Raw genomic sequence first — 69,940 nt, 5'->3', positions numbered from 1 at the left:
CATGTTATCTCACTCTAAGCTACCTAGAAGCTCTTGGGTAGAAGCAATGCGTCTGGACCGTGCATGTGATCAACTGTCACCGAAGAAAGCCTACGAATAGTGATTATCCAGAAAGAGTATGGTCAGGCAGAGATGTTGATTATGGATACTTGAGGGTATTTGGGTGCAGGGCATTTGTGCATATTCCGAAGGATGAGAGATCCAAGCTTGATGACAAAGCCAAGCAGTGCATTTTTTTCTGGGTTATGGAGATGAAAAGTTTGGTTACAAACTCTATGATCCGATTAACAAGAAGGTAATCCGAAGTCGAGATGTTGTGTTCTTAGAAGACCAAACCATAGCAGATTTTGAGGAGGGTGAGAAGCTACAAGCTTTCACCAATGATCTTGTTGATTCAGAACCAGAAGTTCCTACTGTGGAGCGTCGCGAGAAGGCATTGAGAATCAGAGAACCATGAGTTTGAAGCTCGTGATGAGAATCCTATTGCTCATGATGGGATAGAACCTATTGGTATAGAAGATGCGGATGAGATGCATGAACCACCACCCGAGCAAAGCGAAGTGCATCTTCCCGAGGCACCGGCCGGATGGGGCAAGGAGGTCCGACGAGAGAGACTAGCTTCAACGGTATCCACCACACATGCGTCGCGTCTACTATCGGATGGTGGAGAACCTATGTACTATCAAGAGGCACTTGAAGGTACGCAGACAAAGAAAAATGGTTGAAGGCCATGCATGGCGAGATGGATTCTTTGCATAAGAATCACACTTATGAAGTTAGTCGAGAAACCCAGGGAGAAAAGTTCTCAAGAATAAGTGGATATACAAAGTCAAGCATGGGGAGAACAATCCTCACCCAAGGCACAAAGCTTCGCCTTGTTGTGAAGGGATTCGGTCAAAGGAAAGGAATTGATTTTGATGAGATTTTCTCTCACGTAGTGAAGATGACTTCTATCCAGGGTGGTATTGGGTATGGCGCAAGTATGAACCTAGAGGTTGGCGACTAGATGTCAAGACGACTTTTCTTCATGGAGACCTTGAAGAAGATGTCTACATGGACCCGACCCGAGGAGGGTTTGAGGTCAAAGGCAAGGAGCACCTAGTATGCAAGCCGATAAAGAGCTTGTATGGGTTGAAGCAAGCAGAGACGATTGGTACATAAAGTTTGATTCCTTTATGGTGAAGCAAGGATACAAGAAGTCCGCTTAGATCATTGTCGCGTTTGTTGAGATTTCGGATGGGGATTTCATAGTGCTTTATTCTTTGTATGTGGATGATATGTTGATAGTTGGCCCAAACATCAACAAGATATCAATTTGAAGAAAGACTTGAGTAAGTCCTTTGAGATGAAGGATTTGGGTCAAGCAAAGCAGATACTTGGGATCGCGGATCACTTTCGTGAAAAAAGAGTGGGAAGTTGTGGCTTTCAAGAAAGCTACATTGAAAGGTGTTGAAGAGATTCAACATGGATCAAGCGAAACCCGATCGGTTAATCCGCTTGGTGGCGGCCCGCATGACCAAAAGAGACATGTCCTAAGGGTGAGCATGAAGCAGAGTCGGATGGAAAAGATTCCTTATTATGCATCCGCGATTGGGCGGTTTGATGTATGCCATGGTGTGTACTAGACCCGGATATTGCTTTTCGCCGTTGGGGTGGTAAGCGATTTACATCAAATCCGGGTAAAGAACATTGGGAAGGTGTTAAGTGGATATTGAGATATCTCAAAGGCACCTCCAAATCATGTTTGTGCTTTGGTGGAAGTAAGCCCTTACTTGAAGGCTACACCGATCACGCGGACATGGCGGTGATGTTGATTTCGATGAAGTCCACCTCCGGTTATCGGTAACTTTTGCGGGGAGCGGTTTCTTGGCAATCTAAGTTGCAAAAGTGTGTTTGCTCTCCACTTCTGAGCCGGTATATTGCGGCCACCGAAGTGTTGTAAAGAGTTGCTATGGATGAAGAGGTTCTTGACGAACTAGGGCTAAAGCGTAAAACGGTTTGTAGTTATGTGACGGTCGAGGCGCCATCCACTTGAGCAAGAATCCGAAGTTTTCATTCTAGATCCAAGCACATACACGCGTCGTTATCATTGGATTAGAAGTACTCGAAGACAAGCATTTGTGTATCGAGAAGATCCATACCGACAAGAACGGGTCGGATATGATGACCAAAGTCTTACCGAAAGGTAAGTTTGATGTTGTTGTCAGGCTTATTCGGAATGGCGACACTCCTCTGATTGATTTGGCAATTGCATGGGTAGCCCCCACCGCTCCGGGGGGAGATTGTCGAGTTATCCCTCACATGAGGAGAGAAACCGAACCGGTAAGTCGGCATCGCTTGGCATCGAGAAGCCAGCGCTTTCGAGATAGAAGCGCGACTTCGCTCGAGTTCGATAACATAGGCGACCCGCTAAACCCGCTCAAAGTGGCCGGCCTTCGGCTTCAGTCTTGGCGACTTCAGCTCAGTGGTGTAGCAGGCGCAGCTCGAGTGAAGCAGCCATTTCTAGTCTATTTTTCGTGGGCTTTGCTTCAAGATCCCGCGAATTTGGTTTTGGAGATAAAACCAAAATCAAGGTTTTGGAAAACCTAATCAACATAACCAAACAAGTCGGAAGGATTGGAATCCGGACTAAAACAAAAGAGATAACCTTTCTGAGATACAACCACAGTAAAAAGAGATAAAGTGATCTAGTAAGGTGAGAGCGTAAAGGAGAGATTGTAATCTTCCTTCCCACTTTATTAAGAACCGGCTCTTGTGGAAGTAGGCATCATTGGCGAACCACGGTAAATCTTTGTGTTGTGGTTTTGCTTTTCCGCTTTACATTATTATCATTTGTTAATAGTTGTTTAGCGAGTTGGGCATGTTAGTATAGGTTGTAGTTGATATTTAGATTTTGTCCGGAGTTGAATTGTGTTCATACAAGTTATCTGTGTAGTGGGGGAACCGATTGGTATTGGTGTAATCCCCAACACTAGGTTGCATGAGCGAGGGCTGCGAAAAGATAAAAAAAAAAACTCAATTACAAAATTAAGAGAGTTGGCATTGTAGTCTTGTAGATGCCAATAATTAGTTAGAAATGATAGCAGCAAAGCTCCAATCACAAAGGAATATTACATAGAACCATAACCTGAGGTTCTAAACTGTTGCATCTAAAAGTGAGTACAAGATAAGCATAGAGGTAAAACTGAGAAATACAAGCACACAACCAGATGAGTTCTACTACAGAAACCGACGCAACAAATGATCTTTAATGCAGGAGTCAGCGCTTTGTTCTTTGTCTCCACGTTGTTCTTTCTTCTAGCGCTTCCTGTGGTGCCTTTTGCTTTTACTCTTACCCCTCTTGCCATCTGAATCAGAGTCCGAATCAGAATCAGATGATTCTGATGTTGAGCTGTCCTTGCGATGCTTCCTCTTCTTCTTCTTCCTCCTCCTTCGCTCTTCTTCTGAATCCGAAGATGAACTGTAACTGGAGCTACTCCCTCCTGAAGAAGAATCTGATCCTGTTACCGAGGATGTACCACTCTCAGTCTCAAAAACAGATGCCTCGCTGTCACTCCCCGAATCAGAATCTGACTCATGCTTCCTCTTGCTTTTCTTACTAACCTTAACCTTTTGACCTCTCTCCTCCTCTATAATGTCAGGGTTATCCAACTCATATGAAACAGATACTTTCATCTTCAGTTTAGGATTTTTAAGTTGCTGAGTCCTAGACGGCCTCGAAATATAAACCCTCTCATTCTTGCATTCATAAGTCCAGTGACCACTCTGGAAACACTTCTGGCACTGAGAAGCCGAGCTACCCCTGGCCGCCATCGAGGGCTTGAGATCTTTCCTTTCACCCAATCTCACAGCCTTCTCAGTACTAAACAGATACATCTGTCGCTTAGCTTCCTTCCTTTCCTGCCATCGGCTAGGCCCTTCTTCTTTCTGCCCATACGCATTAACATTTCTAACCGCAGCTGCAGCTGCTCTTTCCGCCTGAGCTCGGCTAAGTCCTTTTGCAGCAGTCAAAGCCGCCGCCTTAATTCTATCCGCTGCGTCACCTTTCTCTTCTTTCTTACTCGACATATCTACTTCTGATATATAAATTAAAAAAACCAAAAAACACTACAGATTTTCAGCAAAGCTTACGAAACATGTAATTATTATGTGATTCAAAATTTTATCTTTAATTAACAGAAAAAACAAGACGTAAAAGAAAATATAGTACCTCGAGGGGGATGTGATGAAAGAATTGAGATTTAGGAACCCTAGCTTTTGTTTGTGGCTTCGACTTAAATTTGCGTTGACGTCGGGCTATTTAAGTAGGGGCTGTCTTATGGCCCTTAAATAATAATTACGGGCCGGGCCGGGCCTAAGAGCTAGATAGAATCCAACTTCTTCAAATGTTCTAATAAAATAGTAAATAGATTAGCATTGCTGCTGCCGAGTAAGAAAGGGTGATTTTGGACACACCATAAAAACACTCTCATACTCTAACTTTAAAATAAATAAATAAAATTATTTTAAACATATTTAACGTTCCTAAATTTTTGTTTTTTTACTAACGTACCCCAAGACAAAACAAACATGACATTTCTAAAATTATTCTCTTTGAATATGTTAACCAAGTAAGATTAGCAAAAACATGTCATACCGAAAATTTGCTTTATACTAAGGCCTTTCCGAGGATCCCAAATGGGTTATTGATTCAGCTTCCTAGAAGAAAAATGTGGCGTCATTCTTGTAAACTCAAGATTTTGAAACTTTGCAAGGAATGTAAACATTTTTACGGTGAGAGTGATAGCAACACTCTATTCATGCATGTCTATGAAAAGATCGAATTTGCGGCATTGTTTTCTCCTGTATTTCTATCTGGTTTTCTGCTTAACTTCCCATCTCTTACTTGGGTACCCTATAGACGTGTTTCTCTTTACGTAATCATCTGAAAACTTTTTCCATTGTTTTTTAACAGGCTGCTGAGGTGGCAACACATCAAGACCCATCAATCTGGCAATAACACTTGGTGGACACCGTCTAGATTCCATTTCTTGAGCTAATATCTTCTTAATTAGGGAGCTACTTATTTGCTTCGTCTGAACTTATATCCAATCTAATAAACAACAGTAAGACTTACATTTAGGACATATTCACTACATCATAATAGGATATTTGCAACACGCACCTTTTTTGTTTTGCAACGATTATTCCAACGCTATATAACCATTAGCAATGTTGTAAAGTGTTACTTTATATTGGTGAATTTCAGAAATTAATTGCTAACGCTTAAAAACCGTTTGAGAAGTGTTACAAATTAAAATATAAAACATAACTTTACTTTCTCTCCTCTCTCTCACCGCCGCTACACTCTCCAGTCTCATCCCTCTCTCTCACCATCGCTACACTCTTCTGTTGCTCTCCCTCTCTCTATTCAATTCAAAGAGCGCAAGGCTCAATACCTTCTCGCACGCATTTCAAAATCCCTAAAATTGAAATTCTTTTTCATCAAAATTATCATCTCGATCCAGATCCAGTTTTATATCATCAAAAGATCCAGAATATCTGACATTTTTCCTCAATACCTTCTCATACTCATTTTTCCTCAAAAGATTTGATATTTTTATATGATTTTTTGTATGTTGTTAGTGTTTTGACAATTTTGGTAATAAATGAGGAAACTTCCTTACTATTATTGATCTGAATTTCGTTATGAAGAAGGAGATGACTTGGTACATCCAAAGGTAACATCTTTAACTATTTGCTGATGTCAACTTGATGAAACTTGAACCTCTTTGAGTACTATTTCTCTAGCCACAACTTCTTTCTTGTTTGTTTTTGGATTCAGAGCATTCTATTTTCTGTCATTTGATCTGTTCATTTGTAAACTGTAATTTCCAGCAATTACGAGTTAGGACTGTAAATTTGCAATCACAAGAATTTAAGAACAAAGACAACCTCGTCCCTGGATAAGCAAAGGGATGATATGGACATGAAAACGTTTGTTTCTGAACCACACTAGAGTCATCACTATTGCTCTTGATCTTGCTCAAAATTTTGCTTTCAAAATGTTCCGACCAACTCGGTTTCTATCTGTTATTAGACGACTACATCAAACTTCGAGTTAAAGTACACAAGTAATACATTTCTCTTCGGAGAAACCAATGGAGGGTCTATTCCAATGCCTTGCAAACTATGTTCCATTATCACCCATAAGCTTTTTACAAAGAGCTGGTATTGTATACAGAGATAGAGTGTATGTTATTTATGGTTTTGTCAACTACACTTGGAAGGAAACGCTTGAAAGATGTCTAAGACTTGTTTCTACTCTTACCTAACTTGGTATTTCTCGTGGGGATGTTGTAAGTTATATAATATCTGTTCATTAATTTACTTAGTTTCTCTTGAATTGTTTGTTTAGTTATCTTGCATTTTTTTTTTGATCTGCACGTGTGATCTTTTTTTTTTTTTTTGATGATTTGTTGAATCAAGATCGGGATCTCGAGGGGATAATGAAGATAGAGATTTGGTGCGAGACCTTCTTTGCTTTGGTTCTTTGGTTACATGGGGCGGACCAGGTTGGAAATCCATAAAGCATGCTAAAATCCTATAGAGAGCTTAGCAACATTTTAAGAGCAATTCTAAATAATATGGTGCTGCCTCTTAGATATTTGATAATTGGTTTGGGTCGTCATCGTGCATTGTTATTCAAGGTACTCAGACCTCTTTGGCATAGTTTTACAATCCATTTGATCTCCGATAGAAAAAAATTATTTTTATTTGCTGGTGTTAAGATCTTCTTCTGCTATTTAGAGTATCTATGGTTTCTCTTAGGATTCTATAATCTGAGGGGAATGGTGTATTGTACTTACTGTTCTAATTGGTTGTTTCGTTCTATCTTTCGTTTTTCTTCCAACTTGGTTTTGGTTGTAAGTGGATAGCTCATCCTACCTAGTATGCATTGATTTTTTGTGCTTACATATCTATTTGACTGTTTACCTCTTCAAAGATAAATATAAAATTGTATGATTTGATCAATGGTTTGATGATCTTTGGATGTTAAATGGTGTGGTGGTTTTGTGTGCGACTGCATTTGTATATATGTGTGGAGCAATATTTATTTCTTTTATGGTCAATGAGCTTAAATAGAAGCTTGATATGACAGGAGATAGAAGTCCTAACTGAATCTCAAAATGATGTCATGACTACTGCCTCTTTATCATCTAAAGACAAAGTAGACCTATTAAAGAACTTAATGATTCAACTAAAGGACCATGCACCTTTTATATAACTAATGTGTGCATTTGCTTATCTCTTCATTGTAATATTGCAATCTTGCTATTGTACATCTAGCTGCACAAAGCAAACAATAGAAACTCTTAAGATGTGATCCTTACATCATATAGTACAACTAGCGAAGGTCCAAATAGGGAGATGTCAACCTGTAAAGTTCACCTCACGTGATGCAGTCTATGGTTTTGAATCCATAATTTGGGCCCCAAATTAACTGCCATTTTATCATTATTTTGATTCTTGTAGGATCGATCACGTTTCTTTTGAAGTGTAGAAATTTATGTGATTGCAAATGCAACCTGTTGGTAGTTTACAAGCCTAAATGTTTGACATGGGTTGAAAAAGGAGGAAGCAAATAGGCAACAACAGAGGTGTGTTTTTTTTATATTTCTTTTGTACTTTATATGAGTTTATTTTATAGTTTGCTAAAAATATTCATAATGGGGATAAAAAATGTGTGTAGGTCTTTGGAGTTGGTGGAAATGGCCGTTACAAAGCTTCCATAGTTGTGTCTCCAAGACCACTATTATGGCTGCAACTCCTTATAAGAGAAGAAGGCACACATGCATGGATGTGGTCACAGGTGAATGCAATTCCTTATTGCTAGTTCGATTGGAATTGGTATCTATTGTGAATGGTTAAAATTAGTAATTTCCAATTCAATTCAGTTGTTAAGCTTTATGTTAAGTTCTGTGTTCGAATACACACGCACACACATGCACTATGTACTTAAACTATTTTTTCCTCTTAGGGGTCAAATTATGTTATCTGCTATTTTTTCTTGTGGTTTGTTTGAGTGTTTTGTGACATGAATAGAATAATCTGTAAGCTAAGTATTGTTTTCATTTACCATAGGGTTTTGTAATTAGCAAATTATTTTAACTCGATTTGATCATTAACAAATGAGGAACTTGACCAAGGAAGAGTTTGTCCACATTCTTCGCCGCCATAGCACTGGATTCGCAAGGGGGAGCTCCAAATACAGAGGTGTCACACATCACAAATGCGGTCGTTGGGAAGCTCGTATGGGACAGTTCCTAGGCAAGAAGTAAGAAATCTTCGACTCGACTTAGCCATACATTTACATAATTAATGTCTGAATGTAGCTGTTAGGCCTAATTTTGAGACTGCTTGCTCTTAAAATTGAGTTGCTATATTCTAGTTGTGGGGTTGTTTGGTTCTTGGACACAGTATGTATGCATGGAAACCGTGTTATCATCGTTGAGAATATGACACTTGCTTGCAGGTATATATATCTTAGGCTATTCGATAGTGAAGTAGAAGCTGCAAGGTCCTCTAGAGTACGTAGATCCAGTCTTATGTGTTCCACTCTTTTAAATATTTACCAATTTATTTTTTCAAAAGTTTTTTTTAATATTAGTTAAATCAATATCGAGAAGTCCTTAGTACTTATAAGAATTAGAGAGCATAAAGCCAATTTTATGAAGAAAAAATAGTTTATGTACTGCAAGTCCTAGCACTTTTCATTATGTAGGTCTTCTTCAAATTTGTTGAAGGTGGCCAACTAACCAAGTTGGAAGGATTCCGGCAATCTCTGTTTAAGGTTTTTTTTTTATGCATATATTTGTTTTTTTGCAATTACAAGGATTCCTTTCGTATATAGTTCGAACTTAGAAAATTGTCAAAGAGTAATAGCTGTGGTCTTTTTTGGATTGAGTTATAGTAGATATAGAAAAGTTTAAAGATTGATTAGTTAGCCCTTAAACATACATTTTTTTTGTACGCCCATAGTTAAGGTTCCAAGTTCTTATCACTTTACGTTATAAGTTTACAACCCATGCTCTCGTAGACATTAGAATTAAAGTGTGACGTCTCGAGATAGGTCCTAGGTGTTGTCCTTCAAGTTTTCTCGTCTTTGAATCTATTTGTTCTGAAGGTGAGGTGAGAGTAACCGTTTCTCTTAGATAATTAGCCTAAACCAGTTAACATAGTGCTAGATTTTGTTGGATTGTTATGTATTTTGAAAGACTAACAGTTGGTATTAGAAGAAATGATGCCTTGAGAAAATTCAATCAAGAAGAAGGAATAATAGCAATTATTGAATTCACATGCTGGTTGGTGAATAACTCTAATAACCATTCTAGATTGCGAGAAGAAGCACAAATTCTACACCTTGCATCAAAAACTTAGCATCGAAAAAGAAACCTTAGCTTTTAAATTCTTATAGAATTGTCATGAGGTCATCTTAGTGTGTTGTGTAGGGTATCAATTTGATGGAGGGAAAAGCAAAAAGCATACCAAAATAATTGCTCCCCAATCAAATGATCATGCTCACCTCAAGCTTTTCGTCAAGGTAAAAGCTTAAAATTCCACCCTCCATTTTCTCATTTGTTCAACTTCTTACTTCCTTTAGGTGAATTTTCAAATATTTAATTAATTGCATGAGTTTAATTAGTACTATTGTATTTCTAAGTTTATTATTTGTTTTGTAAATATTTAGGAATTAGGTGGACTTTGTGGAGCCGCACTAGGATTTATAGTGAGTGAAGCCATCACTAATACTTGGTATTGCAATGATTCAAGATTGCTTGGAAAATCGTATTGAATATGTTACCCTTATTTGTAAATATGAATTTGTAACTCTTAGAAAATATTTTGAAGTTATATTGCATAAATGGTTTAGCGAATATCTTATTTTTTTCAGTCTTTTGCTTGTATTTGCTATTATTTACTTGTCAAATGGTATGAAAATGCAATGGGGACTTTATCATGGAATTGAAATGTTTGTTTCAATATGGAAATGAGATATAGTCATAATAAAATTGGGCAGGTTTAGCTGGTTACTACAAAATATGAGATTTTTTTTTTTATTTGCAACCCATCAGCAACGGTTCATAACCGTTATAAATTTAAAAACGTTGCTAAAATTTTGTACGAAACAAGCATAAACAAGCGTTACAAATAATATTTGCAACGCTTAAAAACCGTTAGAAAGTTTTTTTTGCAATGGTTAATAAGCGTTGGAAATTTTAGTTTGCAACGGTTAATAATCGTTGGAAATTTCTGTTTGCAACGCTTATTAACCGTTGCAAAATTTTCCAACACTTTACCCACGCCATATTTGCAACGCTTAAAAAGCGTTGTAAAAATTATTAGCAACGGTTTTTTGCCGTTGCAAATAGTCTATTATGGTGTAGTGATTATAATGTAGAAACATAAAATATGAATAAACAACGCAAATTAACTTACTGAATCTTCCTCTGATTGGCTACTGCAATAACTAGTATACAATCTCAAAAGGCTCTACCTACTTCCGGGGGAAACTTGCACGTTTCCTGGAAATATTTCGACAAAAATACGCTCAAGACTTTTTTAGATGTCAAAATTCCTAAAATTCAAACTAACGAAGAAATCAAGTAAAATCCAAAAACATATCTACCAATTCAGTGTAATTCAAAATTTGCCGCGTGTTGTTTCTCTTTTCTTTTATTTATTTATTTTCTCTTTTTCTTTTGTCCCTATTGGAAATACCCCAAATTTATTTGAGAAATATTATTAGATTGAGACAGTTATTGGGGTATGACAAACACTTTAGTTAGTTATTGGGTATGAAAGTGTTTTTATGGATGTGTCCAAGATCACTCCTAAAAAATCTAGAAAAACCTAGTTTTAGCCATTTAGGCTAGGAAGTAATTCAAGTTGGCTTAGTACCGTAGCTCATAAATTATGAAGAGAAAGCAACATATGATTTGGGAAAAGATTAGCATTGCAACATAAAATATTCCTAGGACAATCTAATTAGAAAGAACATAAAAAATTTATGTCAATGTTTAGCATGATGAGAAATGCATTAAGTACTTGTAATGGATCGTGAGATTGTTCAATTTTTCATATATTTTGTTACCAGTGCAGCTAACAAGTATCTTCAGAGACTGTACTGTAAAAAGACAGAAGGTTTCTTCGTTGGACTATTCTGGAATACTTTAACATTTTATGCAAATAGCCGGTCTTGATGGGCAAAATGTGTGTTGGTGTAGGTATGTAATCGATTCAAGAAAACCCAAAAAATGTGTTACTGCCGACTACACTAAAAGAAGTATAATTAACAGGATTTACAATTCAAACCCTCATTTCCCTCTCTATGTCACTGTCCTCTTCCAGGACTTGAGATGACATTTTGTGTCTTCACAAAGAATCCAGATTACTTGGAAAAAGGTTTTTACATTTAGTTAAGCTTCTCTATTTTCTTTCTTTTCTTGTTTTGTTGAGGTTTCTCCTTGTTTTGATTAAAGTTGAAACTGCATGTTCTAGCTTCTTAGAGATAATGACCAAAAAATACATTGAATTTTGCATTTGGTTTCAGACAACGTACTTTTTTTTTATTCGAATAAGCATTGTACTTTCACAAAATTTCAATTTAGGCATTTCGTCCAATTAGTTGGATGTCCAGCTGTTAAAAATTTCTCTAATTCTAATTTGCCAATGTGGCAGTTGTTTAGACCATGAGGTGGCATTCATTCAACATTTCGACACACCAACTCATCAAATTACAAATGATCGATATTTCAACACGCCAACATTTTGACATCTTGATATTTCGACACGCCAACTCATCAAATTACAACTGATATATCGGTCCAAATGTTGATATTTTGAATTGGTGTGTCAAAATATCAAAATGTTGGCGTGTCAAAATGTCAGCATGTCGAAATGTCAAAATGTTGATCAGTTGTAATTTGATGAGTTGGTGTGTCGAAATGTTGAATGAATACCACCTCATGGTCTAAACAACTGCCACATAGGCAAATTAGAATTGGGGAAATTTATAACGGTTGGAAATCCAATTAATTGTATGGAATGCCTAAATTGAAACTTTGTAAAATTACAATGTTTATTTGAATAAAAAAAACAGTACACTGTCTGTTTTGAAACCAAGTGAAAGTTCAATATATTTTTTGGTCATTACCTCTTATAGTTATAAAACAATTTTAGTTGGTGGATCTCGATCTTCTCCACCAACTAGTTACCCTACACTTTGTTCTATATATTTTTCATGGCCGTCCGAATTCAAGAGAAGTTCAGGCTAAAGGTAAATTCATTCTCATACTCTTTTGAGATGATAATATTTGTTGAATTTCCTTTCAAGGATTTGTGCACGCATTGTTGTCAAAACTTGTATAAGAATGTTATTATGTTAAGAATGATCATTGTTCTTTATATGTATTTTTTTTCTTCTTCTAAAGTTTCTGTTTTCTTATCAGCATCTTGATTCTGTGGTTTAGGCCAGGTTGAATTGGTATTATAACTGGATTATGATTTTGCCCAAACTTTTTCCATCTCTAGTGAATTTGCAATAGACTGTCTCTTGAAGGTATTATTAATTAGTAGAAGAATATGTCTGTAGCTAGCTCCCTCTCCTCTTGTCTGTCTTTTAACTGTTTTCATTCTCTTTCCTTTCTTCCGATCCTTTTGTTTTCTTGTTTGTGTTTTTATCAATTGAGCCATTGGCTCCATCCATGGTTGTATGCCTCCCTCCAAAAATGTGGGAACGAACTTGAGGCCTGGGGCAATTTACAATCAGAAGTTTTCAATTATGTAGTTATTTAAAAATCCTACAAGGCTGCGATTATAGCCTTGATAATGGTTTCTCTGTAGCCGATAATGGTGATCGAGTGTGACTGCTTAGGAGGTCAAAAGCAAAGTCAAGTCATAATAGAGGTGGCTCTCGATATATAAGACATGGACTACTTAAGTGTTGGGGTTTATACCAACCAATCGATTCCCCCACTACACGGATAATTTGTATTTGAACACAATTCAATTCCAGACAAATTATAAATATCAACTACAATCTATATTAACATGCCCAATTCACTAAACAACTATTAACAACAGATAATAATATAAAGCAGAATTAAACACATACCACAACACAAAGATATACCGTGGTTCGGCCAATGGTGCCTACTTCCACAAGAGCTAGTCTTTTATAAAGTGAGAAAGAAGATTACAATCTCTCATTTCAGTCTCTCACCTTATCTCTTTACAGGGTTGTCTCTCTGTAAAAGTTATCTCTCAATCTTTATAGCTTTCAAGATTGGGTTTTCTCTGACTTTTGTGTTGCCTCTCGTGTATTTGGTTTTGCCAAAAAACCTAAACATATAGTGCCAAACTTGCGGTTCCAGAAAAATAGAATCCTGCCAAAATAGCGTGCTCGTGGTATGGCTAAGTCGAGCGCGGGGTGCGCTCACTCGTCAGGCAATTCATCAAGGCATGGGCGTGAGTCGCGCTTGGGTCAAGACCAATCTGAGCGCGGGTCGCGCTCAGACTTCTCCAAGCAGATATTAACTCCTTTTCTCTCCTTATGTGAGGGATAACGCCAACAATCTCCCCCTCCCGAACAGTGAGGTGGGCTACCTCCATACAATTTCCAAATCAACAGGAGGAGTATGCTGCCATTCCGGCAATAGCACAACAAACATCAAACTTACCTTTTGGTAAGACTTTGGTCATCATATCCGACCCGTTCTTGTCGGTATGGATCTTCTCGATACACAAATGTTTGTCTTCGAGTACTTCTCTAATCCAATGATAACGCACGTGTATGTGCTTGGATCTAGAATGAAAACTCGGATTCTTACTCAAATGGATGGTGCTCTGACTGTCACATAGAACTACAAACTGTTTCTACTTTAGCCCTAGTTCGTCGAAGAACCTCTTCAGCCATAGCATCTCTTTGCAACACTCAGTGGCTGCAATATACTCGACTTCTGTAGTAGAAAGGGCAACACACTTTTGCAACTTTGATTGTCAAGAAATTGCTCCCCCTGCAAAAGTAACCAGATAACCGGAGGTGGACTTCATCGAGTCAACATCACCTGCCATGTCTGCGTCAGTGTAGCCTTCAAGTAAGGGCTTACTTCCACTAAAGCAAAAACACGATTTAGAAGTGCCTTTGAGATATCTCAATATCCACTTAACACCTTTCCAATGATCCTTCTCCAGATTTGACAGAAAACGACTTACAACGCCCACGACGAAAGCTATATCCGGTCTTGTACACACCATTCGTGACATCGTTTGCCCCATCGCGGATGCATAAGGAATTTTTTCTATCCGACTCGCTTCATGCTCACCCTTTTGACACATCTCTTTGGTCATGAATCGGCCACCAAGCGATTAACCGGATCGGCTTCGCTTTTGATCCATGTTGAATCTCTTCAACACTTTCTCAATGTAGCTTTCTTGAGAAAGTCTTGAGAAAGTCACAACTTCCCACTCTTTATGTCATGAGTGATCCGCATCCCAAGTATCTGCCTTGCTTGACCCAAATCCTTCATCTCAAAGGACTTACTCAAGTCTTTCTTCAGCTTGGATATCTTATTGATGTTTGGGCCAACTATCAACATATCATCCACATATAGCAATAGCACAATGAAATCTCCGTCTGGAAATCTCTGAACAAACACACAATGATCGGAAACAGACTTCTTGTATCCTTGCTTCGCCATAAAGGAATCAAACTTTATGTACCACTGTCTCGGTGCTTGCTTTAACCCATACAAGCTCTTTATCAGCTTGTATACTAGGTGCTCCTTGCCTTTGACCTCAAATCCCTCTGGCTGGTCCATGTAGACATCTTCTTCAAGGTCTCCATGAAGAAAAGTTGTCTTAACATCTAGCTGTTCAACCTCTAGGTTCATACTTGCGGTCATACCTAATACCACCTGGATAGAAGTCATCTTCACTACAGAAGAGAAAATCTCATCAAAGTCAATCCCTTTCCTTTGACCGAATCCCTTCACAACAAGGCGAACTTTGTGCCTTGGGTGAGGATTGTTCTCCTCATGCTTGACTTTGTATGTCCACTTATTCTTGAGAATTTTTCGTCCTTGCGGTTTCTCAACTAACTTATTAGTGTGATTCTTATGCAAAGAATCTATCTCGTCATGCATAACCTTCAACCACTTTTATTTGTCTGTACCTTCAAGTGCTTCTTGATAGTACATAGGTTCTCCACCATCCGATAGTAGTACGTACGTATGTGGTGGATACCTGGTTGAAGCTAGTCTCTCTCTGTTTGACCTCCTTGCCCCATTTGCTGGTGCCTTAGGAGGATGCACTTTTGCTTGCTCTGGTGGTGGTTCATGCATCTTATCTGCATCTTCTATACCAATATGTTTTATCCCATCATGAGCAATAGGATTCTCATCATGAGCTTCAAACTCATGGTTATCTGCATTCTCAATGCCTTTTGCATGTTCTACAGTAGGAACTTCTGGTTCTGAATCAACAAGATCATTGGTGAAAGCCTGTAGCTTCTCACCCTCCTCAAAGTCTACTATGGTTTGGTCTTCCAGGAACACAACATCTCGACTTCGGATTACCTTCTTGTTAATCGGATCATAGAGTTTGTAACCAAACTTTTCATCTCCATAACCTAGAAAAATACACTACTTGGCTTTTTCATCAAGCTTGGATCTCTCATCCTTCGGAATATGCACAAGTGCCCTGCACCCAAATACTCTAAAGTATCCATAATCAACATCTCTGCCTGACCATACTCTCTCTGGATAATCACTATTCAGAGGCTTTGACGGCGATAGGTTGATCACATACACGGCTGTACGCATTGCTTCTATCCAGTAGGTTCTAGGTAGCTTAAAGTGAGGCAACATGCATCTCATCCTCTCTACAATGGTACGGTTCATTCTCTCTGCTATTCCATTCTGTTGCGGTGTCTTGGGAACGGTCTGCTCATGACGAATCCCATGACTATGGCAATACTCTTGAAATGGCCTAATGTACTCAGCCTCATTATCTGAGCGAATACACTTCAACAACTTCCCAGTCTCTCTTTCCACCATGTTGTGGAATTTCTCAAACACGCCAAGTACTTCATCCTTGGTCTTCAGACTATAGGCCCATATATTTCTTGACGCATCATCAATGAAGGTCACGAAGTAAGAAGCTCCCCCATGGGACTTCACTTTTATAGGACCACATAAGTCTGTGTGCACTAGTTCAAGGACATTGTCCTTTCTGTGAGAGGGGAATCTTTGGAAAGACACCCTGTGTTGCTTTCCTACCAAACAGTGAGTACATGTATTTAAATGTGTACCTTTGATGTCTGGCAAGGCCTTTTGCTTAGCAAGAACTTCCATTCCTTTTATGCCCATATATGACACGGTCTCTTTGTGCCCACAGATTCGGAGGAAGCTTCTTCTTACGCCAAGATTCACTTACGCTTTACACAAACTTTTGTGTTTTATAAAGAGAGCAAGTTTTCTTCCTCGGTCTGCCGCTGAATGGAACCCTGCTTTCGGTTTCCATACCCTGTTACCAAACGAGTTTACAAAGCCATCGTCATCTAACTTTCCAGCCGAAATTAGGCTTAGCCAAATGTCAGGGACATGTTTTACATCCTTGAGTGTCAAGGTGTAGCCGACATTGGTTTCTACATGAACATCTCCAATGCCTATAATCTTCGAGACACCACTGTTATCCATCTTCACTTCACCATATTCACCACAGCTGTAGGTAGTGAAGAATTCCCTGTGCAGTGTGATGTGATATGATGCTCCTGTATCTATCACCCACTCTGTATCCTGACATGAGGTACTAAGACAGCACACACCACAATCTGACACAATTCCCACTAGGTCGTCGACTAGTGTGGTAGTATCTCTGCCTGTGTTTCCGTTCCTTTGCACCATGTCTTAATGTACACATTTATTCTTCTCATCCCTCTTTATTGTTATACACTCATATCTGAAGTGACCCTTGGTGGCACAATAGTAACATTGTCTCTCTGCTTTAGGAGTTCTAGTTTTACCCCTAGATTTACTTCTGTCATCACCTCTAGAAAGAGATGGTTTTCTGTATCTATCTCCCCCGTTTCTCTGTGACAAGGATCTCTGAGCGGGAGGAGCTGCCTTTTGAACTCCTTCTAGTCTCCTCATTCAACAAAGACGCGGTAGCCATCTCCATGGTAACAATTCCATCCTTGGCTACTCCGTGTAGAGAGACTGCTAATGTCTCCCAACTTTCGTGTAGAGAGCCTAATAGAAACAAAACCTCAACTTCATCTCCCAAATCAATCTTCATCAAATGCATCTGATTGATGGTATTCTATAATTTATTAAGATGCTCAGACATTGAAGAACCTTCTTGGTACTTCGTGTCGGCAAACTTCTTAACGACCAACACTTTGTTTCCGCCCGATTTCCTCTCATAAAGGTCTTCAAGTTTCTTCCACAAACCAAAAAATGTAGTCTCTGGGGATACATGGTGAAAGACACTGTCGTCAATCCACTTTCGAATGTACCCAATTACTTTTCTGTCAAGTTTGCTATACTCAGCCGCATCCACCGTTTCCGGTCTTTCTCCTCCATTCTCAATGGGTTGTGCCAAGTCCTTGCAATAAAGCAAGTCTTCCATCTTGACTGTCCAAATGGTGTAGTTCTTCCTATTTAGATTCGTCATGCGAGTGTTCATGGAATAGTCCATTTCTACAAGTTATTTAAACTCAAATCTTCTCTCAGAAATTTTGTCAAACACCTTCCAACCAAGATTTGGATAACACCTTAGGCTAATCTAACTTGGCTTTGATACCACTTGTTGGGGTTTATACCAATACCAATCGATTCCCCCATTACACAAATAATTTGTATTTGAACACAATTCAACTCCAGACAAATTATAAATATCAACTACAACCTATACTAACATGCCCAACTCACTAAACAACTATTAACAACAGATAATAATGTAAAATAGAATTAAACGCATACCACAACACAAAGATATACCGTGGTTCAGCCAATGGTGCCTACTTCCACAAGAGCTAGTCCTTTATAAAGTGGGAAGAAAGATTACAATCTCTCATTTTAGTCTCTCACCTTACTAGATCACTCTTATCTCTTTACAGGGTTGTCTCTCTGTAAATGTTATCTCTCAATCTTGATAGCTTTCAAGATTGGGTTTTTTCTGACTTTTGTGTTGCCTCTCGTGTGTTTGGTTTTGCCAAAAAACCCAAATATATAGTGCCAAACTCGCGGTTCCGGAAAAATAGAATCTTGCCAAAATAGGCATGGGCTCGGGTCGCGCTCGCGGTATGGCTAAGTCGAGCGTGGGGTGCGCTCACTCGTCAGGCGATTCATCAAGGCATGAGCGCGGGTCGCGCTAGGGTCAAAACCAATCTGAGCGCGGGTCGCGCTCAGACTTCTCTAAGCAGAAATCAACTCCTTTTCTCTCCTCATGTGAGGGATAACGCCAACATTAGGTAGTGACGACAGGTCATCTTTCATTGTTTAACACCTAGTTGCTAGGGTTCTAAGCAACAATCTCTGTATGAAAAATAAGTCTAAACCAAGGAGTTCTCTCCTTGTTTCATTCAACTGAACTTGCGGCCAGTTCTAACAAAACTATGTAATAGTAAGAGTAACTCAACAAACTATAATACTAACTCCGAAGCAGAGAAATGGAACTAAATCTCTTCAATTCACTGAAACTTTAGATTGCTACAATAAATAGACATTGGATCTCGACATTTCAAGTTAGTAAATTAGTTTCATGATTTAACTAATTTAGTAACAAACTTGGTTAAAATGCTGCTAGTAAGACAACGAGGTGGCAGAGCTTTGTTCCTTCATAACTTTCACTTTGATCAGTCCTTTTGTGTTTGCAGATATGGAAACATAGCCACAGAGTTCTAGGCACTCTATCACTCGTTTTCCACTTAGTAGAATTCTACTATGGATTATTCCATCATGTGAGTGGAAGTAAAAAGAATTCAGCTGTCCTCATCTACTACATGATTGAAGTTACACGGGGACATTGGATTATGTTTCTATTAATGCTTGAGAAGCCAAACTGGAAATCCGAATGTGGTAAACTAGAAATTTTTGCTTGCGCCGACCAATATCTATTAACATTTGTAAGCTTGTGGATATCACCTGTTGGCAAGACCGTCTCTCCTTATATAGAAATTATGTCTGAAGTTTTTCTGTTTGTAGCGATTTTTGTAGTTGCTTTCATTGTTGTCATGGAAAAGATGCCTAAATCACAAAACCCTAATGTACTTGATCATGGCAGTTCAGGTGGTACTGAAATGACCAACCAAAAAGCAATATCCAAACAAACTTTGATAAACGAAATCAATAGTCAACAAACTGTGCACAAAGAAAAGTTACAACACAGCAATGAAGTGAGTGATCCAGATATTGAAATGGGCCAAGCACCGGCGAACACAGCAATGAAGTTGTTCGTCAAAAAAGTTAAGTGGGCAATACTTCAGCAGACAGCAGCAAACTATGCCTTTACCATGCCTTGTAATAGCCTTTTTTATTTGTTTGAAGGGAGACCCAACTGGATTGCCAGATGGGAAACACCTCTCATGCCATAGTGCCATACTATAGGTTTGTAAACTAATATGGGGGGTGTTGTGCACATGATTATTACAAGTATATAGGGCCTACCTAGTAGGAAAGATATACTTTCTATAATGATGCAGTCCTCCCCCAATACACTTCTGTTGTATTAAACTTCATTGTAATTTTCCCAACATATCAATACAATTTGCTAAATTACCCAAAAAAAAAAAGTTAAGTGGGCAATACACAACAAAGCAATCGTGTAGTAAGAGCAGTGTTTTTACCAGTACTGTTGCAATGTGGTTTCTTGCTTCACTCCGGAACAGAGGATTCTATTGAGGAGCCATGCTTGGGAAGAGCCACTTTTATTACAGTTATTGATGGCCGGTGAGCTTTTCATGGAGAGCTTGTTGAAACACAGGTAAATATTTACATAGTGGAAAATTTTGTACTGTAAGAAAAAGATGATTGTATACAAGGCTGGCCATACGTCTTCTTGTCTAGAGAGGTTGCTCAATCACTTTAGTTACGTTGTTATTAGCAGCTAAGGGTGTGTCGCGTTCAGTATAATAAAAAGGCTGAAGAAGGGTATGCCTTATTTTATGTTGATTTCATACTTGTATAGCTTGTACTCACAACTGTATTCATATTAATCACAATATTACTTATTATTGAGGAGTCAATGTACTTTTGAACTGTCTTGACACCAAGTGCTATATGACAGGCACCTAATTCTCTACTTGATAATACTGAAACTAATTAACAATCTCCCTCAAAAATACATACCAACAAGAAAAATAAACCGACAAGTCATTTTAATTGCATTCGACGTCTGTTCTGCGCCGTGATTCTCTGTGCCACTGATCCAATGCAGGTCCCTGCGTCATTATGTGCAAGTACTGCAATAGCTCCGAACCTCCAAGTTTGTGATCCCTGTAGAATCTAGCATCTAAATCAACATGCATATGAAGAAGCCTGTGTGGATCTTTTGTTCATGACAGTGGGGTCAGCGGCTACTGCTTGGAAATTTCTCAACATAGTGCTGCCACATACAAATGACAAGATACTAAGAAGAGGGATTCAACTGGCATCTAGGTGTGTAGTATGTACAGTTAAAAACATGTGAAGAGCTCAACCATCTGCTATTGGAATATTGCCCTTGCCCAAGGCAACTGCGGGAATGGGCAGTAAGAAAGTCCACATTCAGATGAGAATCTTGCAACTACCAAAATGCTCCGAAAGAGCCAAAGGGGTGCAGCAGTGGTCTGGTAAGAGATGCATTTCGGATGCAACAATCGTTGGTGGAATAGTGTGTTTGTGGCTGCACAGAAACAGCATGTACATTGAGGAGGAGCAGCTGAGTCTGAATTTTCTTATGAAATTTACAAGAGATCAAGTTGTGTGTGGACATTTAAAGAAGGGTGTTCATGATCAAATTGTCCTGAATTTCCTGGAGTGTTGCAGGCTAGATGGGAACTGCTTCCAAAAACCCTAGTGTAAATTGAGGTTCCCACAAGGTTCAATTCACAAGTGAAAATTAATAATGATGGTGCGTCTAGCGATCAACTTATAATTCTGGTCGAGCAGGGTCAGGAGCAATCTTCAGGGAGTCAAGTGTGGTGTTCTTCTTAGCTATGTGCAAAGGATTAGGACTCAACACTAACCCCATTGCAGTCTGTCGTGCTAAACCTCAGAGTGTGGAGAGACCAATCACCAAACTAGCTAGCTGCCACATGCACACAACACCAAATCAGACAGACCTAAATCATTCCATTCCACCCGTCTCCACGTTACAACCGCCACTCCCCACCATCCTACTGCTGTCTCCGCTTTTAAAAGCACCACTACCATATTTACCAGCTCCGGCCAGCCTATCTTATTCCTTTCGGTCTTTGTTTATAATATGTGTCATCAATGATGGTAATGGACATTGTACACGTCTATACGATGGAGGCATGTATCTTTATCAGTTACTACCATTATTATGGATTGTTTTTGTTTCTATAGAGGTGTATCTAGAAGCGGAGTACTAGAGATGCTAATGGTGTTACATCAGTGACCTTCAGGTGTGAAGTTAAAAAATTGTTGAAAAACCAGGATTTGTTATAGTGTTCACCTCAAGGTTCTAATTCCAGGGATTGTAATCAAAATGTTCACTTCAATGCTGTTTTAGAAGGCGCAGCAGAATAACCTCATAAAAAAAAAGATGGTATAAATAACAAAGCCTATAATTCAACACACCAATTATCGTCGTTTCTCATCCACGCCCTCTTCATCATGTGCCAAAGTAAGTTTAAATAACAGCATAGATGGATATACAGGTGTGTGGGGCGGTCGCAGCCCCTGAGATTAGAAAAACTCCACTACCACATAACTAATTGCCTAGAAAAATCTTCAAACTATAATGACTTGCACCTCCAATTACTTTAGCAAACTTCCACTACCGCACCCCCAAAATTTTAAAAAACTTCCAAAATTTTCACAGTGATAATATAATCTAGAAATTGGGCTCTAGACACTTTCTTTAGTGTGTTTTTTGTCTAGAGAAAGACCAATATTATCTTTTGATTCTACTCCAATTTTAACAACACGTCACTTTTTGGGTGTATTAACTGTTTTTAAAACTTCTTATTTCTCCTTTTTACTCTTTTATTTGTAACTGCCAATTTCTTCTACAAATAAATAATACGAAAATCTAATGTGCGCAGGCTGTAGGTGTGTGTGTCAATCGAGACCACTCATCAGGCAAGGGTGCGTGTGTATTGCTCTAAGATGTACTGCAATCAAATAATACAATTGTCTTATAAAAAAAAAACCATTTGTCCTTTCACAATTTCACAATTTGAATTACATCAAACAAAACTTAAACGTGTTATTCAAAATTATCAGAGATGCATTTTAAATTGTTAAAGCTGTATTGAAATTAGTTGTAATCAACATACATTTTTTTCCATTTTTGAAGTTGATGTTTTCCATATTGTTTTGGTCTCTCCAGAAATTCATCTCACTTTTAATTGGAATTTTGTAGATTTCGGATGAATTTTAGTTATTTTGATTAACCCACTACTCTTTTGGTAACTGATTTAGTTCGTATATTTTTTTTTTGTTGGTAGTTGGCTTATTTAGTTGGGACCAATAAAAGAGGTCAAAATTGTAAAAGTCAATATGAAATTTGAGACAGATGTCAAATTTCAGTTTTTATGGAGGAAAAACAAAAAAAAAGTTTGCTATTTCCTCTAAACTTAAGAAATTTGCGTCTGTGTACATATACCCAATTTTCTGATAATATAATAATAAAAAAAATAGTATGAAAAAAAAAAACTAATAAAAAACATTTCAATAAACCACGTTTTTTTACTTCTCTTTTTGCCCTTACAAAGTTATCATTTATCATTTATCATTTATTTTGAGTCCAAAACCATTAAAGAGTAACAAATGTGTCTTTGAATGTTTGATGGGTTAATGAGACTAAAACAAATAGCCAAAGGCCCAAAGCCCAACCGGTCAATTTGTATAATTCTAATCACCTATAACAAACCCGTAAGCTCTCCCTCATTTCTTTCTTAAACAAGCGTCAGACCTCAACCCAAAACAAAAAACAAATTCAGAAAGGACTTGCGGTGCAGCTTGTTGCACATTTGTCATAATTATTTGTAAAACTCATTATCATTATCAATAAAATTTTTACTTAAAAAAAAAAAAAAAAAAAAAACAAAAAACAAAGGTAATTTTTTTACTTACAATATTAATCTTTTATAGTTTTCTCCATATGATGGTAGGGTTATATAGACTTATAGCATTATCTAGGAAGTTAACAATTTGTTGAATTATTGTAGACTTGTAGATTAGATTATGTAGTCACAACCCTCCTCTACAGTCCTGCAATAGTAAAAAATTAATTTTCTATGTATCTCTAAATCTCTTAGTCGTCATTTTTTGTTTGACATGGTTTGGTTTTTGTTTTGACTATTTAACCCATGTTATTTTAGTAGATTGACGATATTACCCTTCTGTGTTTTAAGCAAAATGCACGTTGTGCGTGCATCAATCTAGTAAATTATAAACACCTTTCGTTCACACTCATTTTTTTTTTTTTGGTAAGTAAGATTAATTTGTTGCCCTACCCTATAACTCTTGTACTTTTTATTTCCTTTTCAAACCAAAATCTCGCACATGACAATCATGCAGTGCTTACAAAATATGCACAAGACTTAACATAATCTATAGAAAATTTGATACGGGACCTCCCATTGGTGTAGCCATGATGGCTTTCCATCCAGGACAATAGCTTCGTTTTCCTTCCTTCTTCATTCAACACTCATACTCATTTTCCTTCAGTGTGATGAGTGAGTGAGAAAACATGTGTGTATCTGTGTTATGACTGCATGTTTTGATGGGCTTTAATTTGGGCCTGGCTACATGTAAAGCTTGGGTTTATATTTGATGGGCTCTATTCTGTGTCTTGGCCACAGGTGTTTATGTGATGTTTTAAATCAGGTAGTAAGGTGGCTGATCTCCTACCTTTAGATAGATTGTTTAGATGAAAGACCTATTATATATAAATTATAAACACCTTTCGTTCACACTCATTTTTTTTTTTTTTTTTGGCTAGGTAAGATTAATTTGTTGCCTTACCCTATAACTCTTGTACTTTTTTTTTCAGACCGAAATCTCGCACATGACAATCATGCAGTGCTTACAAAATATGCACAAGACTTAACAAAATGGCTAAAGGCCCAAAACAAATATGTTTGATAGGTTAATGAAACTAAAACAAATAGCCAAAGTCCCAAAACCCAACTGGTCAGTTTGTATAATTCTAATCACCCATAACAAACCCGTAAGCTCTCACTCATTTCTTTTACTCTCAATTCTTAAACAAGCATCAGACCTCAACCCAAAAAAACAAAAAACAAATTCAGAAAGGACTTGCGGCGCAGCTTGTTGCACGTTTGTCATAATTATTTGTAAAACTCGTTATCATTATCAATAAAATTTATACTTGAAAAAAAAAAAAAAAAAAAAAAAAAAAAAAAAACCAAGGTAATTTTTTATTTTCAATGTTAATCTTTTATAATTTTCTCCACATGATAGTAGGGTTATATAGACTTATATAACATTATAGGAAGTTAACAATTTGTTGAATTGTTGTAGACTTGTGGACTAGATTATGTAGATATATATAGACATAGTAGTATCAATTAATGGCTTAAGTTCTTAAGTAGTTAACTTTATCAGTCCATATTAAATTTTTAGTAGTCAACGCACTCTAGTTTTGTGAATTGAAATAAATGCATAGTTTTGTTGATCTTTATTGTTTAGACCGGCCTTTCTTTTATATATATATATATATATATATATATATATATATATATATATATATATATATATATATATATATATATATATATATATATTTTATTTTTTTTTTTTTTTTTTTTTTTGGGTGGGGTGGGGTGTGCACATAATCTCGCACCCTTAGCTTAGAATCATGGCTTCATCCCTGAATACTAGATAATAGAATTCAAAACTTCAATTTCCCTCTACGTACTACCAAAAAAACTTTTTTTGCCTCGGCCATGTCTAGAGTGGCTAAATGCTAGTTGTTGCCGCCGGAGGTAAAACCGATGACAAAACCATTCCGTGGCAACAAGTGCTTGTCTTGCAACGGCTGCTGAGGTCTAGCCGTGGCTTTTAGTGAAGCCTTTTGCAGCAACAAATAAGCTATGGCCGCTGCTTTAAGTAACCCTTTCGTGGTGGCTAAAAGGTTCTAGAAAGTGGAAACCCAAAATTCCAAATCTAGAAACCAAACAGCCAACCAAGAGCTAGGTTTTGTCTCCACTGCTTCTTTTTCTTCTTGACTATCTCATTGGTAACCAGGTTTGTCATTGTTGTTGTATTTTGTTCTTGTTGTTTCATATTTGTAGTTCGTTGCACAACATCCTCGCATTTCATTCATATTATACTACTAATATATTCCTGTTGTTGAGATATCGTTGTGTTTGGAATATAATACGCCAGTTTTGTTTCCTAGAATAAGATTGACATTGTATCCAAGATGTACACACACACACACACACACACACACACACACACACACACACACACACACACACACACACACACATATATATATAGCACAAGACTAAAGGTTAAAGATTTGCATTTTCACTCAATTGGTGGTTCTAGCAGCTAGGCTATGCTTTATTTAAACTTTGCAACTCACTGTGCCTTTTGTTGCTTGTCTTTGAAAAGTATGTCTTTGATTAGGATAAGTTGTTTTCTTCAATCTGTCGGGAGACCCTAACTTCCCATCTGGGGGGAATCCTAATTGGTCATTGATAAGTGCTCAAAAAGTGCAATTTAACCCTCAATTATACCTCTTGTTTAGCCATCTTAGTAGACTAATAGTATTTGTAAGTTATATTTTATGATTCTATAGGTGAAAAAGAGAGTTTTGTAGAATATTAGAGAAAAATGGGTAAAACGGAGTAATTCAGATGGGAAGCCCGTGGACAATCATGGAGAAGGCCAAGGAATTGAAGCTATTAAAGATGTGACTTGGACCTATTTTAAAGCCTATTAGGAAGCCCAAGGCAAAAAGATTCGTTGCTTGGACCAAAGCCCACAAAAGAGGAAAGAAAGATGGAGCAAAAGAGGAAAAATATAGTCTCGCGTCTGAGATGGGACTATCGTGCGTCCAGACGCGACTTTCGCGTTTGAGACGCATAGATCGTGCATCCAGACACATGAAACGACACTGTAGCCACTTCCTTCTTAGTTTTGGAGACGAAGTTGGACTCTGAAAGAAGTTGATTTGTATTAGGAAACAAATGGCGGTTTGGAATGCTTCTAGAATTCATTGTAACCCCTATAAATAGAGGACCTAAGTGCCTCATGTAATTTGCCAATTCACTTATATTCTTGTCTCCAGAACTTAAGGCAGAGAGAGATTAATAATAAAAGATTCGGTTTTAACTAGCCGAGTCTTAATAAGTTAGTTTTTCTAGTCTTATGTTCTTCGACTCTTCTTCTTCTCGTTCTTCATGTTCTTCCTTCTATATGGAAGGCTAATCTTCTCCTTCAAGGGAGGAGATGAAGCCAATGCTTATAGTTTAATGATTCTTCTGGTTCATGGTGTTCTTCAATTAGGTTAGTTCTTTATGTTTTTAGTTATTAGTTCCATTGCGCACATCAGGGGATGGAAGTATAGAATAGGGTTTATGTTTTGTAATATTAATATCATGCTAGTGTTCTTTAATTACTTTTCTTTTAGTAGTATAGTTCTTTAAAGTTAGGGAAGTATTCTTTGTGTTGCCTTAGAAGGGGTAGCTCAGGGAGTGGCTGCCTAGGGGAAGTATTCTTTGTGTTTGCCTTAAGTGGTGATTTATTAAATGGCCGCCCTATTAAAAAGTATCCTTGATGTTGCTCTCGGTAATACATTGAATGGCTGCCCGAGCTTACATAAAAGGAAAGAAGATATTAATAGCATAAAGATAGGAACAACCTTAAGTAGAGTTAATTGTTAACGATGTTTCGTCCAAGAGGACATCGGCACTCGCTCGATTGCCTAATTGTAGTCTACTTGTAAGAACAACCATGAAGCACAAGGTTGAAAATCTTAAAATGAATAGTTTTACCTACGCATAAGAACTTAAACGCAAGTAAAACTAAAACTATTTTCGTTATCAAATTTATCAAAGTTTTTCTACTCTCGATTCTATCGAAATAGAGTTGGAGTAAAAGATTCGTTCCACTCCTATTTCTTTAGAATTCGCGTTTCCTAAGATTATCAATCTATCCAAAGTTAATGAGAGTTTTACGAAATTATACTACGATGCAAATTATACTAACGAGATACAATAATTCAACTACGAAATGCTAAATTGATACTATGATAAGGAATTAGGGGGGATTGATTCTGCCTTAACTCGACTTAATTTACTAACAAAGAATCGTCGTAATCCGAATTGAACTGCTTTTGCATAACAATTGGTTCTTCCTAATCCCTAGTTGTTCATGGTAATCTCTACCAACTAACATCTAGTATGTGAAACAATCAAACCCATTCTCATGGTGAACTAATCATTTTCTAGAATGGAATGGAAAATCACGACTATTCTACGCTAACACAAATCAAGTTTTATCAAGGCTTCTTCAACCCCCTCTAATGGAGGTTTAGCCTAGAATCATTATGCTATCATTTCCATTTGAATTTGAACAAGACATAATATAAAGATTCTAACTTTACTAATATAAAGTTTCTAATCAATAATTCAAAACTAAATTAACACTAAGAAATGATTAACAACTAAGATATGAATTTTACAATACTAAAACTAAATAATAATTTAATCACTAAACTAAATTGGAATTAAAAACTAATACTTTAGTATAAAACTAAATATGATTCTCAATTAATAATTTACTTGTTCTAACTAATCCTTGCAAAGTAAAAACTAGATCTAAAAACAATAATTGAAAACTAATTTATGGAATGTAAAACTAGATCTAGAATTCTATGCTAATGGCTACTTGCTACCTAAACTAAGGATTCTTAAGAGTTAAGTCTTGTGTCCTGAAATGGAGGAGACAAGATCCATATTTTTTTGCACGGGCTGAGGAGCTATGTTTTGGGTCGGAAAATTGAGCCCAAAACCCAATTTCTTCAGTCCACAGAAGCCTTTTCAGCTGGGGATTTTGCTTTAATATACTTTTCATCCACTTTTTCTCCTCTGATTGGGTCAAGGCTTAGACCATTAGAAATCTCTTTCCAAGCCGGTCGTTTTGACATAAGGTAGGCCCAATTCCGAGGTCTGAGCCCAAAGATACGGTCTTCGGAAGTTCAGCTGACTTTTGTGTACTGTTTCTGCCCGCGTTGACTTTGACTTTTCAGCTTTGACCGGGCTTTACAAAGACTTTTTCTCCTTGAATCTTGGCCTTTAATCACGGAACGTCTTAGCAACCAATCCTTGCTCATTTATCTCGCCAAAGTGACACATTTATGCACATAATTGACTTCAATGCCTGAAATACATAAAAGCATGTAATCAACATTAACCCTTATTTATTACTCGTATAATTGGTCTAAAAGTATTATTGTTAAGGGGTTAAAACTACAGTTTTGGGCTCTTATTAAAGGTCATAGGTCAAAAGTATTGGTGGATTATAATATCTTGAATTCTCTCTCTTATAAATTCTCAATAGTTTAGTTTAGTTTAGCATTAGAATTTAAAATATCTACAATCATAGTTTTTAATCCCTCAAACCCCCTTCCAGTCCTGTCCTTCACATAACATACACTTAAAAGTGGAACGATACCCTACTCATCCTTTACTTATTGAGGGATAATTAGGTTTTGATACACTTCTATTTTGTTCAACGACCATCATCCATCTACATCATCCATATACCATCTCATCTAAACACAAAAAGGAGTGAGTGTCAAATGGCGCCGCTGCCATTTTAAGTTGTTTATGTTTAACGTTTTCTTTCAAGATTAGAAGTTTGGATCTTGAGGTAATTTTAGCCGCATCATCCATCCTTTTGAGAAAGAGAGAAGCTTGAAGGATATCTCGAAGACAAGATCTACCATCCAGGTTAATCGAATCTTCATTCTTTTTATTTCATTCTTAGTATAGTTGCATCATAGTTTAGTATTATTGCTTTCTAGTATAATTGCATTTAAGACCTTTTCAACAATTGAAGTTGTAAGCCAACACAACGAAACATCAAACTCTAGTGTTTCTTGTCTGAATCTTGATAAACGGACTATCGTCTGTGGGCTGTGGTACTTAAGCAATCCAAGTGATTCACCATAACCCTAGAAGAGACATCTTTAGACAACGGGTGAGATACTAGCTGTAAAGCCCAACCCAGTTGAAGGAAAGTAGTTTTGTTTTTTAGTACAATTTAGAATAGTTACATATTAGTTTAATTGCATTCAAGCATAATATGATAGTTTTTCGTCATTTTCGCATAAATATTTTCTAGTGTATTCCCCGTCGTCCATATCATCATCCGGTAAGAACACAACAGTGGACAAGGTTCAACAACTGACTCACAAGAATACTAGACGAGATTGATACAATGGCCGCACGCAATGATGGAGGTGTTTTGGACACCAATAATCCCGAAGCTATCCCACCCATGCAAACACAACAGAGAAAGAAGCTGAGTGATTTCTATTCGCCAATCATTGGAGACCCACCCAGCAGTATTGTTTTTCCAGAGACAGAAGCTAACCAGTTTGAACTTAGAGCATTAGTAATCTCTATGCTTTCAAAGTTCAATGGTTCAGACAATGTTCAGCCTTATGTTCACATGAACAAATTTCTATCAGTCCTCAGAACTTTCAAGAACTAGAATATCAGGGATGAGAGTATCAAGTTAATTCTTTTTCCATTCTCACTCGAAGGTAAAGCATCCGAATGGTTAACTGCACAGCCGATCAATTTAATCAACAATTGGGAGAAGTTGAGAACAAAGTTTATGAACAAGTTCTACCCACCCTGTAAGGCATGATGCCATGCAGCAAGCCATCAGCAATTTCAAAGGGAAGGTGACTGAAGAATATCATCAAAGCTGGGAGAAATTCAATAATCTGCTAGTCTCATGTCCACATCATGGTTATTATAACACCCCGTGTTTTAGTTCTCTTATTTTCATAATAATAATAATAATGAATAATATATAAAATAATATATGATAACTATCAGTTAAGGATAAGAGTCCTGTAACTAATAGATAAGGGTTGTCCTTGTTTTTCGGAGAGTTTTCTCACGTAGAGTTTTGGGGGAAAAAAAAAAACACAGGGAGGGTTTTAGAAAAAAAATGGGAGTTTTACTGAAGGAAGGAAAGGAAGTTTTTCCTGGTAGCTGGTTGATAGTCGGAGCGTGCTAAAGGTGAGTAGCTATTTTGCTATTTCACCGGATGTATAGTTTTCATATATCGGTGTATACTATCTAATATTTCTGTTTTGTATACTGTTCATTAGATTGTTTTTATTCGACGTCGTGTTGTCGAGTTGTTAAAACTCTAGTGAAACTTGGATTTGATATAGAACTGTCGAAACTTTGTTAAAAAAATTGGTTAAACTGTCGAACTGGGATACTGTGTCTATATACTGTTGGTGTCAATACTCTTTGTTGAACTGCGGCTTGCTTTGGTCGAAGCTCGTTTCAAGCTTTGAACAGCGCTTAATGGCGTCGCCAGAGAAAGAAAAAAAGGGGAACGAAATCCTTTAATTTGTTTAAACTATGGTTTTATCTTGTGATGTTAAACTGTTGTATTGTGGTTTGATGTTGGGGACGTTGAGATGGAAATTTGGAGTGTCTTTGTTGGAGCTTGAGAAGCGTTAATGGGCGAACGCCATTCAGTGAGCGATGAGTTGTGTTTTGGATTTTTTGTTGGTTTGAGGTTGGGTAGTGATGTCGGATTAAATGTTAGGATTGGGGTGGGGGTGTAAGAGCTTGGAAAAGCCATTAATGGCGGTCCGAAATTGTAGATCTAGTTTGAGGAAGAGGTTGATTTCATCGATATTAGAATTTGTGGGTTTTGTTAAAGTTGTATGGGTTTGTAAGGGGTTCAAAACCGTGGGCTTGAAAGGGGTGGTCGTGTGGAGGAGTGTGGTGGTCGGTTTTGGGTGGCTGGAGGAAGAGAATTGGTGGAGAAGAAGAACTGTAGTCGGTTTGGGCTTGGGCCGGTTTAGATTGTTGGGCTTTGGGTTGGTTAGTTGGGTCGAAATGTTTTAGTTTTGGTTGGGGCCTAACTTGTTTAGTTGGTTTGGTCCATTTTCTTTTAAGTCTTTGGGCCAGAACTTAGATTGTTTTGTTGGGCCGGTTTCAGTTAAATTTTCGGGCCGAACTCAGTTGTGTTTTGGGCCAGTTTCTAATATTGCTTAGGGCCAGTCCATAGGACTTAATATAGATCCAATTGGGTCAGGTGGAATAAATAAGTTGGTTTTAGACTTTTGGGTTCTAAGGTTTGGGCTTGGCCAATTGGGTCCGCACCATTACCTTCGTCATGAGCCCATGAGCCATGCATTTTGACCTTAGCCATGAACCATGGCTATGACCCCGAACCTGTTGAACATGGAAACGACAGTTTGACTTCGACCATGATGGTTGACTTTGACTTTGATCAGGATTGACTTTGACCAGAGTTGACTGTTGACCAGGGTTGACTTTGACCAGTTGACCCAATTTGACCTTTTAACTCGGATTATGATTTGGGTTATTAAGATAGGTCTAGGGCTATTAGCATACTTGACTTTAGGCTAAGACCTCTATATATACGTGTGTATGTGTATTAACTACTATGTGATTTTGCAGTATTTTATGATATGCAACGTTATGACACTAAGACATCCCTGAAATTAATAACGCGTAAATCGAAAATACAGGAATCAAGATACTCATTCGTTCTCTGAAATGATATATAAAATAAAGTTCAATAATGCGTAAATAAATTTACCGCACTCTTTTAGAACTCTCCATGCCTAAAGTTTTGGAATCGAGTTTTATGACTGTTGATGTCATATGTTAGGTGGACATTTATTGAATGTGCCATAAATGGCCCGTTAGCGTTATATAGGGGTATTCATTGAATGTGCCATGAATGACCCGGGTATTCATTGAATGTGTCATGAATGACAGATTGTTTGACTGCCCTAGAGAGGAACTAAGGTATTTGCCTTGCGGGTTAGTGGTATTAATTTGATTATGTGAGTGTTTGGGTTTTCTTTTGAATGCCTAATATAATATTTACAAAGGTTATATAGAAGTTCTAACTTTCTTTTGCAGGAGGGTAGGACTTAATAACATTTTGTGCAGGGACGCAGTCCTACCCTTATATAGCAGTGGATATCGGTAAGTTTTAATTAAATGATTTAGATATTAAAATGAGTTATTTGAATGAGTTAATATAATGGAAGTCTTGCTTGGGAAGAAATTATGCCGGTTAAAATGACGGAACTACCTGTCTTCCAAGCTGTGAATGATTAAGTTATGGGATAATATAAAGTGATTGTTTGAATAATTAAAGTATGATAATGTTTATATGTGGTTAGTCTACTCATACCAGCAAATTCAATTTTGCTGACCCATGTTTGCTTTGTTTTGGCAACGTGGGTGTGTTCCCAGGTGGAAGGCAGTGGAACCGCGGCGTGTGATTTGGATTCTCGCCTGGAGCAGTATGGGAGTTTAGTTTATTAGGTCTGATCTTTTGGAATGATGTAATAACGTAGGTTACATTTTTATATGACATGAGAATACGATGTTGGAAATTGTTATTCTTAAAGTTTGTTTATGTTTGTATTGGGATGGAAGAAAGTTTTTAATAAAGTGATAGTTGAGGAATTTGGAGATTTTTGTTGTTAAGTTGATCCGGTTGTGATGTGGGTTTTAGGTTTTGACATGTGTTGTATCCACCCCGTCATAGCCTGGGTTTTTAGACAATTGAACATAGTGATGTTTGAGATATTTATATTTCAAATATTCATTATTTTTAATTGTTTAGAAAATAAGGCTGTGACAGTTATGATAAGAGCACACTGGCTCATTTTTTCTTTCGAGGACTTTCTACTATGAACAAGCAGATGATACAGTCAATGCATCAAGGTAAGTTTACATCATTGGATGGAGAGGAAGCTTACAACTTTCTTGAGAATTTGGCTGAAGACACTCAACAATGGAGTACTAGCAATGAGGACGTAGCTGGAGTGGAGGGGGTGCCGAAGCAATTTAGCAACCAAATTCAAGAAGACCCAAATCAAGCAATGCTATCAATTATGGCAAGCATATCAACAGGACTTGAAACTCTAAACAAGAAGTTTGATCAGTTCTCCATGAATCCTCCAAAACCAAACAATTCCCAAGCTAAACCTCAGCCATCCAAGCATTGTTATGCCATTTGTGAGCTATGTTCTGATGAAGGCCACACACATTTGAAGAGTGTTCAGATTATATCACGGATACTAATGCAGAGGCATGTAGTATCAACTCTTTAGGAAGAAATAACCAGTTCAATCAGGGACAAAATTATTGGAAGCCACAAAATACAAATTAGAGAAATTTTCCTCCAGGATTCCAAAATTAGTCAAATTAGTACCAGAATAACCAGTATCAGTTCCAAAACTGCCAGCAACCATACAAAAATCAACAGTCATACCAGAACCAGCAATACCAAGACAACACAAACATAGAGTTAGTACCAGATCTTATGAGTGGATATATTACCCCTACGCCTCAGTCGAGTAAAGCAGTTATCCCACATCTGGAAAAAGCTATCACCACCATTGTCAATGAGCTGAAACAGACAAATCAAAGAACCCAAAAGTTGGAGAATAACTTTAGTGTCATTCAAGGCTAGATAGGGCAAATCACTGCCGCCTTGATGGAAAGATCGAAAGGAGCATTACCAAGCCAGCCATAGCCAAATCCGAAAGGAAGAGGTGTCCTGCAGGTGGATAACCTGGAGATTACTTAGTCGAATCACTAAGTTAATGCTATCACCACTCTAGGGTCAGGCAAGAAAGTTGATAACAAGATTGTCTATGAACCAGGAAAAGATTCTGCGGAGCCTGAGGTAACTTATGTTCCCACCATCCCACCCAGTTCTAACATTCCAGATATATCTAGTGTTGTGCCACCCGTTGAAGTAACTGTTGAGAGAGAAGCTGAAGGAACTACTGTGGAAGTAAGTAAGAAGAAGTCATCACGAGTAACTCCACCTGTCACTCCACTATCTATTACCAAGCTAACCGAAGCCGAAAGAAGAGAACCGATATTGAAGAATCCACCAGCACCATTTTCTTCGAAACTAGTGAATACCAAAAAAGATGACTAGTATAAGGAGATTTACGATATATTTCAGAATTTGTATATTAATATCCTATTTCTGACCACCATCAAGCAAGTTCCCTCGTATGCCAAATTCCTAAAAGATCTAGTGAAGAAGAAGACCAACATTCCGAAAGAAGCTTTTATCGCTCAAAGATGTTCATCGTACCTACAGAATCTAGTAGTTGTGAAACTGAAAGATCCTGGAAGTCCCACTGTTACATGCAGAATTGGAGATTCTTTGGAGGAGCAAGCTTTATTAGATTTGGGTGCCAGTGTGAATCTTCTACCATATTTCGTCTACGAGAAGTTGGGCTTGAAGGATCTAAAACCGACTGATGTTACTTTACAGTTGGCAGATAGATCAGTGAAGATACCTAGAGGAATCATTGGAGACGTCATAGTCAAGATCGAAGATTTCTATTGTCCGGTTGATTTCATAGTACTCGACACAGAACCTACATCTAGTTGACTTGTATTTCTATTATCCAGTCTATTATCCAATCATTCTAGGCAGACCATTCTTGGCTACTGCAAATGCACTCATCAACTGTCAAAACGGTAATATGACGTTATCCTTTGGTAATATGAGAGTCGAGACCAATGTTTTCCATATGTTACAACAACTACAGGAGGTGTTTGCTGTGAACGAGGTATGCATGATTGAAGCATTAGCACAGGATTATCTGACTCATTCATATCCTGCTGACGAGTTGTTGAAAGCTCTGATAGACTCATATTGTGAGGAACTTAGTGTCAAGGCAATCAATGTGATTTTGGATTCATCACCTGTCATGGATGATAGCAAGTCCAAAGAAAAGTTTGAATTGCCTATGCCTGATGGACCATCTAAAGAGCTTAAGAAGGAGCCGCCTAAGCTAGAATTGAAACCTTTGCCGTCTACACTCAAGTATGTTTTCTTGGGAGATTTGGGAACCTACCCAGTAGTCATTGCATCAGATTTGAGTGAGGAGTAGGAATCCAGGTTAGTAGCGCTTTTAAAGGAATACAAGTCAGTTATAGGTTGGACAATTGATGATATCAAGAGGATCAGCCCTATGATAGTTCAACATAGGATTCATTTGGAAGAGGATTCCAAGACTTCTAAGCAACCATATAGGAGGCTTAATCTGAAGATGAAGGAGGTAGTTAGAGAAGAGGTGGTCAAACTCCTTGACACCGGCATTATCTACCCTATTTCTGATAGTCAATGGGTTAGTCCAGTTCAAGTTGTGCTGAAGAAGTCCGGAACCACAATGATCGAGAACGAGAACAATGAGTTGATTCCAACCAGGATTCAGACTGGATGGAGAGTTTGTATTGATTACAGGAAGCTGAATAGCGCATCGAGGAAAGATCATCTTTCATTGCCATTCATCGATCAGAGGTTAGAAAGATTAGCTGGACAAGCTTACTACTTCTCTCTTGATGGTTACTCAGGATATTTCAGATCCATATTCACCTAGAGGACCAAGGGAAGACCACATTCACATGTCTATTTGAGGATTGCCTGCACCATCTCTCCTTAGTCCTTAAACGTTGTTGCGATACCAACTTAGTTCTGAACTGAGAAAAGTGTCACTTCATGGTAAAGGAAGGGATAGTGCTGGGTCACCAAGTTTCAAAGGAAGGAATTCTAGTAGATCGAGTGAAAATGTCTACAGGAAGTAAGCATGTTGTCGAGAGATCAGTTTTGAGATGGAAACCTAAGTGTTCCCCACCTGTTAGTTTATGGGATTTACTCCCTGTTGACCTTCAAAGGAAGATCATTTCTATGGCTTGTGTAGGGTTCGGTAAAAGTCCATTTGTGCATAAGAGGAGAGTGCGTAAGCTAGGTTGCTGTAAGAATTGCCATTCTGAAACTTGTCCTGGGTTATAACCATTAAGAGAAAATTGTTGGTACAAGGTATACTTTTGTCAATCACCTGCTGAGAGAGATCATAAGAATTCCTACAAAGTGAAACCTAGTGGGTGGGAATACTAGTCTTGAGGATCTTATTATAAATGACTTAAAAGTCTTGAGAATCTGACTTTAAAAGACTCACATTACGTCTTGGGGATCTGACGTAAAAAGACCTAAAAATTTGTTTCTTGAACTAATTCTGATATTCGGCATCAATGGTAATATCCTACCTTTTTCTCATCCATTTCATTTACTTTTTTATACATTGAGGTCAATACATGCATAAGTAGGGGGAGGGTGTACTTGAGAAATGAATTTCGAAAATTAGTTTTCAAAAACAAAAATATTTTTGTTTTTATATCAGTAGCATGAGAAAAACAAATTTTAATGATGAGTCTGGGATATATATTCTATACTGCTTAGTGTTGAGTTTGATAGATAGTTGATATTATTGAATTCATTACCGCTTAGACTATTTATTATGCTCGGACATAGTTCTTGTTGATAGAATTCTTTATCAAGGCACCACCATAGTACTTGGTTAGTTTTGTGTACTTTTGCTAGAAGAGAGATTTAAACCCCTAGTAAACTGGAAGTATAATTTTTAGACTTAGCCCGTGAGACTTGAGCTTTATACGCATTCTTTGGAGAGTTCTTACAAAAAATCCAAGTCTTAGTGACTCAACATCTTTCAGTTCTTTATGTCATTGTAATATGGTCTCATTATTTGTTGATTTGGTTAATCACGAAATGACATCAACTGGGGAGATAGCTATTAGGTCTTGTAGTCTATTCAAAACAGAGTATCATACTTATAAGTCAAGTAGTGAACCCATTCAGCCTTTATCCCACCTAGTAGGACCATCATGTTAAACCCTTTTGAGCCTTACAATAAGCCATTTTCTTTCATAAAACCCTTTACCCTTTACCCAACTCCAGACAAGGAGTATAGCCAAAAACCTTTATCAGCCATACCCATATGTTTATGAGAATACAAGGGGCACAAGGAGGAAGAAAGAGCACAAAAAGAAGATTACAAGGAAATATCAGAGAGATACAATAAAGACCATCATTCTGTTCTAAGTGAAAGAAGCTAGTGGAAAATAAGCATATCCAGTACTAATCAAGGATATACCACTGAGCTTAAAAAAAAAGGAAAAAAAAAAGTTGAACAGAATTGATGGAAAAGCTAAGACAAAGGAAGAATTTTCTCTGCAATACAGAATTTGAAGAAATCTTCTAAAGAATGAAGCAAAACCCTTAGTGTTTTTCAGAAACAACCTTTGAATCCTTTTTACCTTTCCTTCATAAACCAAATACCCAAGCCAAGTTACAACCCATGACTTATCACTACAATATGGTACGACGTCTAGAATTGGTGAGAGGATGCTAAAGTGAAGGACCCGACACTTCATATGTGATTGACATTCTTTCCATGAGGCTACTTTTATTCAGAAGTCTATTTTTCATGGTAGTATGTGGGATGTTCGTATGTATTATTTTTTTCCCCACATACATGAGGTAAAATAGTAGACCATCTTCTGAGAGATTCTTTGCTGAGAGTATGACCGGTAAGTATTGAAAGTCGAGATTATCTGCCTATGGTAAACTAGGGATTCTGTTTCTTGGATAGGAGAGTATAGGAGATTGACTAAGTACACACATAAGCCTTGATTGAGAATTTTGTCAATTTTTACTATCTCCCATCATAATCTATAAGGCTTTGCAGCAATGTAGTTAGCAATGGAGACCGTCTGTTGGAGTAAGCACTAAGTGGGTAAGAAATTTCTCTTTTTGAAAAATACTATCATTCTTGAACATGCTATCGATTGATTTTGTGGGTATATCACCTGAAAACCTTCACGAGACTATAACTCGTCCTTTTTGGGGAACTTAAAGGTTTAAAGCCTTGTGTATATGGTAAATGCAATCGCGATGCCTGCGAAAGTGAGTTAGGATTTTATTTTTGTTATTAGGATGTGATTTTGATCACTTATCTATTTTTTTTTATCTTATTTGCTAAGAGACTAGCAAAAGCCTAGTTGAGAGTTGTGATAAGTGCTCAAAAAGTGTTTGTAAGGCTATAGAATATTAGAGAGTTTGTAAGGCTATAGAATCTTATTTGCCTCTTATTTAGCAATCTTAGTGGACTAATAGTGTTTGTAAGTTATGTTTTATGATTCTATAGGTGAAAAAGAGAGTTTTATAGAATATTAGAGAAAAAGGGGTAAAACGGAGCAATTCGGGGCATTAAGGATCACATGGGAAGCCCGTGGACAATCATGGAAAAGGCCAAGGAATTGAAGCTATTAAAGATGCGACTTGGACCTATTTTAAAGCCCAAGGAAAAAAGATTCGTTACTTAGACCAAAGCCCGCAAAAGAGGAAAGAAAGATGGAGCAAAAGAGGAAAAATAGAGTCTCGCATCTGAGAGGCGACTATCGTGCGTCCAGACACGACTCTTGCATCTGAGACATATGAATCGTGCGTCCAGACGCATGAAACGACACTATAGCCACTTCTTTCTTAGTTTTGGAGACGAAGTTGGACTCTGAAAGAAGTTGATTTGTATTAGGAAACAAGTGACTGTTTGGAATGCTTCTAGAACTCATTGTAACCCCTATAAATAGAGGACCTAAGTGCCTCATGTAATTTGCCAATTCACTTATATTCTTGTCTCCAGAACTTGAGGCAGAGAGAGATTAATAATAAAAGATTTGGTTTTAACTAGCCGAGTCTTAATAAGTTAGTCTTTCTAGTCTTATGTTCTTTAACCCACACTAGGGGATGGAAGTATAGAATATGGTTTATGTTTTGCAATATTAATATCATGCTAGTGTTCTTTACTTTTCTTCTAGTAGTATAGTTCTTTAGAGTTAGGAAAGTATTCTTTGTGTTGCCTTAGAAGGGGTAGCTCAGGGAGTGGTTGCCTAGGAGAAGTATTCTTTGTGTTTGACATAAGTGGTGATTCATTGAATGGCTGTCCTATTAGGAAGTACTCCTTGATGTTGCTCTCGGTAATACATTGAATGGCTGCCTGAGCTTATATAAAATGAAAGAATATATTAATAGCATAAACATAGGAACAACCTTAAGTAGAGTTAATTGTTAACGATGTTTCGTCCAAGAGGGCATCGACACTCGCTTGATTGCCTAATTATAGTCTACTTGTAAGAACAACCATGAAGCAGAAGGTCACAGGTCAAAAGTATTGGTGGATTTTAATCTCTTGAATTCCCTCTCTTATAAATTCTTAATAGTTTAGTTTAGTTTAGTTTAGCATTAGAATCTAAAATCTCTACAATCATAGTTTTTAATCCCTCAAACCCCTTTTTCAGTCCTGTCCTTCACATAACATACACTTAAAAGTGGAGCAATACCCTACTCATCCTTTACTTATTGAGAGATAATTAGGTTTTGATATGCTTCTATTTTGTTCAACGACCATCATCCATCTACATCATCTATCTACATCATCCATATACCATCTCATCTAAACACAAAAAGGAGTGAGTGTCAGTCATCTAGTGGGTAATACTAGTTAACCAAATTTAAAGTAGTGATCAAAATAGTTGCAGAAACAAATATAAAATATTGATGATGCTAATATTTTAGTGTAGTGATGACATTGATCAAATTTCTGCCTTGGTTCTCTTGTTGTACTTATAGCATTTAATGCTTACATTTGTTGTAGGATATGGTATTTTTACTGAACAATATTATTTTGTTTATTGTTTTCTTATGAAGTAGTTTACTTACCACTTAATGGATAAAAGTTGGATGGATCCAACTGTGGGAAAATGCAATCGTGAGTATATATATATACTAGGCTGTAAGAAATTTATCGAATTTGCTTGGAATAATCGAACCAAGGAACTTGGTGATGAGATTTACTGCCCATGGATTAGATGCATTAATATGTTGTTATGGCCTAAAAATGTAGTGGAAGATCATTTAATGAATCGTGGAATACTACGTCGATATGTCCGTTGGACGAAGCATGGGGAGAATGAGGAGGTGAATACTAGCCACGATTCCAACGAGGGTGATGATAAGCATAGAATGTTGCAAGATGCATTAGGATTCCAGAACATGGTTGGTATAGATAGTGATCCAAATGAACCTAGTTCCAACGACATTCGTACCGATGAGCCAAAAATGAAGAAGCACAGAATTTTAGCCACCACATCTGACTGCGGCAAAACATCACATTTTTAGTCGTTCATATTCGTAAAACCAGCACCTATTATTGGATGTTTGCTCTGTTATATAGAGCCTAGTTCACTTGTTTAACAAACAACTTCATTGGTGTGTTCGTCGGTGCAATATTGCAATGCATATTTCAATATCTCGTTCATTCACTGCATTTCCATGTTGTAGCTTTCGTTGGTGTGCAGTTGTTTGACTGGCGATTTCAATATCTATGTTGAAGTATGTAAAGTATCCCAAGTTTCTATAAGTGTGGATACGTATTTAATAGTTGCTGTTTTGAGTAGCTTGACACCCAAGTAAGTCAAGTATAAATATAAGAACTAAGGGATATAGAAATAACACTCTCGAACCCTATTCTCCCAGCCTCCATTCTTCTCCTTATTGGTTTTCCTATTACAACAATGTCACAACTCTCCTAGCATCATCACTAACATGGTATTAGAGCATTATGTTCAAATCTAAGTTTAGTGGTATGCTAAGAGAGGTATCCCCCAAAATAAGTACATAAAAAAAAAAATCAATTCTTTTTCAGCTTTCAGTATTCAAGTTTCAATCTTTCTCATAAGAAGAGACTAACAAAGTTTGTAGTTATTCTGTCTCGATTTATAGGCGCACACCTATATTTTTGCCCTCAATCATAGGCGCACGCCCATCTATATGAAATAACATGTTTCCGATGGTGTTTGTTGATCTAGTCTTCTCTTTCTCTAGATGAACTCTATTTAGAAGCTCTTTGAATTGGTTGACAAGGCTCAAGCTTATCTATCTTTTTTATTCTTTTTGGTGATAAATGTAAAATGAATAGTTTACCTACGAAATGAACGATGAATTCAAAACGTAAGTAAACTAAAACTAATCTTTTAATCTTAATTATCAAAGTTTCTACTCTCAATGCGAATTGCACTAAGTGGAGTAGGAAGTTCGTTCCACTCCTAGTTCCCTAGCATGGATTGTTTTCTAAGCTAATTAGTCAGTCTTAAGTCAATGAGAGCTTTACGAAATGTTATGCTACGATGCAATATGAAATTGATTATTTGAATTTAAACTACGAATGCTATGGAAATATGATTGTTTTTGAATCTAGATAAAGGATTAGAGGGGAATTGAATCCACCTCGAATCCAACTTAACAACCTAGCGTAGAATGTTGTATCTCAATTCTCACGTTCTTACGGCGAGAATTTCGATTTCTAATCCCTAGTATTCATGGCATTCCTACCGGTTACTAACTAGCATGTGAGGTCGTCCACCCATTTTCATGGTGAAACACGACCTCCTAGAGTGGAATAGATTCTACAACCAATTCTATACTAAACAACTAAGTTTTCATCAAGGCTTCATCAACCCCTCTAATGGAGGTTTTAGCCTTGAGTCATCAAAACATCATTTCCCATATTATTATAACTAAACATAATATCAAGATTCGAAATTTACTTAATTTAAACAATAATGAAATCTAATTTAATGACTAAAATGAAATAAGGACAGGAATTGAAATTAGATCTAGAATTGGAAATGACAAAATCGAAATTAACAAATAGCTATTTATTTATTAATACTAATGAAGAACTATGATTCTAATAGTTTTAATCTAAGACAAGAATTTGAATTGAAACTAAACTTAATTAAAACAATCAAATCTAGATCTAGAAGCTATTCTAATGGCTACTTTCTATTCTAAGCTATGTACCCTAATTTTCTACTAATTAATCTCCCATTAACAATGAGCTAAGCTTTTGTTTTTATACATCCAGATCCAAAAATCGTGCATGGGCTTGGAGCCATGTTTTGGGCGAGAATCGGGGCCCAAAACCCAATTCTTCGATCCAAAAGGCCTCTTCACTAGATTCGGCTTCAACAGACTTTTCGTCCACTTATGCTCCTCTGATTGGGTCAAGGCTTGGACCATTGCAAAGCTCTTTCGAGCCGGTCGTTTTGACATAAGGTAGGCCCAATTCGGAGGTCGAGTCCAAAGATATGGCATTCGAAGTTCTCACGACTTTTGCTCCTTTATCTCGCTAAAGTGGCACATTTCTCGCACATAATGGACTTTGAAGCCCGAAATGCATAAAAACACGTAATCAGTATTAACTCTTACTTATTATTCACATAATTGGTCTAACAGTATGATTATTAAGGGGTTAAAACTACAGTTTTGGGCTCTTATCAAACCACCCCAAACAAACATTTTGCTTGTCCTCAAGCAAAGATGAGAAATTAGAATAAGTGACCAAAAATGGAGTTCTAACTACTCGTTTATTTGAGTGCGATTGCATTGACCATATGCAACAAGGCCTTAAACCACTAGGAATTCCCTAGTGGACGAAGTTATAGCCTCGTGAGAGTTTTCGATTGAAGGTACTCACAAACTTCATCTATACTACAACGACTAAGAAAATAAAACTATTGTTTCCTTATTCATGCTCAACTATCTATACATCTCTCTAGCAATTGAATAAGAATAACCAAGTCAGAAACCTAAGTTAATATATGCATAATAATCAATCATCTAAAATAAACATATACACAATGAGTAGTACTATACAATGTTTAGCAGGTTTGTTTCTGAGAACTCGGAATAGCGTCCTTAAGTAGGTTCTCACAATAATAGTCAAGAAACAACACTCTGATTTTTCCACTCAAGTTTCGCTACTCCAGTGTACAGTGGGCACACTTTACCTTACACTCTCAATGACACACAGGAAGCCGGAGTCGATCAAACACATCTGCCACTTACTATCACACTAACCTATTCCTAATTGAGCTAGAGGTCTTTGTTAGGTGTTACGGGGATTAGGAGATGGTTTAAGAAGGAAGGAAATGGATATTCAAAAGGACAAGTCTGAGATAATAGAGTCTTCATATTACGTAACTAGAGAAACCTTGTTATTTACTTTTGCTTCTACACTTTGTTTCCATCCTTAGCCATATTTTTCTTTTTCTTTTCTTTGGATGGAAACTTCTTTTCTTTATTTTCTGAAGCAACTAACTAATTTTTGTTTACACAGGTTTTTCTCTTCTTCTTTCTTCATCATTCTATTCTCAGACTTATTCTAAATTGGGTAGGTTGATTTTTTTTTTATTTTGTTTTGTTTTTGTAACAGGGTAAAGAATTTGTGGTTTATGAAAGGGCTAATGAAAGGTTGATTAGGTGACTAGCGAAAAATATACTTAGGTCAGAATTTCTAGCTATATCGATCCAAAAGGGCCTAAATTCTCGCTTAGGATATGGTTTAGTGATCAAGCAAGTGGGTGGGCGTGTGATTTCTCTATCCGATTTTACTTCTCCCTTGTGTCATTTCTCAAATGTTTATTTCATATAAGGCTTTAGGCTATATTCTCACAGATTTGTAGAATAAGTACTCTAGCCTAGATTTCAGAAACTTACTTGCTAACAATCATAGATACTCATGTAATATATTTATAGATAGATGTAAAGATTATTACCTATATATTAACCTAAGTTTCTAACAATTATTTCGATGCAAATGACTCCTCATTGAGACTTCTAGATTGTTAAGAGCATGGAGAAAGAAACAATACCAATATTCCTAAGTGTATAGCATAACTTATTTATTTATATTTTTGAATTTTTGAAATTTTAACTAGAAAACAAATGCATATTATACATATTTATATCCTAGCAGATGTCTTAATTACACGTGTTTCTATGCCCCCAAACAAGAAGAATGCTTTGTCCTCAAAGCATTTAAATAAAGAGGATAGAAAAATACCATGGAAATGCGTGAAATTCTGGAACATCTGCAAAACAAGGTTAGAATATACTAATATAGGAAATAAAAAACCGACGCGAACTCTATAAGAGTTCCACCCATTATGGGGTTAATGTAATTAAATTGCTTGGGACATAAGCGGACACTCAATGTAAACTAAAACTTACCTCCTCCCATTTTGTTATTCGTCATCTTTGTCATCCTCTACTTCTATAAAGAAGTGAGGCTCCTTCGGCCCTGCCATGCTATGATAATTTGCCAGGCTTCACGCCATTTATCATCTATGGTTGCTAACCTATTAAGTGCCACTTGGTCTGATGGGGTGTAGGGTGCAACCTGGTGAGGTTGTATCCGCCACCCTTGCCAAGTCATTGCACGGAAAGATCGAATAATACTATTGGTGGGTCGCACCGTGTCTATCCTAATCCAATCCGTGAAACGTGTACAAAAAACAGGAAAGAAACATAGCATAATACGTGAAATTAGAACAGGCATAAGAAGGTACTTATGCCTCATGGTATGGGCTAGTGCTAAACTAGACATCAAAGTTCTGGGAAGGTCATAGAATCGGCGTCCCGTGGCTAAAGCAAGGAAAACGCTGCAAGTAGCATCATTCACAGAAGAAAACCGCCATTCCCCTAAAATGTTTAGCATAATCCAAAACATAACAGTTCCTATGTTCATGGACAGGCTACCAAGGGCAACGTTATAGTCCCCTTGGTCCTTATCTGGAAAATGCCTGCCCCATAAGCCTCGTGCAAAAACTCATAAGTGTAGACATGCATATTATCGACCCAATAGCACCATGGGTCTTGTATCTCAGCGGGCATAGCAAGTCCAAGAACAAATGCTAGCAAGAACCTGGTAATTTCCATTGGTTCATCGTCAATGTTGATGGAGAACACTTGTTCTCCATCCGGTCTCTCAAAGAAAATGCAGTTATTATAAAAATAAGATGCAAGTCTTTGGAGAATAAAGTTCACCCGGTCTTACCATATGAGGTTCCCGACCAACGTATGTGATCACCTCATGAAAAACCAAGCACCGTAAGTAGTGCTTTGGAACAAATCTTGAAAAGACTGTTCGGTATTATTATAGGAGATGTCATCTCAAAAACTTAGATTCGAACGGTGCAAAACAACAACCGGGCACAACTCGCGAAAACTGGAATTTTTCTGGTCCACGGAAGTCGTAGCGGAAGGCCAAACTAGGGCGAAGTCGCTCTTTGTATTTTGGAATTCCAGTGTTTGAGCCGAGTCGCTTGACTTGAGCGCGGCGGCGCCTTCGAGCAAAAATTTTCTGTTAGAAGTGAAGTGTAGAGCGAAGGCCTCCAGAAGCTTGGCGTAGCTCGAAGGTTGTGATTTCGCGAAAATGGAGATCTAAACGTGGGGAATCGCGGGTGTGAAGGGTGCGTGATGGAAGTTAGATGTAGTGTGAGTTGTGAGTGTAGAATGTATGAAGTTTATATAGGTTTTAAGTTGCTAAACGGATCGGGAAGTTGCCAAAAAGTATTTCTGCAGTTTCCGAAATCCTAAAATTTCCAAACCCAAAACGGAAACAACTCATTTTCTTGATTCTAATTCAAACCCAGTATCTTTTAGGTTGATTTTATGATTGAATGTACCTATTTAATCTAGATTTCATCCTACAATGATTCTCAATCATAGATATGCCTAAACGGCCATATTTTCACCTTACTCCGCAATAAATTCTAACACTAGGGTTATATAAAAATAAAGCTTGAATTGATAAAACCACCCCCAAACAAGTTGGGAAGGTGGGATCAATATGAAACAACCACACATACTGAAAATAACCCCTTATATTAAAATTTTCATTCGGAGTACCTTTCACTACAAAATTCAAATTACGAAAATAAAAGTTACATTACAATAAAAACAACAAAAATAAATAAAACAACAACCACTATCAATCCTCACACTCTCTAAACACCTCGCCACTGGTGGCGGAGGGCACACTCTCTAGTGGTGGCTCCTGGGCTCCCGAAGGTCCAGCAGCAGTTGTCCTTCGTCGACGACGCTCATGCCTCGTAGCTGTGTCCTCAGAAGCAGAGTCTGTATGAGGTGGGAAGCGTGCAAGCATATCCACTCTAAACTAGCTGGGCTTCCATCGATACAGCCGTTCCCATCTCTCATCCTCTCTCGGGTGCGGATCTCGAAGTTGTGATGAATAGTTAAGCCGTCGAGTCCGTGAGGGTCTGCACAGATAGTGTTTAGTGAACGATGCCCCTATGAAGCACGACCATGCGTTACGTGATCGACCAACACCTCGGAAGGCATCCGTATCAAAGCAAGTCACGTCCTCCTCATCCTCCTCCGAATCATCCTCATCCTCCTCCTCTATCTCATCCCGTTTCCCTATCCGCGGGCAATATCCAGCGTTGTTGGACACACTCCCTATAGATCGCGGGTTACGGTGCGGGGTAATGTAAATCCTATCGGGCCGGAGGCTGCTTTCATCTTCAAAGATGATCTTGGTAATTAACACGGAAGAGGTGCCAAAGACTTTCCGACCCCCTAATCATGCTCAAAGCAAAACTCCAAGATACAAAAATCGTACTTACGCTCTGGAGTACCCATAAGATGTGGAGGCAGGGCGGACCGATGTCACCGACCTTGTCCTTCCCTAGGAAATTCGACCAATCCACCGAAATGTAGCCACCGGTGGTTGGTCCCGAGGATGCTGGCGAACACAATGGGAGTTTGTATTGTAGCTCCCATTGATGACGATCCACGCCCATCAAAGGCTCTACCCGTCACAAACCGGGGCTCTGTAAAGTGGCATCGGATAGATTCTAGGCGGAATGCCTAGAATCTCGACCAACGATCGATGAGTCAACTCTTTCCTCTTCTTCCTTACCAACACAAAAATCCTACTCTCCTCCAACTCTCGGTGTTGTAGAACCGTCGGACCAAGTCTTCGTGGTAGAAGGCTTCGGTCGAAAGTACCATAAACTACTCCAGTCTCTCTACTAGCCATTTCGTCACCGTAAAACGGGCGCGAAGTGAAGTGGTCGGCATGATGAAAACTTGCTCGGTAAAATTCGGGCGTTGTTGAGCCATTTGAAGTTTGAATACGGTTTGGGGTTTGTAGAAGGTGTAGGAGTAATGAGGAAAGACCTTACTAATAAAAAACGATGGTGGTGGCGATGTAGTGGCGGCGCAGCACCAAATTTTGATTTTTTCGGTGGTTTTTGGTGGTTTGAATTGGTGGTGTTTGTGGTGGGTGGAGTTTGGAGTCGATTTGGGTTGGGATTTGATTTTTGGCGTGGGTTTATTGTATTTTCTTTTTAATTTTTATTTTGTTTTAGGTTTTGGTTTAAGCTTGGCGTTAATGGAGGAATGGAGGAAGAAGAAACGCAACTATTCGTGGAGGTAAGGGCGCGAGCGCGCTGTCCGTGGGCACGGGTTGGGCCCAAGCCCAAAATCGAAATTTTTGATTTTTTTTCGATTTTTTTGCGAACTTCAAATCAAAATTGCCGCTTCGTTACCGGTCCGATTTTTGCGAATGAGATATGGAAATGATCAGGAGAGAATTTCCTATCCAATGATCCATAAAACACTCTATTCTGACTTCAGATGACATACGAGATAGTGGAAAACGCCTCGAAGTGCGTGCATGACGTAAGTTATGCGAACGAATGAACTCTAAATTAATAGATTATGTCAATCCGAATCGTGATACAATAAAACGGACTAAGCAACTCTAATGGGACATAAAACATTTTAGTATGGAAACACGAACACCCCACCCCCAAACAAATTTTTTACAACGAAGCTTAGAAAATTTGTTTTTAGCAGTGGGTCTTTTAAAGCCAGATTCCCGAGACTTCCTAGATTACTATGTGTATTTTTATTTATTATTATTATTATTATTTTTATTTTTAGAAGGAAAAACAATAAGCAATAAAGACATAATTCACACCATAGAGAAACATGACTCAAAAATCCGAGAAAAACATGCAAGAGTGGAAAACGTGAACTATGTGAACCGTGGACTTAGGATCCGGTACTTACAGCCACACACTCCATAGGGAGGGCCCGGTTACCTTAATGGTGCACTCACTAATATATTAAAGTGAAAGGAAGTGCACCAAACACAGAAATTGAGTCGTTTATAGTCAGATACTCGAGACTTTACCTAAAACATATGTATGAACATGCAGTTGATCATATATCAACAATCGAAATAGTTGTGGATCATTCCATAAATAAATATCACAGAAAACATATCCAAACACAATCAAGCACCAAGATTTCCTACGACGCAGCCTAGTGGAATGAAAACGAAGTCGGATAACCCTATTGTGCAACCTATCATGCACCTTCTTTTTAATTTTTGAATGCGTGGGTGTTTTAGTAAATAAGTGTGGAAAAGTGAATGGTTGTGGAGAATATGGTGGATATGGATAAGTTGTAGAAAGACAGCCTGTACACAATGAGGATGTGGTTTTAGCACCGAACTCATTCATTGTGTGTGTAGGGATTGTCTCAATTCTGAAAATGAAGGTGTCAAATAGTTTGTCCTTCTGAAGTATCTGTTTGCTAGGACGATTTAAAAAATTATGAAGCATAGGAGAAACAAAAGGATCGAGTGCAAACTCGAGATTCCTTTGAAAGGGTGGAAGGAGGGGAGTCGAGGTAGATGTTGTGCAAGTTAGTTCTTGATAGGGTGAATTGTCACCTACTCGAAGAAACTCATCGAATTCCTCATCTAGATTGGTCATATCCACATTACTATGGTAGTCCTCTACATCTTTGAGAAAGTCATCTATCCCGTCCTCATCAATAATATGTGTATCGACTAGTGTAGGGATGAAAATGTTGGAGTCTGACTTTCCAAAGGAAAGAATTTTGGGCATATGACTATCAAGGAACGTGTTGTTGAAATAACCTCGAGCGAAGCTCTCGATCATGCTAACCTCTCCATCCATAGACGAATCGGGTAATTGTGTCTTTGTTTTAAAAACATTGACTTCAACAGCAAGATGGCCAAAAGACATGGACATTGAACCATCACGGCAATTAATGGCGCATTGGCGGTTGCCGGGAAAAGGACGCCCTAAAATGATCGGACCCAGTCGTTAGCGACTTCAGATCGAGGACTACAAAATCAGTCGGATAGTAGAAATCCACGAACTTTTACCAAAGACATTTTTCGACTACACCCTTAGGGTACTTAATAGACCGATCGACTAATTTGCAACGTCATTTTAGTGGGTTGCATCTTGTCTAGACCTATTTGTCTATACAAATAAAATGGGAGTAAGTTAACACTAGCCCCCGTGTCTAACGCGGTCGTCGATAGGAATCTCCTAAGGTGCATTATCAAAGATGGGGCGACCAGGGGTCCTTGTACTTAACAATTCCATTATGTTCAGATAAGGTTGGGAATTGTTCGTTAAAAGCGTCTTTTGGTATATTTGTCTTACGCCTAGTAGTACACAATTCCTTAAGAAACTTAGCATGATGTGGTAGCTTTTTAATAGCTTCGAGGAAGGGAAGGTTTATAGTTAGATTCTTGAAAACGCCCCTAATCTCCTCGTAATTTGTATCCCTAGTTAACATGGCTAATTTTTGTGGAAACGGTGGTTTCGTCTATATTTAGCAATGGTATCACCGGATGTTTAACCGTGGCTTTCGTTTCTTAGGTTGTGTTTGTAACCGGTACCTCTACGGTGGTAGGCTCTTGAGGTTTCTATTTGATTATCTAGTAAAATAGCAGGTGTAGGCTCTTCGGGTAGGGTAACTATAGGTATAGTTACCTTGTTATCAACCACTCTTTAACGGATCCGAGTGGTGATGGCATTTATCTCACCTACATTTGCATATTCATTACTAGTATTATCGGTTACCTCAAAGGATGTGTTTGTTGTTTTAGGATTAGGTATTGCGTGACATGGCAACACACCTTTGGTTTGGGCTTTATCTTGAGCCAACTGTTGGGTTAAATTATTAACGGATTGTAGAAGCTGTTGGTTAGATTGAGCCATGGTTTGGAAAAGTTTTTGGCTCACTTGTATGAAGGTGTCAAGGCGATCCGGTTGTGTGGGTGTAGTAGTCACGGGTGGTGTGACTGGAACTATTTCACGTGAATTATTTATGGGTGGATTTTTATAATTATTATTTTACCTAACGATACCTCTATTAGCATTATAATTATTATAATTACCTTGACCTTGTGCTTGACCTTGTCGAGGTTGCACTTGGTTGTTATAATTATTAAAATTACCCTGACCCTGTCCTTGTCGTAGTGGAGCTTGGTTAAAGCCGCGGGTGGGCCTAACATATTGATTATTGTACCCTTGAGGTGTGACTTGTTGGTTATTTCTCCAACCGAGTTGGGATTTTGTCTCCAAGGGGCGTTAGGTTCACTATTAATGGAATAAGCCTTTGTTCATAGGCTATGGGGACGATGGGAGTCGGGATGCTCAGGACTCCAACAGAAACTACATGGGTTTGAATTTACATTCATGACGGGGATAGGCTTTTGTTGTACAGAAATGGCCTCTACCTTTTTAGTGAGTGATTCGATTAGAGTTTTAAGCTCGGAATCGTGTTTAATTTCAAACATACCGGCGGCCTTAACTGTATTAGTAGAGCTAGCGGAGCGGGAGTAATCGTCACTACCCCCCCAATTATTATTTCGCTTAGTTTGGTCCTCTAAAAATTTATAAGCCTCCGAGGCTCCTTTGCTTAAGAAACTACCCCCATTCATTATGTCAAGGACTTCTTTATGGTGGTGTAGAAGTCCTTTGAAAAAGGCACGAACTAACGTGTCTTTCGCTAAGTTATGATGTGGACACTTTATAAGGAGATCGGTGAAACGATTCCAAGCCTCTGAAAATGATTCATGAGGATTCTGTCGGAAGAAATGAATCTTGGAAAGCATCTCATCCGTCTTTAGGGGTGGGTAAAAATGTTCCATAAACAAATTTGAACAAGTTTAGCCCATGAGTCCACGAGAATTAGGCTTGGGCGTTAACCAAAGACGCCTTTATCGGCTAAGGTGAAAGGGAATACCCTTAATTTAATTTGTTCCGTACCAACCGTAGGATGGTGGAATGTTGTTAGGACTTGTTCAATCCTACGCATGTCCTTGACATGAAAACGGGTAACAAATTAAAAATATTTGGAGGGATTCTGAAATCCCCGCTGGGTCTGCTAGAACGATGCAAGATTTGGGGCTATCGCTCAAGGCTTTGTAGAAGTCAGAGAGAGGAGTCTCTCTTTCTTCCCCCATTATATCAGGTGGTGTGTGTGAAATAGTAGTTAGAGGTGTAGTGGGTGGTATACTAGATAGATTTGATTGTTGATGTTGTTGTGTATTTACGTTCGGTGTTTTTGTTCGGCCGGACCTTAATCTCATGCAAGACTAAGTCGAACTTAACTAAACATGCAACACTCCAAACAATTTTGATATACTAGTAGAAACCTCTAACCGGAGACGCGGTGTGGAAGAAAGGAATACCGACAAGGCCCTTGCTTCGCTTTATGAATAGCGTCTTGTTTACGCTTTGTTGGTGTATATAGCAGAGTTAGAACACGAAAAAATATGAAAGATCAAAGTTCGAATCAAAACCGCCGAAATCGAAAAATTTAACACGTGGCTTCAAGGCTTCGCATAGATAAGGCCTTCGGCGCTTTCGAAAGAGTAATTTTCAAATTACAAGTGTTTTTAGCCTTGGCTGGTCGATTGTCCAGCTATAGGGCTGGTCGCTCAAGGAGAGCGTAGCGCCAAAGGTAATTTTACCCGGAATTTTTCAACTTTGAAATGGACAACCACAGTATGAATCAAACAAGGGTGGGTGGGTGAAATGGGACTTAAAAATGACTAATTCTATTATGAAAACAATGCTAAAGTGCAACTAAGATGGCAGCGGCGCCATTTGATAAATGAAAAATGAATAGTTTACCTACGAAATGAACGATGAATTCAAAACGTAAGTAAACTAAAACTAACTTTACGTGTCTATTTTATCAAAGTTTCTACTCTCAATGCGAATTGCACTAAGTGGAGTAGGAAGTTCGTTCCACTCCTAGTTCCCTAGCATGGATTGTTTTCTAAGCTAATTAGTCAGTCTTAAGTCAATGAGAGCTTTACGAAATGTTATGCTACGATGCAATATGAAATTGATTATTTGAATTTAAACTACGAATGCTATGGAAATATGATTGTTTTTGAATCTAGATAAAGGATTAGAGGGGAATTGAATCCACCTCGAATCCAACTTAACAACCTAGCGTAGAATGTTGTATCTCAATTCTCACGTTCTTACGGCGAGAATTTCGAGTTCTAATCCCTAGTGTTCATGGCATTCCTACCGGATACTAACTAGCATGTGAGGTCGTCCACCCATTCTCATGGCGAAACACGACCTTCTAGAGTGGAATAGATTCTACAACCAATTCTATACTAAACAACTAAGTTTTCATCAAGGCTTCATCAACCCCCTCTAATGGAGGTTTTAGCCTTGAGTCATCAAAACATCATTTCCCATATTATTATAACTAAACATAATATCAAGATTCGAAATTTACTTAATTTAAACAATAATGAAATCTAATTTAATGACTAAAATGAAATAAGGACAGGAATTGAAATTAGATCTAGAATTGGAAATGACAAAATCGAAATTAACAAATAGCTATTTATTTATTAATACTAATGAAGAACTATGATTCTAATAGTTTTAATCTAAGACAAGAATTTGAATTGAAACTAAACTTAATTAAAACAATCAAATCTATATCTAGAAGCTATTCTAATGGCTACTTTCTATTCTAAGCTATGTACCCTAATTCTCTACTAATTAATCTCCCATTAACAATGAGCTAAGCTTTTGTTTTTATACATCCAGATCCAAAAATCGTGCATGGGCTTGGAGCCATGTTTTGGGCCAGAGAATCAGGCCCAAAACCCAATTCTTTCAGTCCAAAAAGGCCTCTTCAGCTAGATTTGGCTTCAACAGACTTTTTGTCCACTTATGCTCCTCTGATTGGGTCAAGGCTTGGACCATTGCAAAGCTCTTTCCGAGCCGGTCGTTTTGACATAAGGTAGGCCCAATTCCGAGGTCTGAGTCCAAAGATATGGCATTCGAAAGTTCTGCTGACTTTTGCTCCTTTATCTCGCTAAAGTGGCACATTTTCTCGCACATAATGGACTTTGAAGCCTGAAATGCATAAAAACACGTAATCAGTATTAACTCTTACTTATTATTCACATAATTGGTCTAACAGTATGATTATTAAGGGGTTAAAACTACAGTTTTGGGCTCTTATCAGTGGTATTATTTCTTTAAGTTGGAAATTTTCTTTTCTGGCAAGCAAATCTGATTCTTTTTTTTTATGCTCTTGGGTTCACTATTCACCATCACTATTTGTAGCACTATTCACGGAACTGTTCAAGGGTACTATTTACCACCACTGTTTGCAGCACTATTCACGATATTGTTCACAGGTACTATTCACCAACACTGTTGGCATCACTATTCACAGTACTATTCATCGCTGATTTGCTGATATAATCTTCCCTTTCTTTTGATGCACTCTATTTGGAAACTCTTTGGCTAAAAAACGCTCAAGTTTTCCACGACTTGTTCATGTATGTTTCCGCATCCGAGTGTTTTTTAAAATGCCCAACTAGTTTTCCACTTATTATGAGTATCTCTTGCTTTCCTCTTCGGTGTTTGTTAATTCTTATGAGTTATGAGAATATGGCTATTGGTGAATACAATATTGTTCTTTGACATGGGCATTGGTTGATCTTTGGTCGAATAAATTCGTCTTTGCATTTTTTTTTGAAGTGGGTATTGGTTATTGGTTGGTTGTACCTCTTTAGGGATGGCAAATCTAGTTCTTGCGTTGGTATTTGGTTTCCTCTATTTCAAGTTCAAGTCGGAATAGACAAGTCTTTGTATGTTCCAACTTAGACTTGTACATTCCAACTTGAGGGGGAGAATATGGAGATATGAGGACATTGAGTAGTATATGAGGCAAGGAGAATATTGAGACGTATGTGGAAGAGTACTCATGTCTTCATATTCCATCATGTCTTGGAGTACTCACTTTATCAGGGCGTGCGCCCCCCTTTGCATCTCAATAGTATGAGCAATGACGTCCCCACTATTCAGCACTCATGTCTCAGGTAGCAGTCAAGCCTAAATAGCACTCATCTATTCAGGTAGCAGTCACGCCTAAATTTCAGTCTTCAGTATTCAGATAGTAGTCAAGCCTAAATTGTACTCATCTATTCAGGTAGCAGTCAAGCCTAAACTACACTCATCTATTCAAGTAGTAGTCATGTCTAAACTGCACTCTTCAATCTTCAGTATTCAGGTAGCAGTCAAGCCTAAATTGTACTCATTTATTTAGGTAGCCGTCACGCCTAAACTGCACTCTTCAGTCTTCAATATTCAGGTAGCAGTCACGCTTAAACTGCACTCATGTTTTAGTATTCAGGAGTACCCAGAACAATATTTTGTTGACTTCAACAATGATATTGATAGTAGCAGCTAAGAAGCGCACATCAAATCAGTGTTATTGATTGCAATTTGTATTGTGATAGCCATAACAGCAAATGGAGTAAGTAGCAGCCAAAAAGCGCGCCACTAAACATATGTTATAGTTACAGTTTGTGACTGTGGGACTACTTCAGTATTCAGGTTAGGCCATTGCCTAAACCGATAGTTTCACTTTCTAGAACGTCTCAATAGTTGTTCGAGTTCTTTAACTAAAGAAAGTTCTATGCGAAAGGGGGAGCAATATTCTTATCTTTATTTCTGTCATCCAAGCTGTAATATGCATAGTTTGCGTAATTACAGCTTGAGGGGGAGTGTTGAAGTATGTAAAGTATCCCACGTTTCTATAAGTGTGGATACGTATTTAGTAGTTGCTATTTTGAGTAGCTTGACACCCAAGCAAGTCAAGTATAAATATATGAACTAAGGGATAGAGAAATAACACTCTCGAACCTTATTCTCCCAGCCTCCATTCTTCTCCTTCTTGGTTTATTACAATAATGTCACAACTCTCCTAACATCACCACTAACAATCTAGATTGTGTACCAAAGTACGAGGGAGACTTACTTGCTCGATTATTTTAGTACTACCTGAACTGCGCCCCCAGATCAACTACACTAGGAAATTCTCTTTGATTATATTGAAAGCAGCTAGAAAAATCGCACACAAAAAGAAACACTTATGATGTAATTTCTATCCATCGAGGGACGGTTTCCCAAACAACTGAGTTCCACAAGCTTACTAGTGTTGATATATAGTGGGCAAGGGAACGTGCAAGCACATATTTCTAGTTTACACCATTTAGATTTCCAGTTTGACTTTTCAAGCATTATCAAAAACATAATCCAATGCTGCAGTGTATGTCCAATCATGTAGAAGATGAGGATATCTGGGTTCTATTTTATTATCAGTCACATGATGAAATAATCCATAGAAGGATTCTACAAAGAGAAAAACAAGTGTTAGAGTAAAATTTCCTGAAACTATAAGGCTTCACCCAGAATTACCTATACTGGCAACTTAAATATCAAAAGCTTACTTCAAGACGAAATCTGAATGACTAGAAGTTGGCAGAGGAAGAAAGAGGGCGAAGGAGGGAAGTTGAAGGTTTGAATTATATTATCTGATATTTAAAACTTACTTTGTTCAACTGTTATGGTCGGCTGATGCCATTTTGTTTGTATGGAATCAGTTGCTTGAACATACTACCTTCTCTTAAGTAAATAAGACCAACAATTCAAATGAAATGTTCAAATATTCCCAATAAATGAAGAAACACCTCCCTATACAGTCTTTGAAGATGTTAGTATTACTATAAAAATAGAATCTAGCGATGATCCCAAAGAAGAAAAATAATAAACTCAAAAAGTAGAAAGCCCGCTCATGCTCAAGAAAAACAGGGTTACCGATATCAGTAAGTTTTGTTTTCTGTACCTTCTTTGTTTTGATCTATAGTGATACCATCATCGTCTCTAGAAGAGGAGTACGTTTTCATGGACGGCTTTAGTTGTTTGAAATTGTTGGAGTTTTAAATTGAGATTAGGAAGTTTACTACTAGAGTTCTAAATTGAGTCTAGCAAGTTTATTAATTAGAAACCATGTTGGTTTTGGTAATTAGAGTATGCTTAGTAATAGAAGTGTGTGTGAATTGAATTAGTAAGGTGTGAAGGCTATATATATGAGGTACAGGACGTAGAAAAAAAATAAGAGAGGAAAAGTTGGGTTCTAAGAGTTGATCAGTACATGGAGGTTGATAAGAAAAGTTGTCTTGGGTTCATAGTTAATTAAATAACGGATCGATCTGTGAGTTTCATATGTGTTTTCATAAAGTTGATTGTCTATTCATATCTTATTGCACTTTGTTTGATCTATTTTGGTTTTGGTAATCTGTTGATTTGTATATTTGGGATCTAAGAAAAACTAGATCTCACATCTGGTATCAGAGCAAGTGTTATTTAAAGATCCGGTTTGATCGATGACAACTAATGATTTTTTTTTCGCATCATATGATTCCTAAGTTCAATGGAAATAATTTCGAAGATTGGAGATTTCAGATGGAGACTTTGTTTAAATATCAAGATGTATGAGATGTAGTTAATAAATGCTTCACTATACCTGTAGACGAATCAAAACTTACCGACGTAGAAAAGAAGGTACTATCTGAAATTTGAGCAAAAGACTATAAAACTTTATTATGCATTCATTGAGTGATTGATTCTGCAGTTTATCAAAAGATTTCTTATGTTCAATTATCAAAGAAGTCTTGGGACACTCTGTTCAATTATTACAAAGGTGCTGACAAAGTTAAAAGGTGTGTTTGCAGACTTTACGACGACAATATGAGCTTCTTTAGATGGAAAAGTTGGAAACAGTTTCTGACTATTTTTCTAGAACTTTGGCACTTGCAAATCAGATGCAGACTAACGGAGACAAGGTAGAAGATCTCCAAATTATGGAAATTTTTTTACATAGTCTTTCCGATCGTTTTGACTATGTAGTAACCGCAATAGAAGAATCGAAAGGTGTGTCAACACTGTCTATAGAAGAATTGATGGGTTCTCTACAAGCACATTAACAAAGAATTAATGAGAAGGCTGAAAAACAAGTTGTAGTTGAAGAAGCATTATAGAGTCATGATATAATGTAAAACGCTAGTTTTACCAATGAATAAAGCTCGCGAGAACTCTTTCCGCTAGTAAAACTAGAACTAAACTCGTGCCTAATTTATCAAAGATTTCTACTCTCAATCCTATTGAGATATAGTGGAGTAGATGATTCGTTCCACTCCTAGTTCTTTCACATGTAATGTTTTCTAAGTCTAATCAATCTTAACTAAAGTCTAATAAGAGATTTACAAATTATAAACTACGATGCAACTACCCACAAGATACGACTATTTAACTACGGAATACTGCGTTGATTCTATGATAAGGAATTAGGGGGGATTGATTCCACCTTAACTTACTAACGAATTTAATCGTAATCGAATTGAATCGCTCACTGTGAGAACAATTGGTTCTTCCTAATCCATAATTACACATAGCACTTCTACCAATTCATAACTAGCATGTGAACGATTAAACCCATTCTCATGGTGAATTAATCGTTTCTAGAGTGGAATAGAAATTACTACGACTCTATGATAATCAGAATCAAGCTTTCATCAAGGCTTCTCAACCCCCTCTAATGGAGGGTTAGCCGAGAATCATTACGCAATCATTTTCAATATGAAATTGAATACGACATAATATAAAGATTCTAACTTTATGAATTTTAACTAAACAATAATCCAACCCGAAATCAATAACTACGAAATGAATAACAAACAATAAATGAAATTAGATCTAACAAATTTAAATGACAAAATCAAATTTGATCAATAATAAACTACTTTATTTATCTAATCAAGCAATAACAATATTTTAAAGGTTTAATCTAAAACAAGGAATGAAATGAAACTAAACTTAATTAAAAACCATTAAAACTAGATCTAGAAGCTATTCTAATGGCTATTTTCTATCCTAAGCTACTAGATATCTTAAGAGTTAAGTTTTCTTTTTTTTGATAAGGAGGAAATCAGATCCAAAATCGTGCATGGGCTTGGAGCCATGTTTTGGGCCGAAAAATCGGGCCCAAAACCCAATTTTTTCAGTCCAAAAAGGGCTCTTCAGCTGGATTCGGCTTCAACAGACTTTTAGTCCACTTTTGCTCTTCTGATTGGGCTAAAGCTTGGACCATTGGAAAGCTCTTCCCGAGCCGGTCGTTTTGACATAAGGTAGGCCCAATTCCAAGGTCTGAGTCCAAAGATACGGTCTTCGGAAGTTCTACTGACTTTGTGCACTGTTTTTGCCCGCGTGGACTTTGAGTTTTCACCTTTTGTCCGGGCTTTACAAAGGCTTTGTCTTCTTGAATCTTGGCCTTTAATCACAGAACTCCTTAGCAACCAACCATTGCTCCTTTATCTCATCAAAGTGGCACATTTTTGCATATAATTGACTTTGAAGCTTGAAACGCATAAAAACACGTAATCAGTATTAACTCTTAATTATTACTCACATAATTGGTCTAAAAATATGATTGTTAAGGGGTTAAAACTACAGTTTTGGGCTCTTATCAAGTCAGATGAACTTAAAGAAAGGTGATTCACAGTCTGATGATCGTCAACAAGGTAGAAATTCAAGCAACAAAGGCATGTGACAACCAAATGGTGTACGTACTCAACGAAGAGGTGAGAACCAAAATTTTGATAAATCTCAAATTCAGTGCTACAATTGCAACAGATTTGGTCATTATCAGTCTAAGTGTTGGCTTAAGGATAATAATACTAGAAGAAACAAAGCTCATATTCAGTGTTATAATTGCAATAAGTTTGGTCATTATCAATCTGAGTGTGGGTTTCAAGATGACAAAAAGGGAGGAAGGGCTAATATTACTACTGAAAATAATACAACAGAAGAATCTCAAACTTTGTTGTTAGCTTGCAATGCTGCAGAAGTTGATCAAAAGAAGCAGTTTTTAGATATTGGGTGTAGTAATCACATGTGTGGGACTAAAGAGTTGTTTTCTGATTTAGACGAAACAATTCGATCAGAAGTGAAGTTATCAGTTCCTGTTATAGGAAAAGGAAGAATTGGCATTGCACTAAAAGATGGTTCTCAAAATCATATTTCGGATGTGTATTATGTCCCTGGTTTGCATCAAAATTTGTTGAGTATGGGTCAGTTATCTAAAAAGGGGTATGATATGTGGATTTTTAATGGAGTTTGCACTATAATTGATAGCGTGAAAGGATTATTGGCTAAGGTACATATGACTAAAAATCGTTTATTTCTGTTAAATATCTAGAATGGAAAAGTATCTTGCTTTAATTCTATTGTGAATAGTGAATTGTAGTTGTGGCATATGCGGTTGGGGCATATAAACTTTAGAAGTTTGGAATTGCTTGCAAAGAAAGAGATGATTTCAGGGTTGCCGGGTATTGATGTTCCTGATAATAGATGTGAAAGTTGTATCATTGGGAAGCAACATTGAGATCCTTTTCCGATTGGAAAATATTGGAGAGCTAAACAACCACTGGAGTTGGTTCATTCGGATTTGTGTGGGCCTCTTGAAGTTCCTTCACATGGAGCTAATCAATATTTTATTACTTTCATTAATGACTATAGTAAAAAGGCATGGGTTTATTTGTTGAAACAAAAATCGAAAGCTTTTGTTACCTTTAAAAAATTCAAAGCTTATGTTGAGAATCAGATTGGTTATCGGCTTAAAGTGTTGCGAACAGATTGGGGTACAGAGTATACAATTGTTTCTGAGTATTTTGCAGAGTGTGGTATTCAGCATCAGATGGCCGCTAGATACACTCCTCAACAAAATGGGGTAGCTGAGAGGAAGAACAGAACTGTTATGGATATGGTTTGTGCTATGCGTAAAGATAAGTCTTTGCCTAAAGTATTTTGGGGAGAGGCAGTTACTTGTGCTATATATTTGTTGAATAGGTGTCCTACAAGGAGTGTTTGGAATATAACTCCGAAAGAAGCATGGAGTGGTAGAAGACCAAGTGTTCGTCATCATAGGGTGTTTGGGTGCATTACATATGCACATATTCCTGATGAACTTCGTAAAAAGCTTGATGATAAAGGTGAGAAGTGCATTTTTATTGCCTACAGTGATGTTACAAAAGGCTACAAATGATATAATCTAGATACAGGGAAGTTGATTATAAGTTGTGATGTTATATTTGATGAGCATGGTGTGTGGGGTTGGAGTCCAAGAAAAGAAGTATCTGCGGTAATTCTGATTGTTGCTCCAAATTCATCTGTTGAGACATCTCTTCAGCCTTTTGTATAGTATATACCATGGACCAAAATATCGCCGATATATCTGATATATTGTCGATATATATATCGGTATTTTGGTATACTGACATTGATATTTCCGATATATATCCACCGAATATAGAACCATTTTTTTTGCGATATATATCAGAATTTCCGATATAACGATATATATCGACCGATATATACGATATAAATTGTTGACTTTGGCCGATATTGTTGACTTTGACTAAATATTGTTGACTTTAACCGATATATTGCCGATATTTTTGATATATCGATATACAAAACAAAATTTTGACTAGTCACAAAAAAAATGGATATATCTGATATTTTCGATATATCCGATATATATCGGTTTTTGGGTACACCGATATATTCATCGATATCGATATTTTGGGCCTTGGTATGTACAACCTGTTAGCACTTCCACATCTAGTGATCCATCTCCACAAGATATAGCACCATCACAGGGGGAATTGGCATCTTCACGACCTCAACGTCAGATTGTTTTGCCTGCACGTCTACAAGATTGTATTTTGTCTAAAGATACAGATGCGTCCGATGAAGAAATTGTAAAGTTTGCACTCTTTGCAGATTGTGATCCAGTCCTTTTTGAACAAGCAGCTCAGGATGACAGATGGGTACAAGTAATGGATGAGGAAATTAATGCTATTGAAAAGAACAACACGTGGGAGCTCACAACTCTTCCACATGGCAAGAAAGCAATTGGTGTCAAGTGGGTGTTCAAGACAAAGTACAAGCCTGATGGGGAGGTAGATCATTATAAAGCCAGGCTGGTAGCAAAAGGTTATAAGCAAAAGCCAGGTATTGATTATTTTGAAGTCTTTGCTTCTGTTGCTAGACTTGACACTGTTCATATGATACTCGTTTTGGCTGCAAAATTTAGTTGGAAAATTTATCAGATGGATGTCAAATCTTTTTTCTTAAATGGTGTTCTAGAAGAAGAGGTATATGTTGAACAACCTGCAGGGTATTTACAGAAAGGGAAGGAAACACAAGTTTACAAGTTGAAGAAGGCCTTGTATGGCCTAAAGCAAGCTCCAAGGCGTGGTATACGTGGATTGATTTGTATTTTTGTGGCAATGGGTTTCAAAAATGTCCATATGAACACACTTTATATGTCAAAGCTAACTCGAATGGCAGTTTTCTTATTATGTGTTTATATGTGGATGATTTGATTTTGATTGGCAGTGATGTGAAGATGACTGAAGAGTTTAGGGAGGCTATGCTTAAGCAGTTTGAGATGACTGATATGGGGTTAATGTCCTATTTTTTGGGACTTGAAGTGATCCAAGGAGATGATTGAAAATTTGTTTCACAAAGGAAATATGCACAAGATGTTTTAGAACATTTTTGAATGGAATCGTGCAAGTCTATCATGACACTAGTTGAGGACAGGTTAAAGCTAGTCAAAGATGGTACTGGAGAATTTGTTAACCCCACTTATTTTAAAAGGTTAGTAGGAAGTCTTCGTTACTTGATTTATACTAGACCAGATATTGTGTATGGAGTTGGGATAATTAGCAGATTCATAGAGTCTCCACACCAGTCTCATTTGCAAGCAGCAAAGCGCATATTGCGCTACATTCAAGGTATACAGGACTATGGTATTTTTTATTCAACATCTCACAGTTGTGGACTTGTTGGTTATACAGACAGTGATTGGGCTGGCGATATATAGAAAAGGAAGAGCACTTCAGGTTATGCCTTCCATCTGGGGTCGGGATTTTTTTCATGGTCTTCTAAAAAGCAACAGGTAGCTGCTTTGTCTATAACAGAAGCATAATATATTGCAGCAGCTTATTGTGCTACTCAAGCAGTGTGGTTAAGAAGGATGTTAGAAGAATTGAATCAAAAGCAGGAGATTCCTACAAAGATAGTGTGTGACAACAAGTTTGCTATTGCGCTCACAAAGAATCCAGTTTTTCATGGAAGGAGTAAACACATTGATATCAAGTATCATTACATTCGTGAACTTGTGAAGGAGGATGAAATTGTCTTGGAGTTTTGCCAATCAAGTGATCAAGTAGCTGACATTTTTACAAAGCCGTTGAAGACCGATTCATTTATCAAGTTGCGGAAGATGTAAGGAATGGTCTCACTGAGAGATCTCAATTTAAGGGTGGCTGCTGGAATTATAAATTGAGATCTTGTTGTGAAATCTCAATTTAAGGGAGGCTGTTGGAGTTCTAAATTGAGATTAGGAAGTTTACTACTAGAGTTCTAAATTGAGTCTAGCAAATTTATTAATTAGAAACCATGTTGGTTTTGGTAATTAGAGTATGCTTAGTAATAGAAGTGTGTGTGAATTGAATTAGTAAGGTGTGAAGGCTATATATATGAGGTACAGGACGTAGGAAAAAAATAAGAGAGGAAAAGTTGGGTTCTAAGAGTTGATCAGTACATGGAGGTTGATAAGAAAAGTTGTCTTGGGTTCATAGTTAATTAAATAAAGGATGTGTTTCATATGTGTTTTCATTAAGTTGATTGTCTATTCATATATTCTTGCACTTTATTTGATTTGTTTTGGTTTCGGAAATCTGTTGATTTGTATATTTGGGATCTAAGTAAAACTAGATCTCATAGATATTTTTGTTTAATAATGAGGTATGATAGAACTCTTAAAGCGCAGCATTGTGGATGGCATTATTCTGCCTCACCTTCTAAAAGAGCCTTGATTACAGTCTATTCTGCGTTCTAAAAGAGCCTTAGCGTGAGGTGCACACTGATAACAATTCCTGGTTTGTCGACAATTTTCTAACTTCACGCCATAAGGTGCCTCCTTGATCCACTATTCTACTGATGTAACACCATTAGCAACTCTAGTACTCCGTTTCTATATATATATATATATATATATATATATATATATATATATATTATTTATTTATTTATTTTTATTTATTTTTATTTTTTTGTTACATGCAAGTAGGATATTTTATTAATAATATACTTACTATAAATAATACACCTCAGATAAAATGAGATTACAACCGACTTCCTCTAAGAACATAGAATCCTAGTCAAATCTGTAGTAAGTCCGGTGAGGACATTTTATTAACTTAATGAAAGGAGGTCTATTGGGAATCCAAAAGAAATCTCGTTTACTCAAAGTCGGTCCATGTTTTTGTTTTGATGGGGCATCCGCTCCAAAGTTAGCTTATTTAAGTGTATGTGAAATTTTCCTGTATACAGAGCTTGGGCACTCTGTTTCTAGATGCACCTCCATAGAAACAACAACAGTCCATGAGTAATCTATATACTCACTCTTTTAAATCAGCGTGGGCGCGCGCGAGCTAGTTGTCTCAGCCATATGTCGGTTGTAACAATCCGCCAATTTGGGACACGTGTTATGCTCCCATTAGCTGTCAATAATACCTTCACCCATTGAAATCCCATTTTTAGCCCTTAACATTTAGAAGATCTTTTATCCAAGAATCAACGTGTGTGGGTGGTTGGGGTGTGGTGGGGATTTAGGTTTTGAGAGAGATTTTCTGAAAGGATGTGGGCTATTGCGTGACTTTACATGTTTAGAATTCTGACTCTTCAACAGACAATCTAATTGGGCACAACAACACCCTATAAAATTTATACACCATTTTATTTATTTGGTACATCATTTAAGTTTTCAAAGTAGAAAAATTAACATGATCTATTCATCCACTGTATTTATATCCTCCATTAATGGTTAGATATATCCATGATTCCAGTTGAACATATATATAAGAAGACAAAAAGAATGCACAACCAAAAGTATAAATCAGAGAATTCTGCACGACCAGAATTATACATTGACCGCTAGACGCACCATATATCAACATTAATTTTCACTTGGGAACCTGTGCAAACCCACTCAGTTTTTGGAAGCAGCTCCCAGCTCGTCTGCAACATTCCAGGAATTCAGGACAAACTGATCATGAACTGATTAGTTTGTTCTTTACATATATAATTCTTTTTAGAAAATGTTCTACACACGCAAAAGGTATATTTCATTAGAAAATTAAGATTCAGCCACAAACACACAGAAAACAAATACCCTTCCTCAGCCTATTCATTATATCGACGTGACCCACCCTTAGCTGCTAACAACTATAGTGATTGAGCAACCCCTTCAGACAAGACGACGTATGGCCTTCTATATATACAAACATCTTTTTCATACAGTACAAAACTATTTCCACTATGTAAATATATTTACCTTTGTGTTTCAACAAGCTAGGTCTCCACGAAGCTCACCAGCAACATAGTTACTGAAGCTAGACGCAATGCAACCACAATTGTAATAAAAGTGGCTCTTCCCAAGCATGGCTCCTCAGTAAAATCCTCTGTTCCGGAGTGAAGCAAGACACCACATTACTACATGATTGCTTTGTTGTGTATTGCCGACTTCACTTTTTTGACGAACAACTCCATTGATGTGTTTGCCGGTGCATGGCCCATTTCAATATCTGGATCACTCACTTCATTGCTGTGTTGTAATTTTTCTTTGTGCACAGTTTGTTTACTATAAATTTCGTTTACCAAAGTTTTTTTGGATATTGCTTTTTGGTTGGTCATTTCAGTACCACCTGAACTGGCAGGATCAAGTACATCAGGGTTTTGTAATTTAGGCATCTTTTCAATGACAATGATGTAAGCAGCTACAAAAATCGCCACAAACAGAAAAACTTCTGACATAATTTCTATAGAAGGAGAGACGGTCTTGCCAACAGCTGATATCCACAAGCTTACAAATGTTGATAGGTAGTGGGCGGTGCAAGCAAATATTTCTAGTTTACCACATTGGGATTTCGAGTTTGGCTTCTCAAGCATTAATAGAAACATAATCCAATGTCCCAGTGTAACTTCAATCATGTAGTAGATGAGGATAGCGGAATGCTTTTTACTTCCATTCACATGATGGAATAATCCATAGTAGAATTCTACTAAGTGGAAAACGAGTGATAGAGTGCCTAGAACTCTGTGACTATGTTTCCATATCTGTAAACACAAAAGGACTGATCAAAGTGAAAGTTATGAAGGAACCCCCAAGAAATCCAGAATCAAGATGCTGATAAGGAAAACATAAACTCTAGAAGAAGAAAAATACGTATAAGGAACAAAGATCATTCGATCTTCACATTCTTATTATACAAGTTTTGACAGCAATGCATGCACAAATCCTTAAAGCAAAGTTCAAGATATATTATTGTCTAAGTTTGAAAATACCTTTAGCCTGGACTTTTCTGGAATTCGGACTGCCATGAAAAATACATAGAACAAAGTATATAGGGTAACTAGTCGGTGTCGAATAGTTGATGGAGAAGAGCTGCACCAACTAAAATTGTTTTAAAACAATTACCTGCAATGAATGTGATTCTACATAAGAAGGAAAGAAGCAAGAACATGCAGTTTCAACTTGAGCCAGAACGAGGAGAAACCACGACAAAACAAGAAAAGAAAAGAAAAGAAAAGAAAATAAACAGGCTAAATGCCAAAACCTTTTTCCAAGAAATATGGATTCTATTTTGAAATCTAGTAGGGCAGTGGCAAAGAGAGGGAAATGTACTGTGGGTTTGAATTGTAAGTCCTGTTATTTATACTTTTTTTGGTGTGGTCCGAACTCAGAACTTCCGAAGTAATTCCATTTTAATTTTTTCTTGAATCAATTACATACACTGAGACACACTCTGTCAAGGGTCCCTTCTGTCAATTAATAAAGACCAGCTCTGTCTCTATAGAGTCTCTGATGATATTCGTTTAGCATTAGAGGGCGACCACAATACATGACCCAGCACAAAAAATCACTTCCGAAGTCAGCTGTGATCGGTGGGTTAAGAGAGAGAAGAAAGAGTGAGGAGAGAGAGACTTATTTTATTGCAAGCAACCAATTAGAGTCGACTTGGGACGTTTTTTTTTGTACTGGGCCATGTATTTTAGTTCTATCCTTAGCATTACTGGTAAGTAGTAACTAGTAACAACATATATGACACTAAGAATTGAACCATCTCATGGTCCATTGCAAGTGCTTAAACGTTGACATAAATTTTGATTATGTTTTTAATTAAATTGTCCTAGGATTTTTTATGTTGCAAAGCTAATCTTTTCGCAAATCATATGCTGCTTTCTCTTGATAATTTCGGAGCTACTAAGCCAACTTCACTTCCTAGCTTAAAAGTAGGTTCTTTTGAATTGAATTTCTTTACACGGCAGCAATAAAAAGCTATCTATTTCATTCTTTTGAAAAAGGAGAACGAAGAAAATCTTATATGAGGACGCTTCCATCTGATCTCATATCCAATCTTATATGAGGACGTTTCCATCTGATCTCATATCCAATCAAGAATTACTCTTAAGTTTCTTAATTTTATAATTTGGAAGTTTTTGGGATTTTGCGATTTATTGGCTGTGTTCTACTACATTACATTTTGTACACTTAGGTTGTTTTCTAACTTTTTGGTCCAAGCATTTTCAAATCTTTCTACTAAAAAAATACAATTTTTTTTGTTTTTACATACCGACCAGATATTTCATCATTTAGCAAAAGTACAGACACAACTGGTATGCGACATTAATGTAGAACCAGATATTTCCACACCAACGCATATTCTATATCAAGTTGACAACTCACCATACTCCATGTTGGGTGATAAGCACCCAAAACTGTATTATAAAAACCTGTAGAGACATAACATTTCGGTCAATTTTATGCTTAATAATCATGAAATAATCGCGATCTTCGCTTTTTGCGGGAAAGAACTAATGTAAAAATTATGATAAAGCCAAAGATTTAATCACGAATAGGGAGTATACACATGCCTTCCGATCAAGCCCATGTGAAGCCCAACAAATTCGGACTAAAGCCCAAAGACTCAAATAGTACGTAATCCAATCGAAACGGGATTATGCACACAAAAGCATCAAACTTCCGAAGCTCATATCTCTTGAACGGGACTCGAATCGCGACGAGTGAGTCGCTCGACGATCGGTCGCGATGAACTCAAAATAGGCGGGAAGTTGTAAAAATGCCAAAAGACCGGACCGCCATTGGATCGTGACGCGTGGACCCACTAGGCGGCCCATAAGATTTGATGAGTCATCATGCAAGTCAAGACAAAGGTGCAAATAATTGGTGCAATTTTGACACCTTGCATGAAGTTAATGAGTTAGTTGGATTTAGGTGATGATTATCTAAAAAAAATGAAAGGTGTCAAATGGGAGTTAGTTGTGGATAAGTGAGAAATAAATGAGAGGAGAGTGTTTCACGTGGGAGAAGAGAAAAAAGGCTCTCTTATGTAAAGGGGGCTGATTTTGGGAGTTGGAGGCTTTTACTTCTTTGACTTTTACTTTTCATTTACATCCATGTCTTTAATTTGTTTTTTAGTTCTTAGTTTTTAGAGAAAAGCTTGTAACTTGTTAATGGGGAACTCTCTCTCTAGTTTTTAATAAACTCTTCTTCATTTAGGTAAACAGGTTGTAGTTTTCTTGTTTCATTCTCTTTCTTTTTCATTTCACATATCTTCTTGTAGTTTAATTCAATCCTAGGATCATGAGCTAAAAACTCTCCCAAGGGGAGGGTTAATGATGCTAAATGTGAGGATCATGCTACAAATTTAGGATTCCAAAATCACTACTTAAAAGACTTAGGTTCTATTTTTTCATCCCGTCCCAAAATGACAGAGATTGACAATTATCCGATCAATTGTTGTAAAATAGAACTAGGAGTTGGAATGATATTCGGAGATGAAATATCATTTCAATTCTACATGCTAGCATGATATGTTTAGAGATAGGTATATTATGTTAGGGATTTGAGATGGTAGTGACTGTTTCTAAAAGACTTGTAGCTAGGCCTTGCATGAGTAGGATTAATCCTTCCCTATCTCTCTCTCTTTCATTTAACTATAAACAAACTTACAAATTTTAGATAACTTGTGTAAAAAAAATCTATCTATAAAATCCTTCTCACTTAGTTCTCCAAAGTGTAGATTCGGTTAGGATCATTTAAATTCTTGTCTTAGAAGTTGGGAACGAAATCCCTACTTTCGAACTAGACCGACATTCTCAAAAAAAAAATAGTGAGTAAGGAATTATTGAGTTTTAGCACGTAGTAAGTCAACTTCTAAAAACACCGAAAAGTGCAAAGATCAAACATGCCGCCATTCTAAAGACCAAGGACTGTGGTTTTGCAAACCTGGAATTGCTCCAAGCGGGAAACCCCCACGCCATCCTTTCATATATTTCTTTTTCTTATGTTTTCTTCTTTTTTTTAAATTTCCGCATTTTTGCTCTTGATAAACATTCCGGTTTTGGTTGAACCGACGGGTTCCAAATGCTAGGACCTGGAAACTAGGCTACAAGAATCACTAAGCTTACTGTGAAACATTTGGTCTGTTGTGCACGTTTCTTTTATTTGGTGGACTTACGGGAAGCTTGCAGGTTCCAAATTTTAAATATTTTTGCATTCACATGTATGTAGTTATTGTGTTATAGTTAATGAACTATATTTTGCGTATTAGGTTAGTAATATGCATGAATCATGTGAATACGCCTGTGAGTATATATATGCGGTTAACTGGTCATGAATTACATATTAATGTATATATACATAAAAATAGAACTGTTCTGCATGGTTATCTATATATATATATCTAAGTCACATGTTTAGCATATATATTACTGAGTGAGTGATTATTTGCATGTTAGCATCTATAACTTAGGAGTTATACATAATAATTAGGATGTGTTTTGGTATTTTGGCCATAACTTTGGCTACAGTTCTTTGAATAACGCGTGTGAGCTCAATTCGGAAAGATCTCGACGGCGCGCACGCTGTCTCCACCAACGCTCGGTGGAGGTCATTTTTGAGGTCAAAATCAACTGTTTTCCCCTCCAAAATCATCATTTTAGAAAATGGTGTTGTTTAATAAGTCGATTTTGTCATGAAAGAGGAAAACATTCCAACGAGGGTTAAAATCTGAGTTGGGTAAGTTGTTTCTAAACCCTAAGGGGTGAAGCTGCTCTCTATATGACATTTGCAATCTCAATGAGTATTGATTTAAATCGAATTATTATGCAATACAAAAGTCGATTTTAGTTCACGTAAAATACGTTGCTGTTTAGTTTACGTTTTCACATTTTAGTATATATATGCGATATTATAATATTTTCACATGCTACCATATCTAAATACGCATTATGAGTAATTCAAATTTTCCTCAGAATCGTAGATATACGACCACACTAATATCGATTTACAAATTAGCGTAC

General features: G+C 37.3%; 1 protein-coding gene and 2 long non-coding RNA genes across 4 annotated transcripts; 1 reads left to right on the top strand and 2 right to left on the bottom strand.

Annotated features, from left to right (window-relative positions):
- Positions 1–3,004: 3,004 nt before the first annotated feature.
- Positions 3,005–4,340, bottom strand: LOC147516757 (zinc knuckle (CCHC-type) family protein). Its single transcript, XM_086589218.1, has 2 exons — positions 4,211–4,340; positions 3,005–4,076 (listed from the first exon to the last, which is right to left on the bottom strand). The coding sequence occupies exon 2, from the start codon at positions 4,066–4,068 to the stop codon at positions 3,298–3,300; it is 771 nt and encodes a 256-aa protein (XP_086445344.1). The 5' UTR covers positions 4,069–4,076; positions 4,211–4,340; the 3' UTR covers positions 3,005–3,297.
- A 7,714-nt stretch (positions 4,341–12,054) lies between these two features.
- LOC147516756 (uncharacterized) lies at positions 12,055–21,697 on the top strand. Of its 2 annotated transcripts, none has more exons than XR_015211134.1 (3): positions 12,055–12,319; positions 19,327–20,025; positions 20,479–21,697. It is a non-coding gene; the product is annotated as an uncharacterized LOC147516756 (long non-coding RNA). The 2 variants fall into 2 exon arrangements; XR_015211135.1 differs by having other exon boundaries at positions 18,920–20,025.
- A 42,964-nt stretch (positions 21,698–64,661) lies between these two features.
- Positions 64,662–66,036, bottom strand: LOC147516755 (uncharacterized). The gene is made up of 2 exons (XR_015213737.1): positions 65,900–66,036; positions 64,662–65,671 (listed from the first exon to the last, which is right to left on the bottom strand). It is a non-coding gene; the product is annotated as an uncharacterized LOC147516755 (long non-coding RNA).
- Between the last annotated feature and the right edge of the window lie 3,904 nt (positions 66,037–69,940).

The sequence above is a fragment of the Coptis chinensis genome, chromosome 2, assembly GCF_015680905.1.
Source record: "Coptis chinensis isolate HL-2020 chromosome 2, ASM1568090v1, whole genome shotgun sequence".
In the NCBI taxonomy this organism is placed as follows: domain Eukaryota; kingdom Viridiplantae; phylum Streptophyta; class Magnoliopsida; order Ranunculales; family Ranunculaceae; genus Coptis; species Coptis chinensis.
Note: the sequence above shows the minus strand (reverse complement) of the source record. Positions and strands in the feature narration are given on the sequence as shown.

Excerpts from the sequence above, each read along its gene's own strand:
- LOC147516757 (XM_086589218.1), bottom strand. The coding sequence starts at position 4,068 with ATGTCGAGTAAGAAAGAAGAGAAAGGTGACGCAGCGGATAGAATTAAG.